The 61,771-nt window shown below is 42.7% G+C and overlaps 2 protein-coding genes across 4 annotated transcripts in view; one reads left to right on the top strand and one right to left on the bottom strand.

Moving 5' to 3' along the window:
- Positions 1–1,138: 1,138 nt before the first annotated feature.
- Positions 1,139–47,306, bottom strand: BPIFC (BPI fold containing family C). 2 transcript variants are annotated; one of them, XM_032266912.1, is made up of 15 exons: positions 47,072–47,305; positions 43,703–43,823; positions 39,346–39,474; positions 37,963–38,118; positions 37,773–37,836; positions 35,481–35,541; positions 30,896–30,987; positions 29,015–29,191; positions 27,483–27,536; positions 26,129–26,299; positions 25,110–25,177; positions 9,231–9,273; positions 4,535–4,598; positions 3,347–3,423; positions 1,139–1,848 (listed from the first exon to the last, which is right to left on the bottom strand). In XM_032266912.1, the coding sequence occupies exons 1-15, from the start codon at positions 47,193–47,195 to the stop codon at positions 1,735–1,737; spliced, it is 1,515 nt and encodes a 504-aa protein (XP_032122803.1). In that variant the 5' UTR covers positions 47,196–47,305; the 3' UTR covers positions 1,139–1,734. The 2 variants fall into 2 exon arrangements, with proteins under 2 accessions (XP_032122803.1, XP_032122804.1); XM_032266913.1 differs by lacking the exon at positions 29,015–29,191 and having other exon boundaries at positions 1,434–1,848; positions 47,072–47,306.
- A 12,649-nt stretch (positions 47,307–59,955) lies between these two features.
- FBXO7 (F-box protein 7) overlaps positions 59,956–61,771 on the top strand; it is a 24,460-nt gene continuing 22,644 nt past the window's right edge. The window contains exon 1 of one of the 2 annotated variants that reach the window (XM_032266918.1): positions 59,956–60,385. In XM_032266918.1, the coding sequence (XP_032122809.1) occupies positions 60,264–60,385 (122 nt within the window). In that variant the 5' untranslated portion in view covers positions 59,956–60,263. Of the gene's footprint in view, positions 60,386–60,506; positions 60,663–61,771 lie in introns of those variants that run through there. The other variant, XM_032266919.1, reaches the window with a different exon arrangement.

Below are 61,771 nucleotides of genomic sequence, written 5' to 3'. Positions count from 1 at the left end.
TTTTTTTTTTTTTTTTTTTTTTTTTTTTTTTTTTTTTTAATTTATTTATTTAAATTTAGGTGCATACTATATCTGGCATTTCTCCCCATGTTATCCCTCCCCTCCCTCCCTTTGGGATCTTTATTAGTCAATTTCCTCTAAGCTACAGCTAAGCGAAATCCAGGAGTTTTTAGTTTTGTTTTGGAAATGCTTTTCAGCAGCTTATGAAAACACCTTGAGTCTGGGTCAGTTCCAGTGCATCAGCTTGGAGTTTATACCCCCAGCAAGGAGAGGAAACAGATAAGCCGGCAGCTGAGAAAGAAAACTTGTTTGAATAAATACCATAGCTGAACATTTATGTTTCAGAATGAATCTGGATATACATCAAATAACCTTTTTTTTTTGTCAGAAAGAAGCATCCCAAAGAATGATGTATGACAGCTTATCATTTATTCCAACAAACACTTGTGGGTGCATCTATTATGGCCAGACGTGTACTACAAAATGATCAAATCACAGCCCTTATGGATCACCAGAACTCCCAGTCTAGCCTCCTTTGATGATCAAGACCTCTTTGATCATGCTTGTATAAGCCATGTCTCTTGTTCATAGTGATAAGCGAGCTTTAAGTGATTTCAGTTTCGAGTCCTGCCTCAGGTAAACAACTGCAACTTTGGGATTAGAAAGACTTGGATTCAATTTCTATTTGTGCCATTTATTGGCTTGGTGTGATTAACTCCTCTTGTCTCTGTTTCGTCATCTCTAAAATGGGATCGTAATTCTTTCTTGAGTAGACGACTAAATGAAGTGACACAGGAGTGGTAATCAGCACAGGTAATCAGCACTGGAGGGGTAATTGGCACATGGCAAGCACTCCATACACAACACTCCTCCTTCTATTCCCCTACTAGACTGTAAGTGCTGCAAAAATAGTTTGTGGTTGCCATTCATTTCTTACATTATCTGCTCTGGTTCTGCTTTTCTTCTCTTCTGCCCCGATTTCTCCCTATTGATTACGTGCTATGACACATTATCAATTATGGATTGTTTGAGTTGAGTACTCTGCACTGCCATTTCATTGAATCTGTTGAGGGTGAAAAATCCTAAAACTTGAAGTGACGCAACTTCTAGAGTTTCCTGTGGTTACCCTGTTTCCTTCTGGAAAGATTTCAGAGGTAAAGAATTCTCTTTGAAAAATCAAGCCTTGACATCTGTACAACCTTGGTTTCTTTGCTTTTCTATGTCATATTTTATTTTTAAAAACTTCAGGGCAGGCTATTTCTCAAATTAGAAAAAGCAAGATTGAAATTGATAGAAAACAATTTTAATTAAACACAGAAAACAGTAACAGTGAATATAAAATGTGAAATCCAATATGCAGACAGGGGAAAACCCACAGAGGGCCTAAGGGATCTCCACTGAGAATGACCAATACAAACACAGGCTTATAGCTTCTTACCCACCTGGTCAGAAGTACATGCCTGGCTCTTGTCCCAGACAAACAAACAAACAAACATAAAGAAAGGCACACACAGCATACTTACACTCACATTCAGACACCTCTATTTGGCCCTTTAACACAGTCTGCCTTAATCTAGGTTCCTGAAGGCTTGAGAAAGAAAACTTTCTGCCTAAGCAATTCACAAGGGCTTTACAATTCTAGTATGTAGTGTCTTCCCTTCTGGGTTTACAGTAGCTGTGGGATTAAGGACCATTTGCTGCCTGGGGTGAATCGTAAACCAGCAATCAAGGGGCTCACTTCCCCCTCCACCATCCATTTATCAGGTTCAGACCTTCCCAACCATGGAAACTTGGATGCTGCTTTGAAGATGTTTCATACTTCAGGTCGGTGGAAATCAAAAGGAAACCCTGAAAAGAATGTGACAATGAAGATAATGTCAAACCTTGGGCATGTAAGAGTTTGTCTGAGGGGTGAGGAAGAGGTGGTTTCTTTTTCTATCATTTTATTTTTTATTTTTTGAGACCAAGTCTCACTCTGTCGCCCAGACTGGAGTGTGGTGGTGCAATCTTGGCTCACTGCGACCTCCCCCTCTTGGGTTTGAGTGATTCTTGTGCCTCAGCTTCCTGAGCAGTTGGAACCACAGGTGTGCACCACCTGGCTAATTTTTCTATTTTTAGTAGAGATGGGGTTTCACCATGTTGGGCAGGCTGGTCTCAAGTTCCTGACCCCAAGTGATCCACCCACCTCAGCCTCCCAAAGTGCTGGGATTACAAGTAGAGCCACCATGTCCGTCTAAGAGATGGTTTCTTTACCAGGTCCTACAGAGTCAGGCCCTCCTCTACCGTTGCCCTGCTTTGTTAACACCCCAGACAAAGGAAAGGCCATTTTGGAGTACTGTCACCTGATGTGACTTAGCTATTTAGAAGCAGTAGAGAGAAGCAGGGAGGTGAGAGGGCATGCACAGTAGCATAGGGCAGCAGCCCCCAGCCTTTTTGGCACCAGTGACAGGTTTCATGAAAGACAGTTTTTCCACTGGGATTGGGATTGGGGGTTAGTTTCGGGATGAAACTGTTCCACCTCAGATCATCAGGCATTAGTTAGATTCTCATAAGGTGCTTGCAGCCTACATCCCTCGCACATGAAGTTCACAATAGGGTTTGTGCTCCTATGAGAATCTAATGCTGCTGCTGATCTGACAGGAGGCAGAGCTCAGGCGGCAACGCTCACTCCTCAGCCACCCACCTCCAGCTGTGCAGCTGGATTCCTAACAGGTCACAGACCCGGACAGGTCCTGGGCCTGGGTATTGGGGATCCTTGGATTGTACAGGATTGGAGAATTTCTTTAGAAACATATTTCCACCTCCCTAAACAAACAACAATGCCAATAAGAAAGAAAAAAAGGTATTCTGAAGTTAATTCATAAGATTAGCCAGACCAGAAAACAGTTCGATCCCTGAACTCAGAAGTGTGTCTTTGGTTCAGGAAAAAGTCATCTGACTGGGAGAATCGGAAGCGCCAGTCCTGTCCCAGCCACGCTCTGTCCAGCTGCCTGAGCTGCTTCTCTCTGAGCCCTACTTTCCTCATCCGTAAAATGGGACTAATAATCCCAGCCTTACAGGTTGTCTTATGGAATAAGTAAAATAAAGCATGCCAAAGGGCATCTTCTTAAACTGTGGATTTGGCTGCTAAGTGAAATTGATCTTGGTCTGATTTTTAAACTCAATTATAAATGCTTTCTGTTAATTGTTATTTAAGAGTTAAACATGTTTATAAAATTCCTTGGTCTGGGAAAAAGCAAAGCAGGGCAAAAATAAACAACAACAACAAAAACAAGCAAAACAGGAGGAGGCTTAGTCTGCTATGAAAAGAAATGGGTCAGTTAAGAGGTGAGATTTGCATTCTTACCTCAAAAACTTCAATATCTGAATTGACGAATGAAATTTTGTGTGGATTGGGCAGAGGAAATCCTTGCTGCAATTTTGCTGAAATATAGAACAAGATGTAAAATAATTGGGGACAAGCACAGAGGTTTTATAAAGCTTTTTAGAAAGAGACTGACTGATAGCTTTTTTTTTTTTTTTTTTTTTTTTTTTTTAAAACAGAGTTTTTCTCTTGTTGCCCAGGCTGGAGTGCAATAGCATGAACTTGGCTCACTGCAATCTCTGCCTCCTAGGTTCAAGCAATTCTCGTACGTCTGCCTCCTGAGTAGCTGGAATTACAGGTGCCCACCACCATCCCTGGCTAATTTTTTTTGTATTTTTAGTAGAGATGGGGTTTTGCCATGTTGGCCAGGCTGGTCTCGAACTCCTGACCTCAAGTGATCTGCCTGCCTCAGCCTCCCAAAGTGCTAGGATTAAAGGCGTGAGCCACCGCACCCAGCCCAGACAGCTTTTTAATAGTTGATCTTTTCATTGTCTCTGGTTCCACATTTGCATTCTCTCTGATAATGTCCTTAGAATTTTCCTGGAAGAATTGCTCATTAATCCATGATTAATAAAAATGCACCTACAATTATGTTCATTTGGACAGCAGAGAAATGCTGTCCATTTTTAAACTGCCCAATGTATATTGTGAAAATACCTAATTAGTGAGTCTTGAGAACATCTGGTGTCTAATATAAAAAATATTTTCACTGCACCAGACTAAAGATGCTACAGTTTGTGAACAACTGCTGTGCAAGGAGAAGGGCCAGGATTGTCATTCATGAAAACTGTGTCTATCCAGTTAGGGGTCCTTGCATAAGAACGACATAAATATCCTGTAGGGAGAATGATCTCATTTCCCATTGACTGGAAGGAGATTCTTTACTGCCTAAGGAGCGTGGTTTCAATCTCCTTAACTCAACCAGAGTTAGCCAATTTTGCTGAGTTTGCAAATAGAATTGCTAACTGGGCTTGGACCTAGAATAACTAATTGTGCAACCATGTCATTGATGGTACAAACTTTGCAAATTCTGACGCTGGCCTGGATTCATTACAACATGATAGATGTACAAGCTGCAGGCTGGAAAGTCCCAAACAATCCCCAGTGCAGCCGATGCAGATGTTAGATGTTAGCCGATGTTAGTCACGTTGTTTCCCAGTAATCCCTTACCATTGGCCAGCGGGAGGACTCCAAAGTGAAGAATAGAGGACAAAATATTTTCAAACCTCAAGACCTAAAATAAAAGAGGAAATAGAATCAGTTGCCAAATCGGGCTTTTTTTTGCTCTGTTACCCAAGCTGGAGTGTGGTAGAGGCTCTCTCTAGCCTTGAACTCCTGGGCTCAAGCGATCCTCCTGCCTCAGCCTCTCAAGTAGCTGGGACTACAGGTGTGCACCACTACAACTGGCTAAGTTTAATTAAAAAAATTTAGAGGCAGAGTCTCACTATGTTGCTCCAGTCTCAAAGTCCTGGGCTTAAGCGAACCTCCCATCTTGACCTTCCAAAGTGCTAGGATTGCAGGTGAGAGCCACCACGCCTGACCAATCATGGGTGTTTCTAAAGTACTATGCGTGGTTTGGATGTGCACTTTCCCAGAACTTATCAGGATAGAAAGCAATAACTAGGATCTTCTCAGAGGGATATACTAGGTTTGTAGAAAATCATATTACAGGGTTTTCTAACTTTTTCCCTCTTGAGGATGGACACTTCTGCTTCCCCCTGCACTGGATTTTGGTGATAGCAAATTCAGAGGGACCACATGGTGGCAGCAAACGTGGCAGCTCAGATGTCTACCAAGGCAATCAAGAACAACTATTAATTTCCCAATTAGCAATCTTCCTTTTACTTACTGGGAATCTCACAGGAGTTCTCTTGTATTACTTCATGCCCAAAGCTAATGTCATCCCCGGAACACCCAATTTTTCTTTTTTTAAAAAAATTTATTTTATTTTATTTATTTATTTGAGATGGAGGCTCATTGTGTCACCCAGGCTGGAGTGCAGTGGCACCGTCTCAGCTCACTACAACCTCCGTCTCCTGGGCTCAAGCAATTCTCATGCTTCAGCCTCCTGAGTAGATGAGACTGCAGGAACACACCACCATGCCTGGCTAATTTTTGGATTTTTAGTGAGACAAGATTTCACCATGTTGGCCAGGCTGTCTCAAACTCCTGACTGCTGATCTGCCTACCTTGGCCTCCCAAAGTGCTGGGATTATATGTGTTAGCCACCATGCCTGACCCCAATTTATCTTTAATAAACTATGATAGTCGTATAACCTAAGCAAAGTGTTTGATCTTGCGAAGATTCAGGTATTAAATGGACTACAATGAACATCAATTCATCAATGAACATTTTTTGAGCATCATGTATACTTAGCAATAATAAGAACATCTTTGCAGCTTAAGGGTGGCTTTAAAGTCAGACTTCCTGGGTTTACCTCTTGTTTTACCACTCATTAACTATATGATGTTGGGAAAGTTACTCAACCTCTCTGTGTCTTAATTTCTTCAACCATAAAATAAAGACAATACTACTAATCTCATAGGGTTGTTGTCAGGATTAAATAAGTTAACATTATGTGAAATGCTTGGTATATACCATTGTCATTTTTTCTAAAATGCCACAGTTAGCACACTGTGCTGTTGATACTAAGCAGTTAAGCTGGATCTTCCAGGAAGACCTGGGCTCATTTTGTCTCCTCTCTGGACTCAGGAAGTACTATTTGTGAGGCAGTCAGCTATGCATTCCCATGGATGACAGTCTGTCATCTGTGAAATAGCTATGCTCTGGGGTTGCTAACCAACAGTGCACTAGTCAATCATATTTTAGACCTCAAAGTCTGGCATGAAAGGTATGACTTATTTTCAAGCTTATTAACATTGTTACTCCTGGCTCCCAATCTTCTCAACCTAAAGATCAGGATGCTCTCCTAAAATTAAACAAGCAAACATCTTAATTTTTTTTTTTTTTTTTTTTTGAGATAGGTCATAGCTCACTGCAGCCTCAAAATCCCAGGTCCAAGGAAACCTCTCACCTCAGCCTCCTGAATAGTTGGGGCTATAGGAGTGTGCCACCAAGCCTGGCTAATTTGTTTTGTTTTATTAGAGATGAGGACTTTTTGTGTTGCCCAGGTTGGTCTTGGACTCCTGGCTTCAAGTGATCCTCCCACTTGAATAGTGCCCATTAACTAGGCACTAATCTACCGAGACATATGTACATCTCATTTGGCTTCTTGGTTAAATTCTCTTTTTGGCTTTTTTCTCCAGATCTATTCCTCTCTTATGACTGTTTCTGTTGAACATGGCTGAAAGGGACCAATGTAGAGCTCAGGCTGTGGCTTCAGAGGGTGGAAGTCCCAAATCTTGGCAGCTTCCATGTGTTGTTGAGCCTGTGGGTGCACAGAACTCACAAACTGGAGTTTGGGAACCTCCGCCTAGATTTCAGAAGATGTATGGAAATGCCTGGATGCCCAGGCCAAAGTTTGCTGCAGGGGGCAGAGCCCTCATGGAGAACCTCTGCTAGGGCAGTGCAGAAGGAAATGTCAGGTCAGAGCCACCACACAGAGTCCCTACTGGGGCACTGCCTAGTGGAGCTGTGAGAAGAGGGCCACCATCCTCCAGACCCCAGAATGGCAGTCCACTGACAGCTTGTGCTGGGCGACTGGAAAAGCTACAGATACTCAATGCCAGCCTGTGAAACCAGCCAGGAGGGAGGCTGTACCCTGCAAAGCCACAGAGGCAGAGCTGCTCAAGACCATGGGAACCCACCTCTTGGATCAGCATGATCTGGACGTGAGACCTAGAGTCAAAGGAGATTATTTTGCAGCTTTAAAATTTGACTGCCCCACTGGATTTTACACTTGCATGGGCCCTGTAACCCCTTTGTTTTGGTCAATTTCTCTCATTCGGAACAGCTGTATTTGTCCAATACCTGTACCCCTATTGTATACAGAAAGTAACTAGCTTGTTTTTGATTTTACAGGCTTATAGGCAGAAGGGACTTGCCTTGTCTCAGATGAAACTTTGGACTGTGGACTTTTGAGTTAATGCTGAAATGAGTTAAGACTTTGGGGTACCGTTGGGAAGGCATGATTGGTTTTGAAATGTGAGGACATGAGATTTGGAGGGGCCAGGGGAGGAATGGTATGGTTTGGCTGTGTCCCCACCCAAATCTTAACCTGAATTGTATTTCCCAGAATTCCCACATATTGTGGGAGAGACCCAGAGGGATGTAATTGAGTCATGGGGGCTGGTCTTTCCTGTGCTATACTTATGATAGTGAATAAGCCTCACAAGATCTGATGGGTTTATCAGGGGTTTCTGCTTTTGCTTTTTCCTCATTTTTTCTTGCCGCTGCCATGTAAGAAGTACCTTTCACCTCCCGCCATGATTCTGAGGCCTCCCCAGCCATGTGGAACTGTAAGTCTAATTGAATTTCTTTTTATTCCAGGTTTAGGGAATGTCTTTATCACCAGCATGAAAATGGACTAATATGGTGGGAATTCACTTTTGTAGTTTGGCCTCAGAGTTTATGTATGAAACTATTATGCTACACTGCCTCTTGACATAAAAATGGCAATAACTGAAACAATTATTGTGAATATGAAAACATAGAAGTGACAATAACTAGTTATTGTAAATATGAAAACAGTGGCCACTGTTTATTTAATGCCTACTATGCAGTCAATGTGCTAAGTGCATTTCTTGTATAATCTCAGCTAATCCTTTCAACACCCCAAGGTTGTAATTTCCAGCTCCTTACCTACTTGCCCCGCCTATTCTGATTTCCCTTTCTCTACAGCATTCTTTTTTAGTACACACAATTATATATTTGTTTGTTGTCTGCTATTCTCAGCCTGTCACACACACATAAGCACAATCACACACTCTCTGGAACAGGGTTTCCCAAGAGTGGCACTCTGCCATTTTGGGATGGATAATTCTTTGTTGTTGAGAGCACTGTGAGATGTTTAGAAGCATCCCTGGCCTCTACCCACCAAGCGTCATTAGCATCTTTCCTGCCATCCCAGGCTGTGTCAACCAAAAATGTCTTCAGACATTGCCAAATGTTCCTAAGTGAGAATCACTAGTTGAGAACCACTGCTTTAGAAAGTACCCTGAGGGTAGAGATTTTATCCATTTTGTCCAGAACAGTTCCAGGCTCAATAAGTATTTGTAGGCAAATGAATACTGTTAATTCTAATAATGAACATTATGTAGTGCTGCCCATGAACTAGGCACTATTCTATCAGGGCATTCTGACACCAAAATCCACTTAACTTCTCTGTGATAGTGGCATCCATGAATGTATGAGGTACTGATTTAGCTGATCTTCCTGAAGCTTGAGGGAAGGGGGATTTCAAGTCGAATGTTGGGGTGTCCTCTTCCAATCAGGAAGTCACCAGGCTGGGAACCCCCCTAAAAAGGTATCCATACAGGCAACCTTGACCTAATTTTAGGAGATGGGCAGAAAATGTTGAAAAAGTAAACCTATTCATGGCCTAACAATTTACATATTCCTTTGGGATTCTTGTCTATAAATTAACTCTAGAGGATTATTTTATTGAGAAAGCAGGCATTCCCTGAGAATGCCTGTTTTTCTAGCATTATACAATGTCCCAACAGTTTTCTGAGTTTTTTAAAAAAGTATTTCTGTATAAATAAAAGTAAACCATAGAGTTCCTCTCTTGAATGGTTAATGGGCTCAACTGTTCAGTAGCTACATACAGAATTTCAAAGTTAGGTCCTACAGTTATGGAGAAATCAAGGACTCAGAGGCACAGAAAACAATCAACTCGCTATTATATGTTGTAGGAGAATCCTCATTCTTCCAGTGGCAGGTAACCCCAAGAGCTCGGATTCCTACCTCAATATTGCTGCGATTGGACTCTGGCAAAGTGAGGCGGAATCTAAAAGAAAACAAGACAAGTTTAAAGGAGGGTAAATTTAAAAACAACAGCCTTAGTAGAAAGAAACCAAAAAGAAAGACGTTATTTTTAGTTTAAAAGTCACTATTTAAAAAAACACACAAGGCCGGGCATGGTGGCTCACACCTATAATCTCAGCACTTTGGGAGGCCAAGGTGGGCAGATCACTTGAGGTCAGGAGTTTGAGACACGCCTGGCCAACATGGTGAAACCCCAACTCTACTAAAAAAATGCAAAAATTAGCCGAGAGCTGTGGCATGTGCCTGTAAGTCCCAGCTACTTAGAAGGCTGAAGCAGGAGAATTGCTTAAAACTGGAAGGCAGGGACTGCAGTGAGCCAATATCACGCCACTGTACTCCAGCCTGGCTATCAGAGTAAGTCCCTGTCAAAAAAAAAAAAAAATAGATAAAAATAAAACACACACACACACACACAAATACAATTGGGAAGACATTGAATTCTATTACATCTTCTATTCCTATATCTTGCTGCTTAAGAAGCAGAGCAGGAATAGATTAGGGCTTGGAATGGTAGCCAGGGTGGGTTATCCAAGTATGTTTGCTCTAAGGGACTTAATGTTGACAACTTGGAATGTAGAACAATCTTAAGAAACAATTTTCGGTCTTCTAGCTCTGAACTCAGCCTTGTAACTTCCCTGAGCCCTTATAATCCCAGTCTACTTGACACTAAATCCTATGCTCAGTCTAGGCCACACCCCTCAGAATGCCACATTACTACTCACATCATTTTTCAAGCTGTTCAATTGTAGCACATAAGGGGAAGATTAGCTAAGAAATCTATCTGATGTGAAAGGTACAGTATAATTGTTAGTAAGACGCCTGGATTTGAACCCCATTTCTGCCTCTTATTAACTCTATAGATTTACTTAACCTCTCTGGATCTTAATTTTCTCAACTATGACCTATGAATAAGAATATGTGAAACGACTGTAGTTGACATAATATATTGTATAGTTTCAAATAGCTAGAGGGAAGATGGAACACCCTGGACACAAATAAATGACAATGTTTGAGATCATAGACACGCTAATTGCCTTGATCTGATCACTATACATTGATACATATTGAAACATCACTATGTACTCCATGAATATGTAAAATTATGGTATGTCCATTAAACAATAAAAATAAAAAAGAACAACACCTGCCTCACAGGGCTGTCACGAAAATTGAATGAAATGATGCACATAAAATGCTTAGAACTGTACTTCGTATATCCTTATCACTTGAAATATGAGCCATTTTTATTAGGAAGACAGATGCTAACAGAACAGTACATAATGTCCTTGATATTCTTTTTCAAATATCAACAGACCACTTGCTGTAGGTCCAAGTAGAGGGGAGTCCTCCTCCCTGACCCCTCTCCCAGCCTGGTAAGACTGAGTTACAGTGTGTCCCATTGCTTGATATTTTATGGGTGTATTCATAAAAACCAAACGCCAACATTGTCTGTTTTCCCATTTTGCCGAGGGTTGATTCCTAAGTAATCCTCCCAATATACACACTTGATTTTTCTATGCAATAATAATAGTACTATGAAGAAATAGTAATGAATAAGGAAGGTGCCTTGATTTTGCAGATGGAGAACTGAGGCTGAAAGAGGAGAAATATTAATGGCAGATTTCTTACTGGGACTCAGATCTCCTGAGGCCCATCCCGAAGCTCTCTTTTTCGCATCTTGCTTTTCCTCTTAGCTTTCTATGGCTCACTTCTGCCCAGGTCTAGAGCCTCACTTCTGCATCAGTCTTCTAACGCATCTCCCCGTTTCCAGTCTTGACCCTCTCCAATCCATCTTCTATACCGTCCCCAGTGTGAGCTATGTTACAGGCATGTCTGATGAAGACACTCTCCTGATCAAAATTCTTTAATGACTAGCGATAATGTAAGTGCCTTGAGGGTAGAGATTCTATCTGTTTTGTCTAGAACAGTTCCAGGATCAATAAGTATTTGTAAGTAAATGAATACTGTTAATACTAATAATTAACATTATGCAGTGCTGCAATAAAGTCCAAGTCACTTAAATGGCACATGAGCCTTCCTGTACCCTGGCTCCCACTTTCTTCTCTGCTCTCAACTCTTCGTTCTCTACCTTGAATTTTAACCTCAGTAACTCTGAACGACTCAGTGCTATGCTGTTTTATTCATCAGGTGCTATATAGACCTGAGGTCTAAAAAATGTATTGACTTCAAAACATATACCAAAAAATCTTGAATAATTAAAATTAGTACATGCCTACAAAAAGTAACATTATGGCCATAAGTCACTGCAACTCAACCCCATCATAGTTAAATATCATTTATATTTAATGTGAACTGTATTTGAATAAATGCAATGTATCTTGGGCTGGAGTCTCCATGCATTAGAAGGACTAAGGCCAAAGAAGATCTTAACAACTGTGAGTATTTCTGTGCACATTCCATGATATTTCTGGCCACTGTGCCTTTGCACACGATGTTCTCTCTTCATAGACTTCCCCTTTCCCTGTCTCTTTGACCAGATAACTTTTTTTTTTCTTGACAGTGTCTTGCTCTGTCAACCAGGGTGGAGTGCAGTGGTACAATCTCAGCTCACTGCAGCCTCTGCCTCCTGGGCTCAGGCAATCCTCCTGCCTCAGCGTCCCAAGGAGCTGTGACTATAGGTGTGTGCCACCATGTGTGTTTGTATTTTTTGTAGAGGTGGGGTTTTGCCATGTTGCCCAGGCTGGTCTTGAACTCCTGGACTCAAATGACCCTCCCACCTCATCCTCCCAAAGTGCTGGGATTACAGGCATGAGCCACCGCACCTGGCCCTGGGTTAACTCTTTGTAATCTCTTAAGATTTAACTCAGGGTTGCCTCCTCTAAGAATCTTTCTGTTACTGCATTTAAAAAGTGGGTGTTCAGAGTAGAGGTAAGATCGCTCATACTCAGCCAGTGTCATGTTTGTGCAAATTAGGCTTTGAGATTGTTTCAGAGTGACGGCTGAGAATCAGAAAGAGAGACAGCTATGTCTGGTAAAGAACAGAAGGAATATCAGTATCATGAAGGCTCAAACTGATTGTCTCCATGGAAAATGAGCATCAGAATCTGTGGAGCCTCTTTGAAGGCAGTTCTGATGAAATATGAAGGGATTCCTCCCTCTGGTTACACCGCCTCTTACAATGGGCAAACCTATTCCAGTTTAGAAATTCAGCCTACACCTGAGAGTTTTCCTTTCATTCCAAGTCCAAGCCATGCCTGGCCACCCCGAGACCGCCTGCTATGGGTGAGCTTGTCTGGGATTTTCTATGAACCCGGTTATCCTTTCCTCCTATGGACATACTAATTCTGTCTCTTTCCTAGTTCTCTAGGCATACTTACCAGTTTTGAGTACTGATGAATGCTTTTCACTAAATGCAGAGAAACGGGAAGAGCAAAGAGTAAACTCTCCCAGCACCCTGGGAGGCTGAGGCGGGCAGATCATGTGAGCCTGGGACTTCAAGACCAGCATGAGAAACATGGCAAAACCCCAGCTAAATTAAAAACAAAAAAAGTTAGCCGGGCAAAGTGTGGCATGCCTGTAGTCTCAGTTCCTCAGGAGGCTGAGGTAGGAAGATTGTTTGAGCCCGGAAGGCTGAGGTTGCAGTGAGCTGAGATCACACCACTGCATTTCAGCCTGGATGACAGAGTGAGACTGTCTCAAAAAAAAAAAAAAAAAAAAAAAAAAAAAGGCAAGCTCTCCTTGCTCCCAGGTGCTGAAAAGCAAGTAAGCTCAACTCAGGCCACCAGGTGGCATCCGATTCCAGTCCCTTGACCTTTTATCCTCTGCCAGGTCCCTAACTGTTACTTAAAGTCCTGCTACTGGGAACTGATTCTTCCTGCAGAACCATGGAGTCACTGGGGAGGAAGGGAGCTCACGTAGCCCTACTTTGCAGACATATAAAAGTGTATCCGCCCGGCACGGTGGCTCACGCCTGTAAGCCCAGTATTCTGGGAGGCTGAGTTGGGCAGATGGCTTCAGCTCAGGAGTTCAAGACCAGCTTGGGCAAAATGGTGAAACCCTAACTCTACAAAAATATAAATAAAAAATTAGCCCAGTGTGGTGGCATTCACCTGTAGTCCCACCTACTTGCAGGGCTGAGGCAGGGGAATTGTTTGAGCCCAGGAGGTTGGGGCTGTAGTGATCCATATTTGTACCACTGCACTCTAGGCTGGGTGACAAAGTGAGACCCTCTCTCAACAAACAAACAAACAAGCAAACAAAAGTGTAGTCTATTTTTACTGTACCCCACAAATATGTACAATTATTATGTGTCTATTAAAACACAAAACTTAAAAAAGTTTTATAGAAGAATTATTGCCCGGATTGAAACTGGAGCTGAAGTGCAAACTCTTAAGCATGGCAAAGGCCCTTCTGGGTGAAGATAGCAAATATGACCTAATGATAACCAGGTGTCAAGGTTAAGCGTCAAGATTGAGTGCCACAGCACTCAGTATTATTCCTCCAACTCTGTGTCCACGGCAGACGTTGAAAATCAATCCCACCACTCGGCACCCTTTGAAATTTTGTTTATGTCTTTGCCCCCTGACTCTGAACTCCTTGAGAGTAGAGATCCAGTCTTAATTATCTTTGTATTCCCAGGATTGAGTACAGAGCTTGGTACATTTAGGCATTTAATGTTCACTTGTTCATTGATTGAGTCATCCAGCAGTTGTCTATTGAACACTTAATATGTGTCAGTATTGGGACAAGTGCTAGAGATAGCAGCACTGTGAGCAAAGCTAAACACAGCCACTGTTCTCATGTAGCTTACAGCCTAGTGGGGTGGCAGTCATTAATCAAATCATCCCACTAATTAAGGTTTAATTACAATTGAGATAAATGCTCTGAAGGAAAGAAACAATTTCATGGAGTCCAAAGACAAAGGAGCTTGACCTCACTTGGTAGGTGTAGGAAGGTTTCCAAGGGAGGGCTACTTGAGCTGAAATATGAAGGATGAGTAAGATTCAAAAGGCAAAATGGGGGAGTGGGGAGGGTTCCAGGCAGGGGTTGCAAAGTCCCATGGAGGGAACTGAGAGCTGGGAGAGCACAGCAGGGGCATGCGAGAGGCAGACAGGATTGGCCAGGCTCAGTTCCTCTGGCTGTGTTACAAGTTTCATCTTTATCCTCAGAGCAAGAAATCCATGAAGGTTTTTAAAGAAAGGAGATGGCATCTGTGTTTTGTAAAGATCACTCTGGCTGCAGCCTGCAGAAAAGATTGGCGGGCCAAGAGGCTACCCAGACTCAGAAATGTGTGAGGCAATGTGAAGAATTTAACTTCTATCTGTAATTATGAGGGATGGCAAGTCATTTGTAGGAGGTAATTAGAGAACAACACAAAGCAATGTATACTCAGGTGCTTCTCCATGGGTTTACACACCACACAGACTTGCTGCAGGAAATCTAAAAAGGATGTGATGCTGGGCACTGTGGCTCACACCTGTAATCCCAGCACTTTGGGAGGCTGAGACAGGTGGATCACCTGAAGTCAGGAGTTCGAGACCAGCCTGGTCAACATGGAGAAACGCCATCTCTCCTAAAAATACAAAAATTAGCTAGGCATGGTGGTGTGCCCCTGTAAGCCCAGCTACTCAGAGGCAGAGGCAGGGGAATCTCTTGAACCCAGTAGGTGGGGGTGGCAGGGTTGCAGTGAGCTGAGATCACAACACTGCACTCCAGCATGGGCAACAGAGTGAGACTCTGCTTAAAAAAAAAAAAAAGAGGTGTGAAAAGATGAAGAAACCAGCATAGGCTAGAGTTGTGTGGGCGAGCATGCATGTGTGTGTGATATGGGGCATGTCATGGGGGAAAGCAAGTTTCCCTTTGACAGAAGACTTTGTACAGCCCTCTAGCATACCCCTTGGCACCCAGTAGTGTTTCTCCCACCAGGCTATGGACCTGGAAAATAGAAACCATTGTCCTTCAGTGTTAAAAAAAACAGTGCAGAGCACATAACAGGTGCTCAGTAAATTCTTCCTGAGTGGATGTGTGGATAAATGAGCAGATGAAGAACATGGGCTGGGTGGTGTTTGTTGGAATTGGGGTCACTTTGAAGGTGAGCCAGTCTAAAGCAGAATGTTCATTTTAGTGAGCTGAGGAAGATAAGGTTGGCTGACTGGAGAAGGAGGACCAGTAGATGAAGAGCTGGAAAACCTTGGGGTGTCGATTTAATCCAGTGATGAAAGTTTTAAGGGGAAGAATGTGTTGAACCCATTCCACTATTAAAAGACCTTCTTGATGAGTAAGAGTTATCAGATGTTTGAATCTCATTGTTTCCTGCAGCCTGGAGAGTCTGGAATAAGCTTCCATTTGGGATTTCCTCCTGTGGCAGGGGCTACCCCACTGTGGCGTTCTTCTGCCATGGCTTCAAGAGTAGCTCAGAGGAAGGGTAGAGTTGGGATCAGCCCAGGTGCCAAGTCTGAGCTCCACTGACCTGTCCAAAGCATCATTGGGAAATGTTTATCTGCCTAAGCTTAAGGAGTAGAATTAGGTAGTAATTCCACCTGCTTGTAGTCAGCGATATTTGCATTCTGTGACTATGTTGCTTGGGAGGAGTTGTAGGGTGTGTGTGTGTGTGTGTGTGTGTGTGTGTGTGTGTGTGTTAGTGTGTGGTATACATGTGTGTTGATGGTGGAGTTCAGTTTGGGAGTGTCCAAAGCCTCAATCAATGCAATGTTAAAAGAAAAAAAAAACTCCAAAGTTATAAATGGCTCAACAATAATGTGCATCTGATTGCCTTGAGCTTTGCATGGGATTAAGAAAAGAGGGTTAGAATTAAGTCATCTGGATAAAGATCCAAAAAGGGAAAGTGTCATTTAACTTGGCCTCTGAAGTAACATAAAACATGTCTCCCATGTGGACCAAACTGTACTGAGGTTGCCTCCAAAGAGAATTATGTTTGGAACAACTCTCAATTGTAGATAGAGCAGTAAGAGTCTGGTTTAAAACTCCACAGCTTTAAAAGCCATCCTGACTTGTCATGTCTCTTGAGATCAATTTTTCTCTCTTATTTGGTCAAAATTTGATCTTAGAATGTGGAAAGAGAATGAAATACTAGTACTATAAGGAACAAATACTTCTTGATCAATGACTACATGCTGATTCTTGTACTAAGTGATTTACATACATTATCTCATCCACCCATACAACAGCCTTATGGAGAGGTGTTCTGTTTTGCTGATGAGGAAACTGATACTTAAAGAGGTTAAGTAACTTGCTTAAGGTCACACAGGTAGCAAGTGGCAGAGGTAGAATTCAAATCCAGATATGCCTGACTCCGGAGACTGTGCTCTTAACTAGCCATGCTCAAAGGGCTCATGTGTATTATTAGAATTCCTAGCTTTTACTTTCTTTACCATTTCCTCCCCTTGATTCCTTGATGCAATGAGAAAAGTGCTGTGTGTTTTTTTCTATTTCATCACAACCAGTTCCAGTGTTTTCTCTTTCTTTTATCAATGCCGATTATTGAAAAAGGCCATGCTGCCTGTTTCAATTTAGCGTGACTCCATGCTCATGGGCTTCCTCTTCCAGGCAAGGGTATTTATTTCCTAAATCTTTTTTTTTTTTTTTGAGACGTAGTCGCGCTCTGTCACCCAGGCTGGAGTATAATGGCGTGGTCTCAGCTCACCGCAACCTCTGCCTTCCAGGTTCAAGCAATTTTTTTTGCCTCAGCCTCCCAAGTAGCTGGGACTACAGGCACCTGTCACTATGCCTGGCTAGTTTTTGTATTTTTAATAGAGATGGGATTTCACTATGTTGGCCAGGCTGGTCTTGATCTCATGATCCACCTGCCTCTGCCTCCCAAAGTACTGGGATTACAGGCGTGAGCCACTGCACCCAGCCTATTTCCTAAATCTTAAGTCTTATTTTCTAAGTTGTAGTTCTTCACTACATCAAGGACAGTATACTGTGGTAAGTAAACACGGCTTTGAAAGCAGACTAAGCCAGGTTCAAGTTCTGGCTCAGTCATTCGATAGCTCTCTGACCTTGAGTAAGTTATTTAATCTCTACAAACTGTAAAATGGAGATAATTGTACCTACATTTAGGACCGTTCATTTAATCTATTGACATTTACTGAACACTGTGTCAGGCCCTAGAGACACAGAGTTGTAAGATTTAAAGGAAATAGTAGAGGTGTTGGGCTTGGCATGGGACCTAGTAGACGATAAAGACCCAATAGTAAAGAATAGTCATGAATTATGCAAAAAAGACTATTTCTCTCTTAGCTATTCATGGACAGGATACAGGGGAGTGAGGTGTATTCTGAACTGGGGGACTCTGGAAAGGTCTTGTACAATTGAGCACTTCCTTGTCCTGGCTGAGGCTGGCTCTAAATTTGAAATCATAGTCAAAGCCAACAGCTAAGAAACAGTCATTTTTTGGTACTATGATTATTCTTTTTTTTTGAGACGAAGTCTCACTCTGTCCCCAGGCTGGAGTGCAATGGCGTGATCTCTGCTCACTGCAGCCTCCGCCTCCTGGGTACAAGTGATTCTCTTGTCTCAGCCTCCTGAGTAGTTGGGATTACAGGCACCCACCACCAGCCCTGGCTAATTTTTGTATTTTTAGTAGAGATGGGGTTTTGCCATGTTGGGCAGGCTGGTCTTAAACTCCTGACCTCAGGTGATTCATCTGCCTTGGCCTCTCAAAGTGCTGGGATTACAGGTGTGAGCCACTGCGCCCGGCCCAGACTATTTATTATTGGCCGTTTATTGTCTACTAGGTCCCGTGCCAAAGCCAGCATCTTTGTTATTTCATCTAAACCTTACAACTCTGTGTCTCCAGAGCCTGGCACAGTGCTCAATAACCATCAATAGGTTATATGAATCGTCCTGGAAGGAGGTACTATTATTCCCGTTTTATGGTTTATGGAGATTAAATCACTTACTCAAGATCACAGCTATTGAATGGCTACCACACACTTTGCCTACATTAACTCTCAAACTTCTCACAACCTGCTGAAGTAATCTTTATTACACCATTTTACAGAGCAGGAAATGGAGTCCAAGAGCAGTTCAGAAACGTGACTGAGATGTCACAGCTAATTAGTGGCAGCACTGGAATCAAAATCAAAACAGCTAGTCTGACTCCAAAGTGTGTGATCCTACCACCTGTCTAGACCACCAACACTGGGTCTGTCCCTCATTTCTGTATTTTCTGACTATGCAGCCAGCCCCAAGCAGCTCCAGGAAGAGGCACATCCAGGCAGGGGCTAGTTAGAGAGGCCGTGTTGCTCTGAGGAGAGTAATTGGAGCCCCCGTGTTCCCTGGTTCTTCTCAGGGATCTTCCACTGATCCCCACCCACTTGATACTTTTCCTGCTGTGTTTCTCTGACATCACCCAAGACCAAACCAGCTCATCCTGAAAAGCTTGGGGAGCCCAGAAGTGGAGGAGCCCGCTGGGGCAGGCTGCATGGGAGGCAAGGCTAAAGGCTCCTGCTGCCAGAGCCCAGGGCTGTCATTTCAACACACTGTCTGCTCCTCTGCCTTCTCGGCTCCTGGTTTGGCTGCTTTAAGCCTGAGTGAGGCCCAGCTCTCCTGCCTTGCCCCCAGCAGGCTCACTGCCTGAGGTTTGCTATAACACCCCATGCAGGAGCCACCCTGAGGCTCAATGGCCAGGACAGGGCCTTGTGCTTGGAACGCCCCTGTGTTTGGTTTAATGTCCTGCCATCTCCATCTTGAATTTCTTATTCCTTTTTAAAAAGAGGCTTTGCATTTTCATTTTGCTGTGGGCCCTACAAATTACGTAGCCAGTCCTGCTCAGACACAACTAAGGCATCAGAGCACTCGAAACCTCCCTAGCAGAGAATCTGCAGGAAACTGTGCTGGGCTACAGACTACAAGCCAGGATCCTAATTTCAGGGTTCATGTTCATGAGGTCAGAGCACTCTGTGGACTCTAGGAAGCCAAGAGAATGAATTTACGCATTTCCTGGCATGATGCAAATTTCTCAGCTTAAAATAGTTTTTCAATTACTCCCATAAATAAACATAACATCCATTGGAGGTGCTGTTGCTTACTAGTATTATAGACACATTAGAGATAAGGATCAGTTTGATTTAAGCAGAAAAGTGAACCTGGTCTCCATGCTTCTTAAAGTCTGTTGTACCTTCTTGCCACAAGCCTGAAGTTGAATCACTATTAAATCCTTCCTTGAGATCCTGCCAGTAAACCAGACACCTGCTCAGATGCAAATGCTGTTTCTACCTTCTCTAGGAACTTTCTGCCTCAGTTAGCATCCCTGCCCTTGTGCCCTGCCTGCATCACTCCCCGCATCCAGCCTTTCCTTTCTTCCTGGTCCTTTCCTCTTTGTCTTCCAATAGACTGAAGTCTCACCTGTACTCACAGTCCTGTTGCTCAGGGCTTATCTCAGATGCTGCCAAGTTCTTACCTTTGGTTCCTTCCCCCCTCACCCTCCTGCTCTCTGGCTTTCGTCCTCTCTATTAGAGCTGCCAAATAAAGATCACCCTTTATGACTCAGAGTTTCATCAGCCTGATTCCCTAGAAACAGAGTCACTTCATGACTTCTGAAGGCCTGAGGCCCTTTTGTCTTTGGGGGCCTTCCTTCTGTTAAAAAAAAATTGAAAATTGTATTTTATAACTCTTTTCATATAAAGATAAGTGTGATCAAGTCTAAATTGTATTTGTTTTTAAAAATTCTTATTTTTAAATATACTAAACATTTTCATGTGATTTTTTTTTTTTTTTTTTTTAGAGACAAGGTCTTGCTCTGTTGACCAGTCTGGGCTAAAGCAGTTCTCTGACCTTGGCCTCCCAAAGTGTTGGGATTACAGGCATGAGCCACCTTGCCCATCCCTTCATGGGATTGTAAAGTATTGTGGCTCTAGGCACTGTGTCTACTGTGCCTACTGGAAGCTAATGAAGAAGTCAGAACTGCTTTGAAGGGGTTGGTAAATTTGAGTAAAGCCTTCATAAAACCTTTTCTCTCTGGGAAAACATACTGCTTTTTTTTTTTTTTTTTAAGTTGTATTTCTGGACATGGTGGCACACGCCTGTAATCCCAGCACTTTGGGAGGCTGAGGCCCATGGATTGCCTGAGGTCAGGAGTTCGAGACCAGCCTGGCCAACATGGTGAAACTCTGTCTCAACTAAAAATACAAAAATCAGCCAGGCAGCATGGCAGGCACCTGTAATTCCAGCTACTTAGCGGGCTGAGGCAGGAGAATCACTTGAACCCGGGAGGTGGGGGTTGTAGTGAGCTGAGATCGCACTACTGCACTGCAGTTTGGGTGACAGAGTAACGCTTCGTCTCAAAAAAAAATTTTTTTTCATATTTCTTTTCTTGGAAAAACAATATAATTACAAAGAAAATTTTAATGAAAAAAGAACCCTCTCATAATCCCATATCTTAACACAACTCTTCATTTTTATTTTTGTGATTTACTTCCTTGTCCAGATGCAAAGCTGTTTTTTTCTTCCAGATGCAAAGCTATTTTACACAACCAACGGCTGTTGGGTTTGTGCAGTTTTGTATTCTGTTTTTTCCATTTAACATAATTTTATTGAAAACATTTTCCATATTTCTACAATGGTCTTCATAACTACCATGTTGATTGACTCCCCCCTGCTGGTTTCTCAATTGTTTTCTGACTCTGCTTATGTCTGTTTCATTGCTTTCTTTTCTTTCTTCCATGCATTTAGTCTGGGCCACCTGATCTTTCTATAAATTCTCCCCCTTGTAGTCTGATTGATGACTTCAACTACCAGCTTTACAGGGCTGAGGAAAATAAGCTTTGCAGATGGTTCTGCTGAATGGCACTTAGTGTTGAATGATCTGCGTACATGGCCTGCTTGTGCCCTTTCACAGAATATCACATGCATTTGACAGGCAGGCCATGGAGCAGATCTTGTTAAATTTTGGGTTCTAGTAATGGGATCAGGTTGTCAGAGTCTGGAGGTACCTTAGGCATGATCCAGTTCAACTTTATGATATTACGAATAAGGGAACGGAGGTTCCAGGAGGCTAATAGACTTGATCACAGTCACGGAGCCTGTGAGTAAGAACTGGAAACTTGGTTCCTTAACTCCCAAAGCTTTATGCTCTTTCCTCACTAGCACCCTCTATGAATTTGATAAAGAAGAATCTCAGTTTATATTGCTGTACCATTAGAATGTGCCCTTCTATTACAGAATTTTATATATATGTATATATACTTTATATATAAAATACAGGAAATATATTTTATATATTTAAATAAAACATAGTATTTTATGTATTTACATATAATGTTTCATCTATTTATATGTAAATATATAAATATTATATTAATATATAATCTTTATATAATTATATAAACATTCTTTCTTTCTTTTTTTTTTTTTTTTTTTTGAGATGGAGGCTTGCACTTTTGCCAGGCTGGAGTGCAGTGGCATGATCTCGGCTCACTGCAACCTCCATCTCCTGGATTCAAGTGATTCCCCTGCCTCAGCCTCCTGAGTAGCTGGGACTATAGGCACACGCCACCAGGCCTGGCTAATTTTTTGTATTTTAGTAGAGACAGGTTTTCACCATGGCCAGGATGGTCTTGATCTCCTGACCTCATGATCCACCCACCTCAGCCTCCCAAAGTGCTAGGATTACAGGCATAAGCCACCACGCCAAGCCTATAAATACCATGTCCCAGATCACGACACTGCACTCTGGAAATATATAATATTTATGTAATATTTTATGTATTTAATTTATATATGCATATAAAAATTAAAATATATGAGATAGATATATATATTTTGAGAGACAAGGTCTCACTCTATTGCTCAGGCTGGAGTGCAGTGGCATGATCATAGCTCATTGTAACTCCTGGGCTAAAGCAATTCTTCCCCCTCAGCTTCCTGAGTAGTTGGGATTACAGGGGTGCTCCACGCTGCCTTACTGTTTTAAAAAGTTTTTGTAGTCTATAAATGTAATTCACCACAAACTGAACCAAAGACAAAAATCACATGATTATCTCAATAGATGTAGAGAAGGCCTTCAACAAAATTCAACAGCCCTTTATGCTAAAAAGTCTCAATAAACTAGGTATCGACGAAACATATCTCAAAATAATAAAAGCTATTATGACAAACTCATAACCAATATCATACTGAATGGGCAAAAACTGGAAGCATCTCCTTTGAAATCTGGGCTAGATAAGGATGCCCTCTCTCACCACTCCTATTCAATATAGTATTGGAAGTTCTAGCCAGAGTAATCAGGCAAGAAAAAGAAATAAAGGGTATTCAATTAGGAAAGGAGGAAGTCAAATTGTCTCTATTTGCAGACGACATGATTGTATATTTAGGAGACCCCAAATCTCCTGAAACTGATAAGTGACTTCAGCAAAGTCTCAGGATACAAAATCAATGTGCAAAAATCACAAGCATTCCAATACACCAATACAAGACTTAAAGAGAGCCAAATCAATAATGAACTGCCATTCACAATTGCTACAAAGAGAATAAAATAGCTAGGAAAGCAACTAACAAAGGATCTTTTCAAGGAGAACTACAAACCACTGCTCAAGGAAATAAGAGAGGACACAAACAGATAGAAAAACATTCCATGCTCACTGTTAGGAAGAATCAATATTGTGAAAATGGCCATACTGCCCAAAGTAACTTATAGATTCAGTGCTATCCCCATCAAACTACCTATGACCCTCTTCACAGAACTGGAAAAAGCCACCTTAAACTTCATATGGAACCAAAAGAGAGCCCACATAGCCAAGTCAAATCTAAGCAAAAAGAACAAAGCTGGAGGCATCACACTACCTGACTTCAAACTATACTACAAGGCTACAGTAATCAAAACAGCATGGTACTGGTACCAAAACAGCATGGTACTGGTACCAAAACAGAGATATAGACCAATGGAACAGAACGGAGGCCTCGGAGGCAACACCACACATCTACAACCATCTGATATTTGACAAACCTGACAAAAACAAGCAATGGGAAAGGATTCCCTGTTTAATAAATGGTGTTGGGAAAACTGGCTAGCCATGTGCAGAAAGCAGAAACTGGACACCTTCCTGACACCATTCACTAAAATTAACTCCAGATGGATTAAATACTTCAACGTAAGACCTAACACCACAAAATTCCTAGAAGAAAACCTAGGCAAAACCATTCAGGACATAGGCACAGGCAAGGACTTCATGACTCAAACACCAAAAGCAATGGCAACAAAAGCCAAAATAGACAAGTGAGATCTAATTAAACTCCAGAGCTTCTGCACAGCAAATGAAACAATCATTAGAGTGAACTGGCAACCAACAAAATGGGAAAAAATTTTTGCAATGTACCCATCTGACAAAGGGCTAATATCCAGAATCTACAAAGAACTAAAACAGATTTACGAGAAAAAAACAAACCCATTCAAAAGTGAGCAAGGGATATGAACAGACATTTTTCAAAAGAAGACATATATGAGGCCAGCAAACATATGAAAAAATGCTCATCATCACTGGTCATTAGAGAAATGCAAATCAAAACCACATTGAGATACCATCTCACACCAGTTAGAATGGCAATCATTAAAAAATCTGGAGACAACAGATGCTGGAGTAGATGTGGAGAAATAGGAACATTTTTACACTGTTGGTGGGAGTGCAAATTAGTTCAACCAGTGTGGAAGACAATGTGGCGATTCCTCAAGGATCTAGAAATAGAAATTCCATTTGACCCAGCAATCCCATTACTGGGTATATATCCAAAGAATTATAAATCGTTCTATTATAAAGACACATGCACATGTATGTTCACTGAGGCACTGTTTACAATAGAAAAGTCCTGGAATCAACCCAAATGCCTATGGATGATACACTGGACAGGGAAAATGTGGCATGTGTACACCATGGAATACTATGGATCCATAAAAAATGATGAGTTTGTGTCCTTTGTAGGAACATGGATGAATCTGGAAACCATCATTCTCAGCAAACTGACACAAGAACAGATAATCAAACACCACATGTTCTCACTTATAGGTAGGTGTTGAACAATGAGAACACATGGACACAGGGAGGGGAGCATCACACACTGGGGTCTGTTCTGGGGGACTAGGGGAGGGATAGCGGTGGGTAGGGAGTGGAGGAGGGATAACACGGGGAGAAATGCCAGATATAGGTGATGGGGATCGAGGCAGCAAACCACATAGCCATGTATGTACCTATGCAACAATCCTGCATATTCTTCACATGTACCCCAGAACCTAAAGTGCAATAAAATATATACAAAAATAAAAAATACAAATTAAAAAAAAAAGTTTTTGTAGAAATGGGCAACTCACTTTGTTGTCCAAGCTGGTCTCAAACTCCTGGCCTCCAGCAAACCTCCCACCTTGGCCTCCCAAATTGCTGGGATTACAGGTGAGAGCCTGTAATATGGCACCTGGCCATGTTACAGGATTATATTCATAATTATTTTGTTCCCCATTTTATTGTTATATTACTGTAATAGAAAACAGAAAACCTTGACAGTACAATTTTTAGTAAAGTACATACTTTAAAGTTATCTGGCCCATTATAGGAGAGGTGCTTAATTGACTCATGTTCACACAATGCTTAACTTCACTTTTTTTCTTTGTTTGAGATGGAGTCTCACTGTCACCCAGGCTGGAGTGCAGTGGCGTGATCTTGGCTCACTGCAATCTCCATGTCCCGGGTTCAAGCAATTCTCCTGCCTCGGCTACCTGAGTAGCTGGGATTATAGATCACGTGTTTTCTCAATGGTCACTTTGTCTCTGGTCAGTTGACTCACTTATTACTAAGGTGTCTCAGGAGTCAAAATAATTGATCTTACCTGTTCAGAGACAAGGAGCAGACCAGTCTTTGTCCCAAAATAACCAGGCCAACGCTGGTACTAGCAACCTATAGACGATAAAAGCATTTATTAAGATGAGTGACTCTGTCCATTTTGGCTACCAATAAAGTTTCCAATAGTCGAAACATTATAAGCCCAACTTTCCCTCTTAGTCTAAAGACATTGGAAGTCTAAAAGACACTGGAAATAAATACCTCTGAAAATCCTCTCTTGTAGTTAGGGAAACTACCTGCAAAGACTTTTTGTTTGATGATCCCCTTGGAATTCTTTTTTTTCCTCCTAATCTCTCTTCTCTATGTATGTGTGTGTGTGTGTGACATTTTTATTAGGTTCATTATATTTTCCCTTCTATCAGGTTGCATTTGGCCTTCATCTGCTCAAGTAAATATGAATTCTACTTTGATTGAATTATTTAGAAAAAAAAAAAAAAAAAGAAATCCAGCTCTCTATGTAATGGAGGTGGTGGGAAGAGCGTGCATGGAGCAGAGATTGGAGAGAAATTTTACAATGTATGAGAGTGTGAGTTCTGGCCTCCCATCCTGCCACACATACCCTTCCCTCAGCTCTGTCTTCACTGAGATAGGTCTTACCCTGTTGCACAGACTGGAGTGCAGTGGTGCAATCATAGCTCACTGCAGCTTCAAATTCCTGGGTTCAAAGCAATCCTCCCACCTCAGCCTCCTGAGTAGCTAGGATGACAGATGCATAACACCACCACGCCTGGCTAACTTAAAAAACTTAAATTAAATTTCAAATTAATTTTTTTTTTGGTAGAGATAAGGTCTTGCTGTGTAACTCCTGGCCTCAAGCAATCTTCCTGCTTCGGCCTCCCAAGACATTGGGATAATAGGCATGAGCCATGGCGTCCAGCCTCCATCCTCACCCTTAATCAATGTATCATCCCCACCCTCTTCAAACATTTAAAAGCTGCTGGCCTACAGTCATAGCAGGAGCAGGATTGGCATCTACAGTCTGCTCCACTATCTCCCCAGACTTACAAAGTCCATGGAAACGATGGTTTCAACTGTAGAATTGTTGGTTTGGGTGAGCATCATGATGGAGGCAGGGATGTCCAGGGTGAAGTTGCCTGGTTGTAGATTGATCACGGGAGGCTCTGTGGCCATGATCCTCACCATGAAGGGCTGGGACAAGATGTAGATCTCTGCAATCTGCCCATATTCCGAAAAAGAAATAAAGACTGTGAGGCATGAGTTGAGGAAGGGAAATCACAAGGTTAGAATGGCCTGTGGTGACTAAATCTTACATTGTGCAGTTAGAATAGAAAAGAAGCTCTTTAATAATAATAACAATTATACACAAAAATCAAACGATGATAACGGTTGGCAGTAACTGGACACAATACTTGATACTACCCACTGTGCCAGGGGCTTAATGTATTATCACATTTAATCTTCACAAAATCCCTGTGAGGCAGATTCTATCAGCATCCCTGTTTTATAATGGAGAATGTGAGTCTTACAGAGGTTGACATTCTCAAGGTTCTAGGGGAATAAGTGGTAGAGCTGGGATTCAAATCTAGGTCTGGCCTGGGCCCAGTGGCTCACGCCTGTAATCCTAGCACTTTGGGATGCTGGGATGGGTGGATCATTTAAGCCCAGGAGTTTGAGACCAGCCAGGGCAACACGGCAAAACCCTGTCACTACAAAAAAATAGAAAAATTAGCTGTGCGTAGTGGCTCGTGCCTGTAGTCCCTGCTACTCGCTGAGTAGCAGCGAGGTGGGATGATCACTTGAGCTGGGGAGGCAGATATTGCAGTGGGCCAAGATCGTGCCACTGCACTTCAGCCTAGACGACAGAGCGAGAACCCGTCTCAAAAAACAAACAAACAAAAACAAATCTAGGTCTATCTGACTCAAGATCCTTGCTCTAAAACCAGGATGCTACATGAACATCTCTGTCTTCCAGGGCAATCCCTAGCCTGTAGGTTCATTATGTTCAACACTTAGTGTGTTATGAAGGCACAGTATTAACAGTTGCTTTACTAAAGTTACAAGTGTGGACACTAATCCTTCCTTTAAGAATTAAATCCTCCATTTACCTTAATAAAACCTTTATTTAAACAGATTATTTCAAGTGTGGTGGAACATTGTGGAAGGCACAGGTGATTTATTTTGTAAACTTACAATTATACTCTAACTTATGTGCTAATTGCACTTCAACCTGTACTGTTGAGTAAATATTTGTGGATATTTGATACAGAGAAAAAACTCCACAAATAGACAGAGGGGCTTAAGCGCAGACCAAAAATGAATACATAGAACTCACAAGTCTTGCAGAAGTAATTGCAGTGGAGCCAAATACACCATCAAGACTCAAACCCTGAGTACTTACCCGGGAGAGCACGTTGCCAAGGCCTTGAGAGTTTTGAACAAAATGGTTGGAAATCTGGAAAATAAAGTCCATTATGTCACTGTTAGGATTTTATCTGGATTGTCTACTCAGGGAAAAATGTAGTGTTTCCTACAATTTTCTGAATTGTGAAGCTGTTACGCTATAAAATATTCAGTGTTTAAAGGTGACCTATCATTTTATAGCCCAATCATAGGGAATCCAAGGCTCAGGGAAGTAAAGTGACTTGCCCAAGGTCACACAGGAAGTTATATTTCTTTTAATTCTGGGAACAATACAGTCTATCATTAATGACTATAGAGTGTTTACACATGAATTGTATGTATATAATTCAGAAATCTTTTATTGATACATATATATGTGTAACATTCTCTGTGTACATATTCTACAGTCAATAATAAGTCTTGTGTTATTGTCCTCACTTTTAGGGATTACTGAGATACAGGATGCTTACATAATTTACCTTCGCAGATGCATGATTTTCAAGCCTGCAGCTCCTAGAATCGTCTAATTCTCAGCATAGCAAGGTAGCCACTGCTGCCACACTTACCATTTTGAACATAAGCATTACAATTACTTATATAATTAAGATATAGAATGAGAAGATTCAAAAAGAGATGCTCAATAAAAGTTTTTGGTTGACTGGCTAGAGACAGTGCTGTCATTATAAAAAGGAGGTGCATGACAGAGAATCAATGAATAACTGTATTATTACTGATCATTGTAGATAAACCAGCCATAACTGCAATGAGGATAACTCTTTATGTTAGCATAATACAGGGAATAATGATGATGATGATGATTAAAAGCAACAGTTATATCGCACTTACTCTGCGTTAGGCATTGGTCTGAATGCTTGACATGTGTTTAAACCTTGTAATGACCACATAATCTCTGAGTATGGAATTATTATTATCTGCCTTTTCCAGATTAAGAAATCCTGACACACAGAAGTTAAATAAAGTGAAATTACCTCTAAGGTCACAGGCAAGAAATGATGGAAAGGGGTCTTGATATTATTTGACATTAATCTAGAACGGTGGCAAGTGGTGAAGTATCATGAAAAAACAATTTTAGCACAACTGGAAACCTGACAACTCCCCAGCTAATACATCTTGAACATCCATAATCTGAACATCTGAAATTCAAAGTGCTCCAAAATCCAACTATTAAATGCTAACATGATACTCAAAGAAAATGTTTATTGTAACATTTTAGATTTTGGATTTTCAGATTAGGGCTGCTCAACTGGTAAGTATAAATAATGCAAATATCCCCAAATCTGACAAAATCTGACATCCAGAATACTTCTGATCCCAAATATTTTGGATAAGGGATGCTCAACTTGTAACAATGTTCATTTCACAATTCCTTCATTCCTTCACTGTCTTGTTGGGAGTGATAGCCTAAAAAGGCCCAGGAATCGAAATTATGACATAAAAATCCTATAATAGGATACTTATAAAAAGGCTGAATGATGGTGCCCATTGACATCCTCAATTAACTTTCCTCACCTCTTTGGTGGAGAGAGTGACATTGAAAGCCCCAGCTGTGAAATAAGCAAATGACGCAGATTTAAAGAAATACTCGGCAATTCCGATGTAGAGCATGGAGTTGCTGCGTTCTGGGAGCACAAAAGGAACTGGTGAGAAGTAGGGGTCGACGAGGTTTTCCAGTGGGTAGAATACACCCTGTGAGAAAACAGAGAGAAAGACCAGTGTATTAGGTGAAACCTCAAATTCTAAGACTAAGAAGGTTGACCCTCTGAAGTCAGAATAACTCCAGAAGCTTGGGCCAAGCATGGTGGCTCATGCCTATAATCATAGCATTCAGGTGTGTGGATCACTGGAGGCCTGGAGTTTGATTGAATGATTGTTTTCCCATGATCGACCTGGGCAACATGGCAGGCCCCGTCTCTGTAAAAAATACAAAAATTAGCCGGGTGTGGTGGCATGCACCTGTAGCTCCAGCTACTTGGGAGGCTTGAGCCAGGGAGGCTGAAGCTGCAGTGAACTGTGACTGTGCCATTGCACTCCAGCCTGAGTGATGGAGGGGGACCTTGCCAAAAAGAAGAAGAAGAACAAGAAAGAAGAAAGAAGAAAGAAGAAAGAAGAAGGAGAAGGAGAAGAAGGAAGAAGAAGGAGGAGGAGGAGGAGGAGGAGAAGAATAATTATTTTAGAAACTCAGTAAGGATGAAAAACTGATAAAGCCTTCTGACTCCTTGACCAGTGACTATATTTCAAAGCTCTGATGATTCTTGAGCATATTTAGGTGTCTCTGTTCACCCCAGGGTATAATCCAATAAGAATCCTTGTTCGAACTTTTCTCAGACAAAGAAGGAGGTGCATTTAGCTGGAAGGACACCTCTGACTAGTTCTTGAGGTGCCATGTAGTGGTATCAAACACTTGACCTTCAAAATCTGTGTCTGCTGAGTACCTGAGGAATCACAGAAAGAAGGACCCAAGAATCCAAATGGTTTAAAGCATTTTCTGTGGCATTTTTAGCACTGCTCTTGTTAGCTATAGGGTGTTATTACAAAATCCTGTCTTGTCCAACATTGAACTGAGTTGAAAGACTCTGGTGAGTGAAATATAAGCCAATATGCACTTTAAAAGACAATGATATTAGCTTTGGGGCAAAATTAAACATAAGCACAATGATTGTTTTTCTATGATCAGTGAACACTGTTTCCATGTGCTTATGGCCCTGAGAGAGGTCAGCAGCTCTCAGTTAAATCCACTAACCTGACACTTAGGAATAGAAGTGCCAATGTGTACTATCTACTGATGTGTTAAATTCCAATAAATGCAGACCACTCTACTTGCTGCCTCCTAACCTCAAACCTACTCCTAGAGGCAAAGACATGATACTTCTGAAGAGGGCAGACATATGTTGTACAAAACAATCATTTGCCTATCAAGAAAACATTCAAGAGTCTTTTGAAAAGGTGTAAACATAAGGGAGTTGCATGAAAGAAAATTAAATTATTTGAAGAGTATGTATGTGTATTTCCTTCTGTACATAATCATTTTTTTTCTTTTTTTGAGACAGAATCTCCCTCTGTCATCCAGGCTAGAATGCAGTGGTACCATCTTGGCTCACTGCAACCCCTGCCTTCCAGGTTGAAGTGATTCTCCTGCCTCAGCCTTCCGAACAGAGGGGAATACAGGCATGTGCCACCACACCTGGCTAATTTTTGTGTTTTTAATTGAGATGGGGTTTCACCATGTTGCCAGGCTGATCTCAAACTCCTGGCCTCAAGTGATTCACCTGCCTGGGCCTCCCAAAGTGCTGGGATTGCAGGTGTGAGCCACTGTGCCCTTTCCATAATCACTGTTTTCTAAATATTGGCTGTTGACAGCCAGGCTGAGGATTCTGAAGATGATAAATTTACCTTCAAGTTCAGGTCAAGGTAGTTCTCAGTAATTTCTGGAGAACTGATTAGGGAGTAATCCAGCAGAGTGTAGTTGTCAATCTTGGTTAAAACTAAATAAACAACAAAGAAAAAAGAAAATCCATATTCATGAAAAGCATAGTATAATATATGAATGATGTTTATCTAGAACAATATAATTTTTAATTCTCTGTTTAAAAGATCAATTCCTGCTTTTCATGAGTAATACATGTTATCTTTTGAAAACCCAGGAAAAGTAGATAAATCAAAAGAAGAAAGTGAACATTATTTCCCAATCATATTATTCCGAGAGAAACATCACTACAATTTTGGTTTGCAGTGGTCCCCCTCATCCGCAGGGGATATGTTCCAAGACCCACAGTGGAAGCCTGAAACCATGGACAGTACCAACCCCTATATATAATGCAATAAAAGGAACGTGAATGTGAATGTGGTTTCTCTTTGTCTCAAATTCACATTTAGATATTGAATATTTTTAAACCATGGTTGACCATGGGTAACTCAAACTGCAGAAATCAAAACTGCAGATAAGGGAGGACTGCTATATACCTTTTTAGGTACGCATGCATACAAACACACAAAAATGCATGTATAGCTGTTGTTTTTCTTTTCTTTTCTTTTTTTGTGACAGAGTCTCATTCTATGACCCCGGCTGGAGTGCAGTGGTGCAATCTTGGCTCACTGCCACCTCTGTCTCCTGGGTTCAAGAGATTTTCTTGCTTCAGCCTCCTTAATAGCTGGAATTACAGGCGCCCGCCACCATGCACAGCTAGTTTTTGTATTTTTAGTAGAGATGGGGTTTCACCATGTTGGCCAGGCTGGTCCTGAACTCCTGATCTCAAGTGATCCACCCACCTCAGCCTCCCAAGATGCTGAGATTAGAGGCATGAACCACTGTGCCCGGCCCTATATAGTTTTTTAAATTTTTTAAGGAAATTAGTACAAATACAAAACTTAAATCAACATTTAGCTGTACATATTGGGTTGGTATAATGAAAGACTTTTCAGTTGCATGTTATAAATTGCAGTTAGAACTTAATTTTTTTTTACAAGGAGTATGCATTACTGTTGTCATTAAAAACATTTCTAATAACAGATTGTGTGAGAGAAAATAAAATTCACTAAATTGGAGAGGTCAAGGAAATTCTTATGCATAGTGCTACTAATTCAAATAACTTTATGTGTTATCATTTTCGGAATAAAGCAGAAGTCAAGGGGACCAGGGTACAGTGCTGGGTGAAGCTCTGGGTGAAGTTCCAGAAAGCACAGATTTTAGTGTCTGAAGCTAGTTGTATGTGCAGTGACGCGGGGCTCAGGTTTCCCATTTGGCTTTGGAGAGCTGCTTTCCTGATCACCATCACATGTTCTATAATATGAAGACCTACTCCTTGTTCTACAGAAAGTTACCTGAGCATCACGTCTTCTCTCTTCTTGCATGCCACAGAGGGAGATGAAAAGCAAGAAAAGATGAAGTGTCTTGCTAAGATAAAGGAACAATATTATCCTAAGCCACCATCATTTTTATTTTTCACCTTTTTTTGTTTTGAGACAGTCTTGCTCTGTCACCCAGGCTGGAGTGCAGTGGTGCAATCTCGGCTCACTGCAACCTCTGCAACTCGGATTCAAGCGATTCTTCTGACTCAGTCACCAGAGTAGCTGGGATGACAGGCATGCACCACCATGTCAGGCTAATTTTTGTATTTTTAGTAGAGACAGGGTTTCACCCTATTGGCCAGGCTGGTCTTGAACTCCTGGCCTCAATTGATTCACTCGCCTCAGCTTCCCAAAGTGCTAGGATTATGGGTATGAGCCACTATGCCTGGCTATTGCCACAGTTTTTAAAATGCTTTTAAGTCCTAAATCTGAGGGAAACAGGACAGTAATCATTTCACGGGTGAGGCGAGTGAGGCTCAGAGGTAAAGGAACTTGCTCAAGGAAAGCTATAACATGGGAATCCTTGGCTATTTCTTTCTTCACTACATCTCTTTTCCTTTCCCTACATCTCCAATCTCTTCTATTTCTTTCATCCATCTGCATCCATTTATCAGTCTAATATATATATTTATTGAGACAGGGTCTCACTCTGCCACCCAGACTGGAGTGGAGTGGCATGATCTTGGCTCACTGTGGCCTCAACCTCCTGGGTTCAAGTAATCCTACCTCAGCCTCCCCGTAGCTGGGAGTACAGGCGCACGCTACCATGCCTGGCTGATTTAAAAAAATTTTTTTTTTTTTTTTTATAGAGACAAGGTCTCACTATGTTGCCCAGGCAGGTCTTAAACTCCTGACCTCAAGCAATCCTCCCACCTTGGCCTCCCAAAGTGCTGGGATTACAGGAGTGAGCCAACTGCACCTGTATTTCTTAACATAACGGGCTAAGTGTTGTGCCTGATGCTGGGAGCACAAAGGTGAGTCAAAGTTCCCACACCCAAGGAAATCATAGTCTTGGTGAGGAGACAGACATATCAATAGGAAATTATAATACAACATAGGAAGGGCTGATCTGAACTGAGCTTCTGATGGTCCTGCTACAAATTTGTTCTTATGTTCTTTCTCGTCTCGGTAAATGCTAAACCTTTTCTTCCAATTTTCCAGTTGCTGAGGGTTTTACCCACCAAAGTCACCCTTTACTCCTCTCACGACCCACATTTGATCTGTTGGACAAATACCACTGTTTGACCTTCGAGGTATATCCAGAATCCCAACATGCCTTACCATCTTCATCACTCCGCCCTAGGCCGGCCAACATCATTACTTGAGTGGGTCACCGCACTCATCTCTTAAGCAGTCTCCTTGCTTTCGACCTTGATCCCCTTCCTTTCTGTCTATTTTTAGCACAGAAGCCAGACTGATCTCCTTAAACTGTAAGTTAGGTCACGCCGGCCTTACTCTTCAAAGACATCCCATCTTAGACTAAGGGGTGGACTTTGCAGTCCCTACACAGCCCTGAAGATCAAACCATCCCTTTTCCCCATCTCTGGCCTGTTTCCCCCGACCCCTGCACCTAGTGTGTCCTCACAGCCTTCCCAGCACACTTGAGATATTCAGCTTCAGGGTCTCTAAGTGTTTGCTGTTTCCTGAATCTGGAATCTTCATCTACATTGAACAGCAGCTCACTTTCTACTCAACTTGGGTCCTTCCAGTAATGCCACCTGCTCAGTGGTGGCTTTCCTGGTCACTCTCTCTAGAATGGAAATTTCTCTCCAGCTCCTCCACTGCTTTATTCTTCTTCTTACCACTTATCACTGCCATAACCTAGATTTTACTTAGTTAACTTGCTTGCTGTCTGTCTTCTCCCACTAGTCCCATGAGGGCAGGTATGTCTGTTGCCTAGGAATACTGCTGCATCTCCAGCACCAAGAACAGTTCTCAGTCTATTTCAGGTGCTCAGCATGCCACTGGTGAATGAATGGATAGAGTGCAGAGAGAGAGAGAGATGTCCAAAGTATCATGTGAGCATAGAAGAGTCATAACTTTATGGAGTGGGGGCTGTCAGGTAAGGTTTCCTAGAAGAGGCTGTGCCTGAACTGGGTCTTAAATATAAAGAGGAGAGAACACAACATATAAAGAGGGATAGAGAATGGAAAGGATTAAATCCTCCAGGGTCTAGCACACTGCTGGCTATACTGCAGGTTTAGAAATGGGCACTCAACACATATCTGGTAAAGCAGTGGTCCCCAACTTTTTTGGCACCAGGGACCAGTTTAATGGAAGATGATTTTTCCTGGACTGGGGTTGAGGGGATGATTACACAATGAAACTGCTCCACTTCAGATCATCAGGCATTAGATTCTCATAAGGCATACGCAATCTAGATCCCTTGCATGAGCAGTTCACAATAGGGTTTGCACTCCTGTGAGAATCTAATGCTGCTACTGATCTGACAGGGGGTGGAGCTCAGGCAGTAATGTGCAGTTGCCTGCCCACTGTTCACCTCCTGCTGTGCGGTCCAGTTGCTAACCAGTCTGTGGCCCAGGGATTGGGGACTCCTGTGCTAAAGGAATGAAAAGATGGAGGCGAGAGGAAGCTCTTCCAGGCAGAGAAGACAACAAAAGCAAAGGCAAGGGGCAAGGAGAGCAGTGGAAGCAGTTTGATTGCTGGGGCAGAGAAAGGTAAAGAGAAAACTGAAGTAGAGAGCGGTAAGGAGGAGATGGGGTGTGGTGAGTCTTGTGGTCCATGTTAAGGTGCGTGGACTTGATGCTCAGGGCAGCCACTGCAGGCTGAGGACCTGAGAATAACCTGGTCAAGATTAGTGTTAATCCCTCTGAAGAGAGGGGAGATAGTGCCACAGCTTGGGTTAGTGCTCATGAAAGTTGAATTCCTGGACCGACATCTCATCCCCTGGAGCCACCCCTCTTGCAGCAGTGAAGTTAGTTATTAACCAAAGAGTGCATGCCCTAAGCACAAGGCACGCCCTCCCATGAACCTTTCTGGGGCTCTGATTTGCAGAATATGAAGCAGGACGAAGAGCCTGAACTATACTGCCTTGTATAGCAAACCCAGAGAGCGCCAGCTTCTGAAGGTGGGAAGACAACCATCTGGAAAAGACAGTTCTAAGACTCACCCTCCAGTGTGCTGAGGTTGGCATTCAGTGCTTCGACTTCATTTGCAATAATGGGACATAGCTGGCCACAAAGGAATAAAAAATAAAAGTTACCATGTTGTACTGGAAACCCTTATTGATGGACCTAGACCCTGCAAACAGAGACCTTCTGGTTAGCAGTCATTATTCCTTTGGTCATCGAGACTTTCCCTTAAATTTGTTGGTGTCTATGGGGCTCATATTATGTAGGTATGGGTGGTATGTCACTGAACGCCAGCTCCACTTTGTAGCAACTGGGACTACACCCAGTCAGCCCTGTAAGGAGGGCTTTTCTCCCTGTGACGTGATAGGGCATGTGCTCCAGTCCGTGCTTTTACAGCCGAGGAACCTGCTGCTGGAGCTGCTGCGTCTTTCCTCACTGCCGGGGGTGCTGCCAGCTTGCCATCTCCTCTAGGAGCAGCTGCATGCCCTGCCTTGAATGGTTAGAGCTGAAGCTTTTACTTTCTCCCTGGGCTAGGTGGAGAGCACATTATATCAGAGATCTATTTTGAGAACTATGTTGTTGCCACCTTTTTGGAATTTGAAAATTAGTCTTGAGTCAGACTGATATTTTGCCTGGAAGGAAGGGGCATAGGTATCAGCACTGATGTGCCTCTTGTGTGCTCATTGATGTGCTTAGCATAGTGGTTTCAGCAGAGGCTTGGGTGCCTGGGGCCTAGGGTTGAATTCCTTGGCAAATTACTTGTACTCTTTGATCTCAGTTTCCACGTCTGCAACATTTGCATGGGGTTAATAATTATATCCACCTCATCAAGTTGTTGTGAGTAGAAATGGAAGTAATTCATGTAAAATCGCCCAGCTCATAGTAAGCATTTAATAGGTGTTATCTGTTGTTGTTTTAGCCCCATTTCATCTTCACTACAGCCTTGAGAGGGGGGCATGACTGTCCCCTGATTACAGACAGGAAAGCCAAAGCTTAGAAAGGTTAAGTGAGTTTCCAGGTATTACATAACCAGGATTTGAACTCTGGTCTTGCACAGCTACACAGCTGTGGTCTCAGCATTCTTTTCTATCTTGCAGTGGCACAGAGAGAATCATGGAAGCATCTGTTATCTTTAAGCCATATATCAATTTCAGGCAAACATAATTATTGGCTTCTGTGACATAACTCATTCTTCACTGGCCTCCTATTAGAGGCCAAAGGACCATGCCTCGATTCAAACAGGGGAATGATCAAGTCTGGGTGCTTGAGGATGACAGTGCACTTTGCCAGGGAGTCTGTAATGTGCACATTCCTTGGCTCTCAGCATGTCAGGTAAGGATAGAGAAGGACCGTAAGGCTTCAGCATCCTGGACAGCTGTGCCACCGCCCAGGATGAGCTGCTTGATGCTTCTGAGTGTTGATTTCCTTGCTGACTTTTGCTAAGCACCTAATGTCTGTCAAGCACTGAGATGAGCACTAGAGAGATGGAGATGGCCAGATACCATCTTTGTCCCTTCTTTTCCAGAAGAGTCTTCATTCTTTTCTAGGCCTCCTCATCCCTATTCTTATCTCCCCCAAAATATAGGTAAAGGGTTCAGGGAAGGTATGGCCAGGATTGGAAAGAGAGTGAATAGCCAATTCCATCTTTCCCTTCTTCAGACACTGACTTCTGAGATTGAAATATTTACAGCTTTGGAAGGCATCTTAATTGATTCTGTTTTCTTAACTTAATCCTATTGTATTTCCTGAAAATATCTTTTCATATCCTTCATTCCTTACATACACAAATCCTACCTATACCTTAAGATCTAGTTCAAGTTCCGCATCCTCTAAAACTTATCTCCCAGGACACTTCCAGGCCCTATTTCTTTAAAATTTTCTCTGTCTCTGAACCTCTCCTGTTCAATCTAATGATCATGTAACTACGTACTAAGTTCAAGCACTCACTTAGTTATTGTTTCAGAAGCCCGAATTTGGTTTTTCTGAATAGACAAGTTTATCCCTTTTTCCTATTCACAACAGACCCTAGTCCATGGTAGCTGGGCATGCAATAGGTACATAATAAGTAAATTCTTGTTGGTTGTTTGCCCACCCTGTGGTAAGAAATCTGAGAGATGTGCTGTTGTTTTCTTTATCTCTGCATCCCCAGCACCTACCACAATGTTTGACACATGGTAGGGATTTGAGAAACTGTTATTAAGTTGAAAAGGATACTTAATGTATGTGGAAGTGCCTTGGATAGTTCCTAACACACAGTAGGTGCTCAATAAAAGTAGAATTAATTAAAGGATGATAGAACTGCTACTGACGGCATTTTACTAAAGACTCACCATTTCATTTAAGTTCTTTAAAATGGGTTTCTCCATGGGCTCAGCAAATGAGTTATACAGGACACTGGGGAAAAAATGAACAAAAGAGGTTACTTAGAGACCATACTCAGCCATTTATAAACCTTTCCTAGGCGATGCCTGAATATCCAGCCCCTGACTAGACACGGCCCAACCCGGGGCTCTCACTCACCTGAGTTCTCCGGAAAATGAAATGTGGGCATGGCTCACTTGGGCATAGCAATCTTGGAGCTTCAGGATAGGATGACCAAAGTCGTTTCGGGTTAGAATAATGATACCAGTAAAGTAGACTCCGGACAGAAACAGATCAGCTCCTCCTGTGTCTTGGCTGTTTAGAGAAAAAGTGCAAGGTTATCTAAGTCTGAGTCAGGCACAGAGATGGATCTTGTTTCTCTGATTACCCAGGACTTTATGCTCCTGGACTGCAGTGACTTTGTCATGTTCACCTCTGACTTCCTTGCACCTACAACAGGTAGGAGCAGAGTAGGTGCTGAATGAATATTTGCAGAACAGATGAAGTACTAAATATGTGAAAGCTAACAGCTGTTGTGATATTCTAATTATTTCACCCTCAGTGCTCTGGCCCTGGCAATGATCAAGCTTGTATTGAGCACCCTTCATATACAATGTTTGGGGAGAGAAAATAAAAAGTAAGATTGGCAACACTTTATTCAGGAGGGGCATAGATGAGAAAGTAATGCTTAGATGTAGTCTGTGAACTGGTTGAGGGAGTGGATTGTGTGTTACTTATTTCCATGTCCCCAAGACTTAGCATGTGGCCTGACACAGAGTAGGTCCTCACTATATGGTTGATGAGTCATTGAATAAATGAATGAATACATGAACCTATGTTGCTGTGGGGGACATGTCATTTCTCTACAATCTATAAGACTGGAGTTCTTGAGATAGGGATAAATGGTATGTAGTAAGCACTCAGTAAATGGTTGTTGACTGACTTCGTGGATGAATGAATGTGTTATCCTGTGGCACCAACCAAGGCAGACCTAAACATTACACTCAGAATAGTGGTTTACACATCATAGCTGGCCTGTAAAAGTACCTTGAACCTGATCCCTTTCTTGTATACGTACAAGGGTGCGAAGGCCTTCCAGTTGGGCTTGGGCTTAGGCTGACTACCATCCTTCAACCTTCAACCTCTGTGTGAGGTGGGAAGTCTCCATTTCCCATTAGTTACTCCTGCAGATGGGGAAGTGTATTCAATGACTGGCTCAAGATCATGCAGTGATTTGTGGGTGGATCTAAAATGCTGAGCATGCATCTGTTTCTCTGATAGTCAGGGACTTCTAGTTCTTAGAGAATCTCAAATGACATTTGATCATTGGCTCTGCCTCTGAGGGAAGAATGTTTTTCACCCTGATTCCCTAGCAAGGGTTTCCTAATTTAAACCTCACCTGGAAAAAAAAGGCTTTTAAGAAAGATTGTTAATAGTGAGGAAAAGAAGCCCAATGCCAAAAACATTGGTGAATTTCTACATTTTCCATTTTTGCTCCACATTCTCCCAGAACAGCTGCAGACATGTCAGTGGAATACTCACAAAATTGGAGACTTGAATTCCCAGTCCGTGCTGATGTTGGCAGTGCCGTGGTTGGTTAGTGCTTTGATTCCCACCCCAGGCACAAAAGCCAGTGAGGTATTCGGAAATGAAAAGGCATTGATTTTTATACTGTAAAACCAGAAACAGAAGTTAGGGAAGCTCTTCCAGTACATTTCTTCATTCAAGCAAACTTGGGAACACGGTTGTAGAACTCTTACCACTGAGGCCATTGTGAATTCCTACAGAGCAAAGAACCTCCTGTCTGCAGGGCTGTCTCTGGGCACTGCCCCCTAATTCTCCTCAAACTCTTAGCAGGAAGTCCCCAAATCCATTTGCTGAGGGAAATAGGCAAGCTTAGAAATATACATATATATGTATAATCTTTCTTCTCTCTCTTTTTTTGTTTTTGACACGGGGTCTCATTTGTCACTCAGGTTGGAGTACAGTGGTGCGATCATAGCTCACTGTAGCCTTGAACTCCTGGGCTCAGGTAATCCTCCTGATTCAGCCTTCCAAATAGCTGGGTCTTCAGGCATGTGCCATCACACTTGGCTAATATATTTTATTTTTTTGTACAGGCAGGGTCTCACTATGTTGCCCAGGCTGGTCTTGAAATCCTGACCTCCAGTAAGCCTCTTGTCTCAGCCTCCCAAAGTGTTGGGATTACAGGCATGAGCCACCTCACCTGGCCTAGAAACACATTTGTAAATAATCAAATAATCTACTTCTTTAGTTTATTTAAAGACAAAAAGAGGTATAACATTGCTATCATTATTTTTCCTTTAGCAGTTCCAGTGTTTCACAAAAGGGGTGATATTCGTATTTTGCACGGCACAGCTTTTTTCATAGAGGACCGTCCCACATTGCAGGACATTTGGTGCATATGCCAGCAGTGTCCCTCCCCACCTGTCATTGAGACGATCAGAAATGTGCCTTCCTCCTGTTTCCAAATGTGCTCTATGTGGACAGTATCTCCGCTAGTGGAGAAACTTAAAGAATTGACTTCCCCTAGGATTCTCTGGACTGTCAAAAGGGTAACCAGGAGGCAGTGAGTTGCATGTAATCTGCAAAGGTACATGGCCACATGCATCATAATAAATTATTACGAACATCCTTTGAGTGATTGCCACCTGCCAGGCGTCGTGGTAAGCACGTTCCATGCATTAGCTTTTTTTAACTCACAACAATCCTAGGAGGCAGTTGCTGTTTTTGCAATCCCCATTTCGGAGATAAGGAGATAACAAAAGTGGCTGAAGTCATATATAAGTGGCAGAACCAGACCCAGAACCCTCCCCAGTCTGACTTCAGACTGTACTCTTCACCACAAGGCTATGCTACTTCACATAGCATGCAAGGAGTGCTTGGCCTGGAGCCAAGTTTAGTACCAGCTGTAAAAACTTGGGCAAGGCACTTAACCACATTCAATCACTCAAAAGACGTGCTACTCACAAGTGGGTTGGGGAGACAAAATGATTTCATCTGTATAAAATTACTGCACCCAAGAAAGGCATTGTTGTAAATGAAGATTAGGAAAAATTCAAAACATAAATGTAATAGCCGATAAGAAACAATCATTTGCTAATATTTCCTCTCCTATGCATCCTTTCCTACCTATTCTCTGTCACACACCCTGAGTCCCACCGTGGGAAGAGGGAGGCAGAGATTCATCGAATATATCTTAGAAATATTTTCCTTTTGATACATGCAGACCTAACCAATTCTTCATAACTGCTGCAGAGCATTTCAAACAGTGGATGTGCCATGTCAAAAAAATCATTCCTATGTTGGTGGACATCTAGGTTCTTTCTACTACTTCTGTATGATTATACACAGTGTCACAGTGAACATTCTCACACACACTGCTTGTGCATGTATGCTTCTCTAAGAAGGATGCTGAGAAGTGGAATTGTTGGGTCAAAGAGCATATATATGTTTTTAATACATATACAGACATATACATGTGATTGTATACTGTATTGTGACTGTCCCTTTTCTATGACTAAATACGCTTAGATGCACAAGTACTTACTGCTTGTATTACAATTGCCTACAGTATTCAGTGCAGTCACATGTTATACAGGTTTGTAGCCTAGGAGCAATAGGCTAATTCATATAGCTTAGGTGTGTAGTTAGCTGTACCATCTAGGTTCGTGTAAGTACACCCTATAATGTTTACGCAATTATGAAACCACTTAATAAGGCGTTTCTCAGAACATATCCCTGTTGTTAAGCGATGTATGACAGTAATTTAAAATCCTGTAGTAATCACATTTTAAAAAGGGAAGAGAGGTGAAATTAATTTTCTTAATATTTTTACTTAAGCCAATATATCCAAAACATTGTCATATCAATATGTAACCAATATAAAAATTACTAGTGAGATATTTCATTTTCTTTTTTTAAAAAAGGAAGTCTTCAAAATCTGGTATGTATTTTATACTCATGATATACCTGAATTCAAACATTGGATTCAGGTGTATCATGAATATAAAATACATACCAGATTTATGAGAGATACATGACCTGTACATGTTTCAGCATCCCAAATCAAAAAATTTTAAGTGCTGACATGATGCTGAAAGGAAATGTCCCTTGGGGGTGCTGAACTGGTAAGTAAGTATAATGCAAATATTCCAAAATTCAAAAAAATTAAAAATTTGCTATACATCTTGTCCCAAGCATTTTGGATAAGGGATGCTCAACCTGTATTTAGATTTGATAACATTTCAGTTGAAAAAGTAAACTTACAAAATTTTTCCAAACATACTTAAAAGTTTTTCAGTAGCCAAACTGAGCATCAGATTTTTATAATAAAAATTAAATAAGTAAAAATGTATTTCTTCAGTTGTATTAGTTGCATTTAGTAGCCACCTGTGGCTAGTGGCTACTGTTTGAACAGCACAGGCCTACAATTACTGTATTGGTTTATCTACCCCCTCTAGCAATGCATGAGAATGCCTGTTTTTCTCCATCTCCACCTACACATGATATTGTACAATTCTTCCTGTACTCTTCTGCTGTGGTATTATGATTATACTTAAGAAATTAGTTTTGTAAATATATATTTAATGTCCTCTCCCACTGGACTTTAACAGCAGGTATGTTGTTCACTACAATATCCCCTATTCCTTTATCTTTTTTTTTTTTTTTTTTTTTTTTGAGACAGGGTATCTCTGTCCAGGCTGGAGTGCAGTGGTGCAATCATGGCTCACTGCAACCTTGACCTGGGCTCAAGTGATCCTTCCACCTCAGCCTCCCATGTCACTGGGACTACAGGTGTGCACCACCCTGCCCAGCGAATTATTGTATTTTTGGTAGAGGTGGGTTTTTGCCATGTTGTCCAGGCTGGTCTCAAACTCCTGAGCTCAAGTAATTCTCCCACCTTGGCCTCCCAAAGTGTTGGGATTACAGGCATGAGCTGCACCCAGCCTAATATCCCCTATTCCTAGGACAAGGCTTGGTATGTAGTAGGTGCTCAATAAATACTTGTTAAATGGCTAACATTATACAGACCAGGGCATTAGCCAGGAACTTTACCTAAGTCAACATCTCTCTTCCTCCTTGCCAAAATCTCTTGGCTTTATAAATGTTCTCATTGACAGCAGGGGAATGATCACTCCAAAGGGTCGAAATAGCAAGGAATTATCACCGGACTGTTAAAGTTTTTGGGCAACTTGTGAGTCACAGTCAGAGAGAATTCCTTAGAAAAGCTTTTGTTGATGTTGATTGTATTATTCATTTATTTATTTTTATTTTTATTATTATACTCTAAGTTCTGCTTGACTCTTCCTTGCTTTTTAAGACTGAGTTCCAGATGACAAAGCTATCCCCTCCTTATACTGCCTTTGGGACTTTTGCTGGAGACTATGAAAGATTGTCAGTTGGTGTCTTCCAATTCACTTTGTGGTAGACTTCCAGTTCACTTTCTTCCCTAAACATCCCTGATTTTATTGGGAATGACAAAATTGTTTCGTTGGAAAACTAGTTTTCCAGTCTCCCTTGCTAATAAATGTGGCCATATTATCAAGTTCTGCCCATTGTTGGTTAGGCAGGATCTTATTAGGATAGAGCTTCAGAAAAATTCATTGAAAAAGAAGGCTGACTCAACTTTTAAGAGCCCCTTTACCCTTGTCTCTTTCTCCTTTCAGCTGCCTGAAACATGATCTGATGGCTGGAACCACAGTGGCCATATTGAGCCATGAGGCAAACTTGAGACTAGAAACCAGAGCTAAGGATAGCAGAACAGAAAAAGACAAGAAGGATGGATTCTGATGAAATCATGGGGCATCCACAGGATTCCTTCACTGTTTCATCTGAGCTTCTTATAAGAGACAAAGTGCTCTTCTCTTCTACTTACTTTGAAAAATTGTAGTTCACATAATCAACCTTTAGAAATTCAAGAGACTCAGAACCGCTTAAATCTGGGAGGTTCTTTTGCTTTAGCATCTGCTCAATCATCTCCATTCCAGCTTGAACACCTGTGAAGGAAACAATAAAGTATCTGTTGGTAATGACAAAGGTAATAATAATGTAATAACATTAACCACACAAATTAAATTTATTGAGTAAGACATGTCCTTAGATACTTAGAAAATGGCAACCCCACAAATATGGGTATTATTGTCCCTGGTTTGCAGATGAAAACTGGTTCTCAGAGAGGCTAAAGACTACAGAGCTGGCATGAGAAATTTTCATTATGTCACAAGGACTAAAGAGTTTCATCACAGGACAGAGTGAGAGGAAATGTATAACATTTGCTTCAGGCCAGGAGCAGTAGCTTGTGCCTGCAATCCCAGCACTTTGGGAGGTTGAGGCAGGAGGATCGCTTGAGCCCAGAAGTTTGAGACCAGCCTGGGCAACACTGAGACCCTGTCTCTACCAAAAAAAAAAAAATTAAAGATTAGCTGGGCGTAATGGTACATGTCTATATTACCAGTGACTCAGTATGCTGAGTTGGAAGGATTGCTTGGGTCCTGGAGGTCAAGGTTGCAGTGAGCCATGATTGCACCACTGTACTCTAGCCTGAGCAATAGCATGAAACCCTGAGCCTCAGAGGGGTTCACTGTTGCCCAAATCACACAGCTAAGAACTGGAGAAGCCAGTGGTCAAATTCAGACACTTTGGCTCCAGAATCTGTATGCTATGGCCAGTTCCAGGAGGTTATTCCACACTCTATTTCCTTTCACATTCTTTAAGTTCAAGAATTTTTGGCCTGAGGTTCATGGGCTGTAGGAAACTCTTGAATCACATGAAATTCTAATAAAAAACTGTGGGTGAGTCATGAGTGCATATGCGTCTCATTTTTCGGGGGAGAGAATCTACATTTTCACCAGATTGTCAAAGGATCCTGAGATTTTTTAAAAAGTTAATAACCACTGCTTTTGTTTCACCCTGGAATAACCCCTCAGCTTCTTTATATGGAAGCATCACAGAACAGATTTCTCTGAGCTCGCTGGGGAAAAGAGACCTTTCCCACGTTAAAGGACTTGAGAAAAGTTATCTCCATAGTTGCCTTTATCCCTTATTTTGCAGTTTAAGTTCCTTTCCAGTTATTCTATCCCTGTTGGGGATGAAGAAGAGCAGGTTTTATCCTCTAAAATGCCAGAGAAAATGTTGCAATATGGTGGTGCAAGACAGAGATAAAGGATGTGAAGCTAGAACCAAAGGCACTATCAGAGAGGTTAGGTTTGAATCCTAACTTTGCCACTGAATAGCTTGTGTGACTCTGCAAGTTACATAGCTTCTCTGTCCCTTACTTTCTTCATCTATGACATGGGGACATTAGTAACATTGGAGGGATCTGTTCACACATGTGAAAATGACAGTAGCTGATACTTGTGGGGCCATATTTGCTACGACCAGACACCATTCTAAGCACTTTACATATGTTAATTCATTTATTTTCTACAACAATCCTATGGGCAGGTACTATGATTTTCACATCCATTTTAATAAGTATCTTGCAGATATTACTAATAATAGACACATCAGATCTCTTTCTAGAAAATGTGGGAGCATAAATCATTGATAAAATTCAAAAAATACCTAATTTGTAGTGAGTGCCTATATATGCAAGGACTCCATATACATTCCCTCCTCTCTCCTTGGGTCCTCACAGCAAACCAGTGGCAAGGTGTTATTAACCCTGTTTCACGTAGGAGGCAGCTGAGGCTCAGGGAGGCCAGTAACTTGCCCAAGAGCCCACAGCTAGTGAGCAGCATTATCCAGAGCTTGGAGGAACAGGGAGTAGATGATAAAGTGTAGGTTTCAGTATCAGGCAGCACAGACCTGAGTTCACATTTGCCTGAGTCCCTTACTGCTGTGAGACTTGGAAAATGTCATATTCCTCCTCTATAAAATGACAACAGTTCCTGTAGGGTTGTTTGTGGTATTAGATCAACACACAGTGCAGAAAGCATGTTTAAAAAGCCTGGCCATGGTAGATGCTCAAAAATGATTCTGAATTCAAAGCCTGCCCTTCTCCACTAGCCCATGCCGTATTTCCCATGGATGAGAATACAGCCCATGGATGATCCTATTTGAGCCTTACCTCACACCAAGTGTAAGTAGGTAGGTGCCATTTTTATCCTCCTATTTTCCATATGAGAAAATCCACTGGCCCAATGCCATGTATCAAAGAAAGCGACAAAACTGACATTTATAGCCATGTGGATAGACTTCAGATCTGTTCTTTTAATGACTCTGCTCTAGGGGGTGAAAAAGAAGCTGCACAACTTGAATACTGTTACAAGATATCTATTTCTGATATATATTTCTATGCACATCAGCACATCAGTATAGTAACAAGACACACATGTATATACACATACATGTATGTCTGGTACGTATTTCTATACATCATTGTTCACGTAACATTTATGCAAGATGGTTCAATTTTAGATCACTTGCACTAGATGACGTACTAGGGGAGAAACTCCCTCATTTATTTATTTATTTTCTGGTGTAGTAAAAGAAGCATTTCTTGGTTAGGCTTAGTTAGGCATTACTTGGTTAGACTAGCAGTGCTTAGGTTGACTGCTTTAGTTAAAGAGGATTGAGAAAGATCCATCAGCCTACTTTAGCTAATCTCAGGCAAAATTTCACAGGAGAAAATGGGTCCAGATACTTTGATATTGCAGTCTGTTCCCTCTCTACAATCTTCTGCTCCCACCTCATCTTAGCCCAAGGAAAATCACATCCCAACGTTTGTCTCTCTCTAGTATTTATAAACATTCTCTAAAGAACTGGCTTTTAACCTTTTGGTGTCTCAGACTCCTTTGCACATCCAATAAATATGGAGCCTCTCCTCAGAAAAATGCACAGTCACCCATATTGCATTTTAAGCCAATTTTAGGGGATTCTAAGTCTCTTTTGAAACCAAATCCGTTCTGAAGCTCCAAGATGTTACTTTTACTTTCAAATCTTTTTTCCTCTATCCTATAAATGTGTTCTTATTTAGAAGCCTCAGATGTTCATTATGTGTATACATGGGAAAGAGAGAGAGAGTGAGAATCTGTGCTGTTTGGACATGTCTCCCCTCGAGTTGACTATTTTTTAGGCAACACTTTCTTCACAGACATCTTATCGGCTTCTGCATAAGGTACTAGGTCACCCCACAGTAGGGTTTGTCTCAGTTATGAGATGGCCCAAGTTATGAGCTGTTGAGTTTAGGTCACAGATACCACCTAGTGGGCCTGAGGTCTGCTTCTGAAAGTATCCAACTCACCATAGTCAAGTGCCCTCTGAGTAATCCTTGCCTTGATTCCAGGGTAAATGGTCTGAGAAGATGATATGTAGAGATTCCACAGGAGGAAACATCCCCAGAGGACTGGGATTATCTTTGTACACATCTGAAATTAACTGACAGTTATGGTTCCTTTATTAGTCTTGACTTTCTCTTTGGTCAATTAAATCCAATATTTATAGGTTTTCTCATTTTTATTATTTACTTCCAGAACTCAATCCAACCATCTATCCATCCATCCATCCAACCACTCAACCACCCATTCATCCATGCATTCATTCAGCAATTCATTTACTGAACACACCAGAATGTGTTCTAGGTGCTGAGAGTATAGTGTTGGCCTACACATGGCCCCTGGCCTATGCTTTTCACAGACTAGTGGTGAATATGCATCCTTTAGGGCCAGCTCCATGTCTCTCTCTGTGAAAACGTCCCTCACCAAGTCATTTTACCCTGTCCTCATCACACTCTACTCTGGGATCCCTCCACACTTTGCAGAATGCATGTTTCCATTAGAACACCTGACACACAATGTTGTCTGTTTGCAGGCAGGACTCCTCCTCTCCACTGCTACACCCTGATTCAAGCCAGAACCATTTCCCATAGATTTTTGTGATAGCATCTTTACTGGTCTCCCTGCTTCAGCCATTGCTCCTTTCTGGCCATTGTCCACACCACAGCCAGAATGAGCCTCTTAAAATGAAAGTTAGATCATGTTACTCCCTGTCCCCATTAACACCCTTCAGTGGTTCCCCATCTTAGTGTAAATGCCAAAGTCATTTCCTTAGCCTGGAATGACTCTGTGCCTCTACTTCCCCATTGACCTCCATCCTTAACACACACACCTGGCTCTCAGGGTCCCAGCATCACTGGCTAACTTGATCTTTCTTGAATGATCTAAGTAGCCTGTACCCCAGGATCTTTGTATTTGCTGTTCCCTCTTCCTGGCATGGTCTTTCTCAGAGAACCAGGTCTTGCACTTCTTCAGATACCGCCTCAAGTGCCATCTCAGCAAAGTCTTTCCTAGTCACTCTATGCAGAACACGAATATCTTCCCTGTGGCCCTGTTATTATGATTCTGCCCTTGCTATATTTTCTCCAAAGCACTTATCTTCATCTAGGGTAGTATACAGTTACTAACATGTGTATTGTCTGTCTCCTCTACTGGAATTTTTAGGCTTCATGGGGAAGGACTTCAACACTTCAGCACCTTGAATAGTGACTGGCACACAGTAAGCAATAGGGAACTACTGAATGACAAAATGACAGAATGAATGAATGAATGAATGAATGAATAAAGTCTCTTTCACAAGCTGTGAATTGGGCCATGTGTGCCTTATGGGTTCTCCAGCACCTGGGAAACCCTTGATCTTAGTATACACTATCTGGTGTTGTGATTGCCTTTTTACTTGCCTATCCCTTTGTCATGGGGATTGTGTCTTACTTCTATAACTCGAGTCCAGTAGCACATAGTAGGCATGCAAAAATTTTTGGTTAAATAGACATTCTCTGCAAAAAGAGGGACCGCTTCTTATTCACTGTTATATCACCCATGCTTGGCATGCATGAATAATCAATGTATGCTTGTTGAATTAATAGACCAAACAAATTAATGCCATCCCATTTTCTTGAGAGATGAAGCACAGGTCCCAACAGCAGCAGTTATTTGTGTTTCTCTGAATGAAAATCAAGTGAGTAATACATTCACAGGCCTTGTTTCTAGCTTGGAAATTACAATCTGGGTGAGCTATCACTTCTGCATTCACACATGCAAAAGACCCACGGGTGGCAGATACCACCGTGATAGCATACAAACATGAAACAAATCAAGAAAGGCCCAGGAAGATGACCTTGTGGATGTGGTCAAAGAGGAGGAAGTAGGCCAGGTGTGGTGGCTCATGCCTATAAGACCAGCACTTTTGGAGGCCGAGGCAGGAGGACTGCTTGAGCCCAGGAGTTTGAGACCAGCCTGTGCAACATGGCAGGACCCCATCTCTACAAAAAATAGACAATTAGCTGAGTGTGGTGGTGTACACCTGTAGACCCAGCAACTTCGGAGGCTGAGGTGGGAGAATTGCTTGAGCCTGGGAGGTGGAGGCTGCAGTAAGCTGTGATCATGCCACTGCATTCCAGCTTGGGCAACAGAACAAGACCCTGTCTCAAAATTTAAAAAAAAAGAGAGAGAGAAAACTGTGAGAGCCATGTGTTTAGACAGAGGGAGGGGTCAGAACAGGCGGTCAGGTAAGGATTCAGACAGGACTAGGCTTCAGGAGCAGCCTGGGTGAAGGAAAAGAGGTCATTGCAAAAGGTGGAGCACTTGGCCGAAGTGGGTGAGAGGTTTCAAAAAGGGGTGTGGGTGGTCTTAAAGGTGAAGCTGTGGAGGTGGGAATGGGGAAATGTAGATAAAGGGGATTCTAGAGAATTTGCTTGAAAAGAACAGAGCGGTATGATTAGGGATGGGTGTCCAGGCAAGGCCGCTGCTAGCCTATCTTGGGGTTTTGTGTGAAATAGGAAGGCGTCCCTCTGGAGAGATGCCAGGCTCTTGGCACAAAGTGGAGCCAGTGGAAAGCATTTTAGGAAAACCCCACACCAGTGTGTGCAGCTGGGTGGGAGGTGGAAGGGCTATCCTATGTACCCATTTGGCCAGGATTTTGTCTAGTGCATAAACTTCCCACCTTACACAGGGGGCCTGTGCTTAGCTTAGTGAACACTCATGTGGGTATTTTGCTGGAGGCCAAAGGTTTAGAAATAGGGTATTAACCTGTCTGCGCATAAGCTCATCTTCAAGTCTGAGAAGGCTGGCTGGGTCAACCTGCTGACATCTCTCACCTGATCTCCCAGAAGCCCCCTGAACTACCAGTCCCTAAACGCATGCCACATTTTCTGCCTAATGCTATTGCCTATGTTGTTCCCCTCCATCTAGGCCTGGAGAAGCCCTGCACATCCCTAAGGCCCATTTAAAACACCGTCTTCTTTCTAAAGCCATTTATGACTTCCCTGAGCTAATTTCATTTCCTCTTGACCCCTTGATCAAAATACATATTTATTCATGTGTGTATGTTTCTTTTCTTGCTTATTATTTGCCTTCCCTATCAGAATATAAGTGCATGAAGGCATAGACTGCATCTGGTTTGGAAGTCCTAGGTCTAGCTCAGTGCCTGGGATAGAGTGAGTGAATGAAAAGTGTTGGTAGAATGAATCAATAAATTAATAAATGAAGGAATATCCCTTACCTTACTCTATCATGTATTACAGTTCTTTGCAGAGATGGTTAACGAAGTATTTATGTACTAGTAAACTGCAGGCATCCATCAAAACAGATGTTGGCCACAGTCCTGGAGCAGGGCCCAGGAAGTTGAGTGCTAGATCATGGGGAGGACAGAGGATGTCTTGAAGGAGTGGCCAGGGTAGTTGGGGGTACTGGGAATAGGAGGGGAACACTCAGAGTAATGGCTTTTTACCATTAGCTATTAAGGCATTTTAATATTTTACCACTGATATGGCCTTATGAATCCAGTTTGATATTTCAGCCCTGAAGAGTTGGTTTGGGTTCTACAGCACAAGTTACGGAAGGAACCTGAGCAGCAGCATTGGGAGCAGAGCTAAGAAAGGATGACTTGAGGATGATCAGGGTGCAGACAGCACTAAGGAAAGCACAGGGAAAGCACACGGGAGGGTTGAGAGCCGGGGGGAAGGGATTTGGGTGGAGGAGGAGCATCTCTGGCCCAGCAATGAGTGATCTGAGGGTTGGAGGAAATATGTGAGTGGGACAAGGGAGTGTAAAGCCCTCCGTGTCCTGGGAGGCAGACTGATATTCATAGTATCTTAACACTCAGAATGGATGCATGTTCCTGCAGGAGCTAGGTCCAGCTGGTCTTCTGCTGTGCTGGGCCTTTTTTGACCCTTTAGTTGCCCTTGGGGGTTAGTCAAGGTGTCCTGGAAAGGGGAATTAGTAGAGATGAACTATGGGAATAAGGAGAACACTTCTGGGGCTCAGGTTAGTGGCTACTGACCATCTGGTATAGAATCATTTCCACATTTTAATATATGATGAGGCCAAACTGAAAAGCAGTCTTGTTAAAACCAAACCATTATATATTTCATATAGAACTCTCCATTTCCACAGTGAAAAAAAAAAACCAATAAACCAAAGAAGAGATATTACTTGTGAATGAAATAACAACTAAAATAATACATTTTTATTTCTTTGCCCTTTACAAAACTCACATTTCTTTGAAGTAGATGTTATTATTATCTTACTTTGGTTTTAGCCATGTGGACATGGAAGCTGAGAGAATCTGATGACTAGGCCAAGATCTCACAGTAAGTAAGGCACCTGGGAACCCAATCTTGTTCTTCTGGTTCCTAATTCTAGTGCTGATGGATTTATTTTTATTGAATGACTTGATAAATGCTAGGGTTTTTATTTTCTTCTGGGAATTTTAAATAAGAGTTGATTGATACCATTTTCAAGATGGAAAAATTCAGTGAGCATCTAGAAATGTTCAAGCATCACAGTGCAAACCCCTTCTTATTTTCATGGACACAACTGGAGTTTTAAACTCCCTGCCAGCAGCAAAACCTGTTTTCCCTTCTCGGTTAAAAAAAGTTTCTGAAGTGGTACACTTTGATGGAGATCCAGGAATCCAAAATTGCAGACGGGAAAATATATTTTTCCTCTAGAAATTTTATGAGTGAAAGAAATTACTGGGGCACGAAGGGGTGAACTATACATAACTTTTGGTTGAATCGTTCAGTTAGGATGATGACTTATGGGCAGAGGAGGAAAGGAACCTTGTCAAGCAAGGTGATGACTACCAAAAGGTTAAGTAATTTGGCTGACAAGTGCAGGCAGGGTTAGTCGCCTGTTAAAAAGGATCCAAGATCACTTAAAAACCCTGCCAGCAAGTTATCTATTTTGTTGCTTCTGGGGAATTGCTTCTTTCCAAGATTCAAAATCTCAGTAGTCATTATTTTTCCATACAAATATACAGACAGAATAATAATCCTAAATTAAATGGTTCTTGTGTGAGTCATCCTGACAACTAGGAATAAGAAAATGCCAGTCCAATTTAGAAAACACTTGACACCCACAGATGGGCTTAATACTACTGCTCCTTCACAAGAGCTTTGACTGACTCTGGAAAAACTGTTTAAGGGAGTAATGAATGAGTAAAATGTAGCCTTCAAAACAGAGGTGCAGGTCGAAAACTTAAGTTCAACAGGTTTAAAGAAGTCTAGACTAGAAGGGTATTCCAACATATTGGTTAAGTCAAAATGACTGTGCATAATAAATCGACGGGTATGGAATATGGGCAGAATATTTCAAGGGATTCAGTCCTCACATCTAGTTTTATAGCAAGATCTCTAATGACAAGGAGCTTGAGAATTCATACCCAGGTCTTTCCCCAAAAACTCTATGCCTAACACCAACAAGTTCAACAATCCAGACAAGTGGGCGGATAGTTTTGCTCTGGCGGGATCTAGGTCACCGATGTGCTTTAAGACCTGCCTTGAAAGCAAAGAGATCATCACAACTCCTTAGTCCTAACCATGCTGATTTTGAGAGACAAGATAGAATTTTCTGCCACTGTGCTGGGCTCCCCTCTGAAACAGAGGCAAAAGTAAGTCCAGATCACTGAGCAACCCTCTTAACATTGTTCCATGATGCAAAACTAAATAGGGGATTTAAACCAACCCTTTTTTCTTTCTTATACCTGTTTAGTTTTCACTAAAGCTCTTGCCTAAGAAGCCTCAAGGTGGGCATGTGTGACATCACACACACATACAAACAAAGACACAGAAAATTCTAGGCAGATAATAATAATAACCCAGGGTATATGACAGCTGCCTGTTCACGGTATCCTACCAGATCTGAGACATCTCCAGTTTGGAGATGGCAGCTGCCAGAGACCCGAAATTTGTTCATGATTCTTACCTCAAGCAGAGGAAGTGTCCAGAGCTGGGGAGCACGTTCAATTCCTTCTGCTTTGAAGCTGATGTGTTCTCCACCTTGCTCCTTAAACTCAGCTGCTGAAAAGCCAAGATAATTAAGTCTGACTCATCTCAGCCGTGGATTTTTTAAATGCCTCTTTCAAAATGTGATACCTAATTGCTTCACTATAATTACCCAATGGCAGGAATGAACACTACAGTTTCTACTCAGATGAACAGACAATACCACCTATGCAATAATTACCTTCCTGCAAAACACACACACACACACACACACACACACACACACACACACACACACCACACCTTGTGAAATTGTGAAGGCTACTTTACCAAAATGATTGAAAACGGTGTTAAACTGAATTGGAAGAATTTTCTTTTCCGGAATCATAAGCTGGTTCCTTCTGGTCAGGGTGCCTGCAGTGGATGGCTCTACTGCCCAGAATACCTTTGGAACTGATGGTGGATCATCAGATTTAGTCTGAAAGCACGATAGACTGGACAGGGAAAATGTGGCACATATACACCATGGAATACTATGCAGCCATAAAAAACGATGAGTTCGTGTCCTTTGTAGGGACATCGATGAATCTGGAAACCTCAATCTCAGCAAACTGATACAAGAACAGAAAATAAAATACTACATGTTCTCACTCATAGGTGGATGTTGAACAATGAGAACACATGGACACAGGGAGGGGAGTATCACACACTAGGGTCTGTGGGGGAGGGCTAAGGGAGGGATAACAGTGGGTAGGGAGGTGCGGGAGGGATAACATGGTGAGAAATGCCAGATAAAGGTGACGGGGGGATGGAGGCAGCAAACCACATAGCCATGTATGTACCTATGCAACAATCCTGCATGATGTACACATGTACCCCAGAGCCTAAAGTACAATAAAAAAATAAAAATAATAAAAATAAGTTTATATACATTTTATGAAGTGGGTTGGTTTATGGTAAAAAAAAAAATAAAGTAAATAACAGTACAGCTCACATGGGAGATAGATTTTTTTTGAGACGGAGTCTCACTCTGTTGCCCAGGCTGGAGTGCAGGGGTCTGATCTCAGCTCACTGCAACCTCCCCTCCTGGGTTCAAGCCATTTTCCTGCCTCAGCCTCCTGAATAGCTGGGATTACAGGTGTCACCACTATGCCTAACTAATTTTTGTATTTTTAGTAGGGATGAGGTTTTGCCATGTTGACTAGGCTGGTCTCGGACTCCTGACCTCAGGTGATCCACCCAACTTGTCCTCTCAAAGTGCTGGGATTACAGGTGTAAGCCACAATGCCCCGCCTTAGGACATGTAATAATTTTTGAAAAAAGGGCTCAAATAATTAGAATCTAGGAAACAAAGATCTAAGAAGAGAGTGTAGCTAGTCTGTTGTCTTTTATTTGGAAGAGGCCTTAGAAATCAGCTAATTAGCTTTCCTAATTAGCTGTTTAGGGCACATTTGCCAAATTCATCTTTAAAAACATCAACAGCAGCACTCTATCCAGTTTCATTGCTTGTTTTAGCTTTCCATATTTAACTGAAGATTTGCTGGGAACGCCTGCTTCTTTAGCCTACTCACGATGGCAATCTAAAATGCAAGATTAATTACTATACTGTTGAACAGCTGACAGTGTGTTTGTCTTTGCAGATCAGAGAACACTCTTAATTAAGACTCCAAAAGAAAAACTATAAATAACTAGGTAGAAAATGCTTGTTCATTAAAGGGAGATGTCAGGAGATAGTGATAGGGAACTGAGCATCCCTGTTCTTGGTTTCTAGAATGTCTGGGATATAACCGTATAAAAAGAGCTAACTGAAGATGAAACATTTTTGAGATTGGAAGACAAATTACATTATTCTTGGTAGGAGACAAAAGTAGGAAGGAAGAGGGATTATGTGCACATGCAGAGAGGAGCCACATAGGGCAGTCTTGGGGCAAAAGACGTTATGAGTTCTAATCCCTCATGGCCCGTCAATATTTGTGTTGGTGAAATCTGGTTAAAAGGAAACCCTGAAGAGGGATATATAGGGTAGAGAAAAGTAAGAGCTAACATTTATTGAGTGTTTGTTATGTTCTGGGCACCATCCATAAATGAATTCACTAAATACTCATCAAGACTGTGTGAGGACCTGATATTATTTCCATTTGCTAGATGGGACACCTTGCCTAAGCTTAGACATTACAGCTAGCAAGTTGTGGAGTCAGGATTCAGGACCCAGGTGTTCCATTTTCAATGGTCTGCCTTTTAAACCACTATACTATGCTGCCTTTTTAGGAAGGTTACTAAAGGGCAACCCACAACCCAGGGTACACAGAAGGTGGGAAGTGAGAAGGATGCTGTTGCTAGGCAACCCATCTGGTTCTGTGAGCTGCTAATTGAATCTCTGTAGCACAGATTTATGTGTTTGTTTGAAATAACTAGTTTATTTCTAACCAGAGGAAGCTGCCTGGAATTCATGTGGCTCTGGAGGTGATGAGTCATCTTAAAGTTCACCTTGGGAGGGCTGGAGAGAAGTCTGGCAGAATCATCCTATCACCCAGCAGCAGCTCCTTCTCTTGTCCCTGCTCTGTCCCAGGCCACACTCCACTGATATCTGTGTAATGATGTTTCTGGGTGGATATTAATGACTGACCTGGGCTGTGACTCCTTCCACCATTCACACTCTGGAATGGTTTACAGCAGTGATGCACTCTTGGTTTTGACAAATGAACCTACCCACATCAGTTCCTTCCATCGTTACTAGTTATCTAGAAGGCAGTCACTTTATATTATTGCAATTCAAAATGAGTTTAAATTCATGCTAAAATTTAAATGCATATATGTATGACTTTTTGAGACATGAAGGATATTATGGAACCAAACAAACAAGATAGTATGATATTACTTTGAAACATCTGGGAATCGATGGTGTGAGCCTAATTGAAGTAAACCAAGATTTCCCTACTTTGGCCCTGTTGGCATTTTGAGCTACGTAATTCTTGGTTGTAGGGGGTTGTCCTGTCTATTATAGAATGTTTAGCAGGCCAGGCCTGGTGGCTAACGCCTGTAATCCCAGCACTTTGGGAGGCCAAGGCAGGCGGGTCACTTGAGGTCGGGAGTTCAACACCAGCCTGGCCAACAAGGTGAAACCTTGTCTCTACTATAAATACAAAAATCAGCCAGGTGTAGTGGCACACGCCTGTAGTCCCAGCTACTTGGGAGGCTGAGGCAGGAGAATGGCTTGAACCCTGGAGGCAGAGGTTGCAGTGAGCAGAGATTGTGCCACTGCACTCCAGTCTGGGCAACAAGAGCAAGACTCCGTCTCAAAAACAAATAAATAAACACAAGAATGTTTAGCAGCATCCCTACCACTACCTATTAGCACCACAACCTCTTACCCTGGTTGTGACAAAATGTTTCTGGACTATGTCAAATGTCTCCTGTTAGGCAAAGTCGCCACAGTTGAGAGCCACTGAAATGAAGTATATGCAAGTATTCTATCTACCCCTTGCAGCAGAAAACAGCATTTCTCTCTGTGATCAGATGCTAATATTCCTAATAACATTTTTCTTAACTATCCAATAAATATGTGAACACATTCTTGTGATAAAAGAGTCAAATAATTACTGGTTTACAGATCAAATTGGGAAAATTCTTACCGCACCCTCCACCCCTCAACTTTGTCCCTGTCTCTCTCTCTCACTCTTTTTATTTCTAATTTTTAGTTTTTGAGATAGGGTCTCACTCTGTCACCCAAGCTGGAGTGCAGTGCTGTGATCACGGCTCACTGCAGCCTCAACCTCCCAGGCTCCAGCATTCTCCCACCTCAGCCTCACTAGTTAACTGGGAATGTAAGTGCGCACCACCAGGCTCGGTTGATTTTTAAAAAAATTTTCTAAAAAGACAGAGCTGATCTCTAATCAGTGGTTCTCAAGGTGGCTTTTCTCCCAGGGAATATTTGGCATCTTTGGATCTTACAACTGGGGAGGGTTCTACTAGCATTCTGCGGATAGAGACCATGGATGCTGCTAAACATTCTACGCACAGAACAGCCTCTCACAACAAAGACTTATGTGGTCCAAAATGTCTGTAGTGCTGAGGCTGAGAAACCCCAATCTATCCCCCACATCCTATCACATTCTCTAGGGATAGATTCACATTACAGGTCTGAGCCTGCTCCTAGTAGTGTACACCTGTCAGATTCATGGCTTCCTACCGTCTTCTGAATAGCCTTCCCTTTTCGGGGCGGGGGGGGCGGAAATTCCCATATTCTGTATCCCGCCTCCCCAAGGAAGGAGTTCAGACCCCAATTCCCAGTCTCCTTTGGAGCCAGGACTCAGGTGTGGGGCCCAAACTTCCTCAATCAGATGCCCCTATGAGCTTTTAATGCGAAAGTGAGCAAGGTGAAGAAACAGACTCTTCTGGAAGTTTGGCATTTTGTAGGAGGCTGCAAGAGCATGTGGCATTTGATGTTAGCAGTGGCAGTGGCAGCCATTCCCCAGTGATTCTCAGCCTTGGTGATGGCAGTTTCCTCCAGTAGCAATCCCAGTCATAGTAGTTTCCTCACCAGGCCAGTATTCAGCTTGGTTCTGAGCTTCATTCTTGGAAGCTTAGCCCGGGGCCATTTCTCCATCCTCCCTAGAATTCCCTGAGCTATACAGCATCCTTTTTTTTTTTTTTTTTTTTTTTGAGACAGAGTCTTGCTCTGTTGCCAGGTGTCAGGCTGGAGTGCAATGGCCCACTCTCAGCTCACTGCAACCTCTGCCTCCCAGGTTCAAGCAATTTTCCTGCCTCAGCCTCCCAAGTAGCTGGGACTACAGGTGCGCCACCATGCCCACCTAATTTTTGTATTTCAGTAGAGACGGGGTTTCACCATGTTGGCCAGGATGGTCTCGATCTCTTGACCTCGTGATCGACCTACCTCGGCCTCCCAGAGTGCTGGGATTACAGACGTGAGCCACTGCGCCTGGACACAGCATCCTTTTAACGTACACCTTTTCTGCTTAGTCAGCCAGAGTCAGCTTCTATTGCTGAAAATTAAGAACCCTGAGTGTAAAGACTCCCCTTCTAAAAGCCGTCTAGTGGCTTTCCATACATTCTAGAATATGTCCCAAACCCTCTGCTTAGCCCACGGTTCTTCTTTATCTGGGATGTACCTATACTGTCCATCACTCTGGTCATACAGAGTCTTCCTGGTCCTGCCACCATTCCTCATTGCTCACTACTAAAGAATCCTCGGCGGGGCGCTGTGGCTCATGCCTGTAATCCCAGCACTTTGGGAGGCCGAGGCGGGTCGATCACCAGGTCAAGACCAGCCTGGCCAAGATGGTGAAACCCCCGTCTCTACTAAAAATACACAAATCAGCTGGGCGTGGTGGCGAGCTCCTGTAATCACAGCTACCCGGGAGACATGCAAAGAATTGCTTGAACCCGGGAGGCAGAGGTTGCAGTGAGCCGAGATCGCGCCACTGCACTCCAGCCTGGACAACAGAGTGAGACTGTCTAGAGGAAAAAAATATCCTAAGGCACGGCAACCCTCCTCTCTGTACCCCAATCCTCAGGTCTGTATTTATGTCTATCATAAAGGAGAGACTTTTTACGCTTTACTGCAAGAGCTGATTCACTCAGCTATAAACTTTGTGTGGGCAGAAACACGTCTTTTTGGTCTCTGAGTCTCTAGCATGTGGCGCATCTGTTACAAAGTAGACAGTACATATTTATTTGCAGAATCAAGGGCACGATGTGGACAAGTGCTGCCACCTACTGGTAGACACGTTTTATGACTCTTTTATAAGGATTTGGACTACGGTTATTATACAACGATGAAACTTGATTATTCTTTCTCCTCTAAGTTATCAGTAGTTAGACCCTCTATGGTAGCCAGCCTCCAGGACGGCCCGCAGCAATCCCAATCTATTGGCATTCATACCTTTGGGTGGATCCTCTCACACAGAAGGTTGGTTTGTAAATATGACAATAGCCATATGTGACCTCTGGAGCTAGGTCATAAAAAACATTGTGGCTTATGCCTTGGTCTCTCTGGGATCACTTGCTCTGAGGGAAGCCAGCTGCCATGTCATGGGGACACTCAGCCCTATGGGAGGTTCACGTGGCGAAAAACAGGTCTCCAGTCAACAGTCCTATGTCATCCTGGAAGCCGATCCTCTGGCCCTAGCCAATAACTGCTGCCCTGGCCTACACCTTGACTGTAACCTCATGGGAGGCCTGGAGACAGAACCACCCAGCTACGTATCCCCAAATCCCTGACCTCTAAAACTTGTGGGACAACAAATGTTTATTGCGTTGAACTTTGGGGTGCTTGTTATGCAGCAACAGATTTCTAATAAACTGTCCAACATAGATCACTGGCTACAAATAGCTCTACTTTTTTTTAAAGACAAGGTCTCGTTCTGTGGAACCAGGCCGAGGTGCAGTGGTGCCACACTGAGGCCTCAACCTCTGGACTCAATCGACCCTCCCGCCTTAGCCACCCAAGTAGCTGGGATTACAGGCACGCACCACTACGTCTGACTAATTTTTTGTATTTTTTTGTAGAGACGGGGTCTCGCCATGTTGCCCAGGCTGGTCTCGAACTCCTGGGCTCAAGTGATCCACCCGCCTCGGCCTCCCAAAATATTGGGGTTACAGACGTGAGCCACTGCGCCCGGTCAACCTAAGGACTGTTAACCTAAGGCTTCTCAGAGAAGATGCCGCTGGAGCTGGAGGCCGCGGAAGAAATGGCGTGACACTAGGTCCCGGGGAGTGACGACTGTATTGTCTGCAGCATCCCTGTCAGCACCACGGTTGTCCCACGTTAGCAAGTTCAGGAAGTCTCAGCCACCGCGGCGGAAGAGCTGGGACGCCAGCGCACTGCCGCATCTCGGCGCCTGCGCACTATGCCAGTGCTCTAAGGTAGCGCCGTTGCGCGCCGAGTCATCGATCGGTCAATTTCCCACCCCTCCAAGCCCCGCGGCCAGGCTCCTGTAAGCCGCCCGCCTGCCGCCGGCTCTCGGGGTCGGCTCCAGGGGGCGCCCTCAGGAGAGGGGCGGGTGCTCACATTCCAGAGACCGGCCGGCAGGGCGGCCACCGTGGTGGGGCTCTTTCCCCTTTTCGCCGCAGCAATCCCTCAGCTCCGTAGTCGCCACTTCGGGGTCGCAGCCGTTTGAAGCGGGAGCAGCTCGGCCCCCACGCTGTCCCCCTCGCCGCCTCTGGGTCCAGGCTCCTCGCGGATCCCGCCGCCGTCATGAGGCTGCGGGTACGGCTTGAGAAGCGGACCCAGCCGCTGGAGGTACCCGAGGCGGAGCCGACGCTGGGGCAGCTGCGCACGCACCTGAGCCTGGCCTTGCTGCCCACCTGGGGCTACAGGTAGGCGGGGGCCGGGGCGGAGCGGCCGCTGGGGAGTGGGGAGTGCTCGGGGGAGGGGGGTGCCGGGCGGCTTGAAGTCATCTGTGGGCTGCAGGCGCGGGCGTGGCCGGGCGCTAGGCTAGGTACGGGGACGCCCCGGGGCCATCACGTGAGGCCCGGGCTCTCCCGAGCGTCGCGGAGCCGTAGGCTGCCGGCGACTGGACGCGCAGGTGGTGGTCGGAGGTTCGGCTCCTGGAGAACATGGCCCAGCCTCTTGGGGGCTCTGGTCCCCTGCTTGGTGAGTCATGGCTTCTGGTTTTGCAGTAAACGAAACCAGGGAGAAGAGGAAACTCACAGTTCCCACAACTGGTTAAATTTCAAGTTGGAATTGATGAGCTTGGCTTAGGTTAAACCTTTCTGGACTGTCAGGGGTCCGAGTTAATTTCTTCAGCTGTTGGAGTATTTAAATGAAAAAGTTTGGAAACTGCTGCAAGTTAAAAATCTGCCCTCCATTCGAGGCAGCTTATATCGCTGCTGTGAATCGGCAGCAATTTTAGGACTCTGTTAGAGCGGTTCGTGCACCAGGCACTGCGGTGAATGCTTGGACTTAGCGGCTGAAAAGTTTTAGAAAGTACAGCGTGTAGTCGTGTTTCAGACCATTTGATTTTCCTGGGCGAAATGTTGCTTTTTGTTAAAACTGAAGAAAACGTTGATCTTGAGAGCTTGCAGTTTGGGGGCATAAAGTTGAGAAAGGATCGTATTCGGTTATTTGTTTATGGGACTCCAGATAAGGTGCTTTGTTTCCCCAAAAGATATTGTTTTGGGGGGACAATAATTTGGGAGTAAAGCAGCAGTGTAAGAGTGATCTTCTTCAAATACTGAGCTTGTGAAGTTGAAACTTGAGTGTGCTGAGGAAAAATGAAAAAGATGTTCCCCCGTTTTCACCTTATTTTTAGGGATTGCGTAATATGAGGCCGTTATTCCGAACTTCTCACCCTTTCATTTTTCAGGTTAAGACATTACTAGGTTGAAAGTAAGCCTGTTTTCTTCCAGATTAAAAAACAAACAAAACAAAAATCTCAAATAAGATACCGACATAACTCCTTTTAAACATTGTAGTAAGTGACATGCCTACTGTTATTTCTTCTTGTTAAACCTGTGTGTTTTACATAGTGGCATCATTACCAGTAGATTACCAGTAGAAGATTGAATAAATCTTCAAAATTAACTTGTCTTTTAAAGGTGTATATATATATTATAATTTTTAAATTAGGCAGTCTTGAAAGTATGTGAAACTCAATATGACTGTTTGCCCAAAGGGGCAAGTTGGTTTCTCTTTCAGATTTGTTTTTACAGTTGAGGCTGCTTACCTGGAAAGAATTTAAGCATCAGCTTGTGAAAGTAAAC

Source organism: Sapajus apella, unplaced genomic scaffold (genome assembly GCF_009761245.1).
Source record: "Sapajus apella isolate SASKATOON/1434 unplaced genomic scaffold, GSC_monkey_1.0 scaffold162, whole genome shotgun sequence".
In the NCBI taxonomy this organism is placed as follows: domain Eukaryota; kingdom Metazoa; phylum Chordata; class Mammalia; order Primates; family Cebidae; genus Sapajus; species Sapajus apella.
This window is presented reverse-complemented; position numbering and strand designations above follow the sequence as displayed.

Excerpts from the sequence above, each read along its gene's own strand:
- BPIFC (XM_032266912.1), bottom strand. The coding sequence starts at position 47,195 with ATGTGTACAAAGATAATCCCAGTCCTCTGGGGATGTTTCCTCCTGTGG. Across the intron at positions 38,119-39,345 it reads GAATTCAAGTCTCCAATTTT|CCAAGACACAGGAGGAGCTG; the intron begins GTGAGTATTCCA and ends TTCTCTAAACAG. Across the intron at positions 4,599-9,230 it reads CCAATCGCAGCAATATTGAG|GTCTTGAGGTTTGAAAATAT; the intron begins GTAGGAATCCGA and ends CTTTTATTTTAG.